Consider the following 72,089-nt stretch of genomic DNA (forward strand, 5'->3'; position numbering starts at 1 on the left):
ATTAATGACAATCCTGCAAGAAAATCCTTATAGAAGGTTTTTTAAAGAACTTAGGGATGTTCAGGCCATTGAGACCCATACTATAGTTCTTAGGTGCTATCTTGGGCTAGATCAGCGTGTCTTTAATCTTCGTACTGCCTCTCAAGTTGCCGTTATATGGATCGAGCCAGATGATGAGTTGGTTGAGAAGAGCCCCTACATTCAGGTATATAGCCATTCTAACGCAAGTTATAGGGTCCAATCATATTATGCGTGTTACGATCCTCTTCAATATCCTCTTCTGTTCTCTAGAGGTGAATCTGGTTGGCATCGTGGGATCAAGAGGGTATTCTCAAAAAGGAAGAAACCTGATACTCATGACCCAGAAGTTCATGTTGATTTTTCTTCTGCCCAGGATCCTTCTGCCTTATTCCGCTTTGAAGATATAGGCATGTCTATTTCTTATATTTATATACTCTTTCTGCTGTCCTACTCTATATATTTTGTTATAAGATATCGCTATTTTTCCTCTTTTTGGCTGCTCGGCAAAAGACCTCTCAAGATTATATTGTTTCTGCTAGGGAGTACTATTGTTATCAGCTGCAAATAAGAGACAATGATGATTCTATATTGCTTCATAGCCTGAGATTATTTTAGCAATTTGTTGTTGGTACATATATAAAAATTGAAATGTCTAGACTGGATTTTCATAGAAAGCAACAAACTGAAATTAGAACAGAGATCCTTCAAAGGGTTCTAGACAGTGTTGCAATAGGCTAAACGTAGGGGTCTAGAGTCGGTCGTCGAGTTGTATTGCCAGCTTCATTTATTGGCAGCCCAAGGGACATGAGAAGAAGATATCTTGATGCAATGACCTTGGTTCAAAGGTACGGCAAGCCTGACATATTTCTTACCATGACTTGCAATCCGATGTGGAAAGAAATTCAGTAGAATCTTCAATACCATGAAAAATCATAGGATAGGCCTGATTTGCTGGCTAGAATTTTTAGAGCTAAGTTTGAAATGTTAAAGGTTGAGCTCCTTAAGAAACATATTTTTGGTGAGGTTGCAGCCTGTGTCTATATTATTGAATTCCAGAAACGAGACTTTCCATATACCCATTTACTGCTTATTCTTAAATCAGGCTCCAAACTATTGAATCCTGAATCATATGACAAAATTGTTTGTGCTAAAATACCAGACCCTGAGAAGAATAGGCATTTATACTCCCTGGTCATTAAGCATATGATTCATGGCCCCTGTGGTTACAGGGATAAACAGAGACCTGTGCATGAGAGCCGGTAAATGCAAAAATCATTATCCTAAAAATTTTGCTCCTTATACAGTTCATGGTGAGGAAAGCTATGCATGTTATAGAAGAAGAGATGATGGCCGAAAAATAAAGATACGCAAGCATGAGCTCGACAACCAATGGGTGATATCTTACAACCCATACTTATTAGCTCTATTTGATTGCCACATCAATGTTGAAATCTGCTCCACTGTTAAGCTTGTTAAGTACCTTTATAAATATATTTTTAAACGTTATGATCTTATCAGCTTTAATCTTCTTGACCAAGAATCTTCTGGTACCATTGATGAAATTAATTGCTTCCAGCAAGGACGTTGGGTTTTACCTCCGAAAGTTTTGTGGCGCATATATGAATTTCGCTTAACAGAAATGAATCCAGCAGTTTATATCCTCCAAGTTCACCTTCCTGATCAACAATTTGTTTCTTTTGATAAAAGTTCAAATTTGTGGTATCTCTTAAGGAAGATTGATTTTTCAAAGACTATGCTGACTGAGTTTTTCAAAATGAACAAAACCAATGCCACAGCTCAAAATTTGAAATGTTTATATAGATATTTTCCTCAACACTTTGTGTGGACGCCAAAAACAAAGACATGGTCAGAGAGGAGTCGTAGAACGGTCATAGGAAGGCTGGTAACTGTCGAACCCAGGAAAGGAGAAAGATACTATTTAAGACTTTTACTCACACATATTCCAGGTCAAACGTCATTTGATGACTTACTTATGGTTAGAGGTCATAAAACAGCCCCTTTTAGAGAGGCCTATTTGGAGTTAGGCTTGCTTGAATCTGATTCTTATATAGAACAAGCATTAGAGTAAGCGGCTCATTTCTAGATGCCTTATTTGTTAAGGTCTTTATTCGCAATACTTCTTTTCTATTGCTGCCTGAAAAAGGCTGCCTGAAAAACCCTAAACATCTTTGGCAATCATTCGAAGAGTATCTATCTTCTAATTATAAATGAAGTTCAGCTCATCAGCATTGCATGCCCATAGAGATTAAATGAAAAGTTCTTCAGGATATTAATGTAACATTGGAGCACATGGGGAAAAACCTCGATGATTATCATTTCCTTGAAGATTCCTTTACGTCCTGCCATGGTGAGCGTCTGACCAAAGAATTTCAAAGTGAAACAACCATACCTATTGATCCAGAAGATCTACTTCTTACTCAAAAATTGAATTCTGGCCAGAGGCATGCATTTGATTTAATTCTGGATTCAGTATCCTGCTCAAAGGGTCAAGCTTTCTTTGTAGATGGTCCAAGTGGAACCGGCAAAACTTTCTTATATCGCGCGCTTCTTGCTTCTCTTCACTCACAAACATATGTCACAATAGCAGTTGCCACATCTGGTGTTGCAACATCGCTCCTTCCTGGTGGTAGAACTGCACACTCAAAGTTTAAGATCCCTTTGGACTTTTCAAAACAAAAGGCTTGTCAATTAAATAAACAAAATAGTGTTGCAAGGCTGATTGTTGATGCTAAATTAATCTTGTGGGATGAATCTTCGATGGCAAAAAAAGAAGCAATAGAAGCGTTTCATTGTCTTCTTATAGATATAATGGAATCTGGTCTACCCTTTGGAGGAAAAACAATTGTTTTTGGCGGTGATTTTCGCCAAACCCTGCCTGTTATTGAACATCTACCTCCACCAAATTTGGTCCAATCAACTCTTTTATGCTCGCGTTTATGGTCTCATACGTGTAAACTACAACTAGGAACAAATATGAGAGCTGCCTTAGATCCAGCATTTTCAGCTTTTTTGCTTAGAGTTGGAGAAGGTGTTGAACTTGTTGATGAACATGGTCAAATATCTCTGCCACCTCATATGGTTATTCCTTATCATAACAAACAAGAATCACTTGACAGGTTATAATCATTTAGTGTGTTATTAGTTGTTCTTTCTGTCCATGTACTTTGATTGCTCCATCTAATTACATGTACAATCTTCCAGGTTACTTGGGACCATATTTCCTGATCTGAATCTGTACTTATGTGATCCTTACCAAATGATAAATAGATGTGTCCTTTGTCCAAAAAAAATGTTCATTGAATGAAATTAATGAGATGATAATTGCAAAATTCCCTGGATGTTTTCACAGATATTAAGCTATGATAGAACTGTTGATAAGAGATATCAAGTGGATTATCAGGACTTTCTAAATTCTTTGAACCCAAAAGGTATGCCTCCTCATGAACTCTTGCTCAAAGAAAACTGTCCTATAATACTCCTTAGAAATGTGAATCCAACAGATGGTCTTTGCAATGGGACCAGATTAATCTATAGAGAATTGGCTAACCACACAATTTCTGCCGAAATTGTCTCTGGTCCTCATAGAGGCAAAAAAGGTCTCATCCCAAAAATTCCTTTGCAAACTTCTGACACCGAAAAGAATGGTATTCCATTCATACGGACACAGTTTCCTAACCATTTATTCTTCGCAATGACAATCAATACATCTTAGGGTCAGACTCTTGACTATGTCGGAATTTACCTCCGTGAACTGGTCTTTTCTCACAGCCAACTTTATGTTGCTCTCTCTAAAGCTAGAAATTCTTCTGCAGTTAAAGTTTTGATTGCTCCGGGTACTTCTGATGACATCAAAACTGATTGTAAAACAAGCAATGTTGTCTTTCACGATATCTTTAAATTCACTAACATATGATATATGAGGTCTGATCAGTCACACCATTGATTACTTATTAGTTTATCGTTTACACATTCGCACCCTATTGCTAATTCTCATTTTCTTTTTGTTTTTCCAAAAAAAATGCAGGATGCACGATGTTATCTCAGTCAAAAACGTCCTGCCTGGATCTCAGGGTTGGACCTGCAAAGTAACTGTGCAAGAGAAGCAGCAGATAACTGCTCAACAATGACGCTAATGAAAAAGCAAAAACTTATTTTGCTGGATCCAGAGGTCTTCTTTCTGCTACCATTTATATCTTCTTGTTCATACTTCATGCCTAAGCACTTCGTTGTTAAAAAAGCACATTAATCTACTCCTTAAATTTCCCTTGTCATTAGAACATCTTGTGTTTTTATAAGCAATTCAATGCATCCATAGCTGCTTACTTTGTGAATCTTTTGTATTTTCTTAGGGATCACAAGTAGGGGGAATTATATTCAATAATGACATCCCTAAGATCAGCCCTCGCCTTCAGATTTATAAAAAGTATCTCATTTCAAATGCCATTGTAAGGCTAATTCTAGAAAAATATCAAACTTCTAACCTGAAGATCCAGTGGGTTATCACTAGCTGAACGGTCATTGAACCAGCCAATGATGATGATGACATTCTCCCTATGAAGTTTAACTATACAGAATTCAGCGATCTTGTCAATTTCATCGATGACAAAGAAAAATCAGTTGGTCAGCTTCACCATTGTAATTTTTTCATTTACTCACCAGTTATGTTAATTTTTTCTAATTGCTATTGTATTGTTCTCCATTAGATGTTCTTGGTATAGTTGTTCAGTCACTAGATGTCAAACATATCAACAAAAATGGAAAAGATTCAGTGGTTCAAAAGTTTGTCATTGTTAACAAAGAGTAAGTTTTTCCTTACAAATTTCTTCCTTATTATGTGATGCCTTTCTTTTTTCCTGATTTTTCGAAATTTTATCTTTTTCGTGTATTAGTCTGCAACTGTTGTCTTGTCATTGTGGGCTGATTTTGTAACTCATGAAGGCTATCGCATACCATCCAGAATCAGCCTGTTGTTGTTTGTCACAGGTTAAAAGTTAGCTTTTATAATGGTATGCTGTTTAACATTTCTATAGTATGTCTCTTACATTTAAACGCTCAAGTGCTTATTCTCTATATATCTTCTTCCTTTTATCTTTTCCCTGACAATTGCCCATATTTTCCTCCAGGAGTCACGCTATCTACCTGGTTGACTCTGCAATTCTTATTGATCCTCCTATAGAAGAAACTGAAAACCTAAATAAATGGTTACTAATTACTCTTTTTGCTTTGTCCCTTTCTTAAAGATACTCATCATAACCACTTGTAATTATTAATTGATTTCTCTTCTTTTACACAGGGCTAGGAAAAATTCTCAACTACTTAGTGACCTTGTTACTGACGCAGCTTACATGAAGTTCAATCCTGATGTGCCTCTTAAACCAGATCAGAAAATAACTAAAATTATCCTTTTGAAACCAGCACAAAAGGTAGGACTTCTCTATATTATACAATTTACTGCCATTCTCACATGCATTTATCAAAACTGCCTCTTCTTTCTCTTTCATTGCTAATTTTATGGCAGAGCTCGTGGGTCAAAGTGTCCTTCTCGTTTGAGCACATCTTCCAGAAATTTTAGTACATGGGATGTAAAAATGCTTCCGTTCTACAGCAGCTCCGCATGGTGTCGTTTTTACATGTAATTCATGCAGAGAAAGGCATCCGACTAAACCAAGGTCTTTGGTCATACAGTCCACCACTTTTAACCGCCTTTTTTTAGTCTCGCCTGCTTTTTGATACTAGGATTCCTTCTTGCTCATTCTTTCTCATGTGCATGTATTTCTTTCGCTTACCTTTTGTTAATATATACAGATGTCGCTTCGCCATTGATTTGACTGATACAACAGGCACGGTCACTGCTTCCATTTTTGGTGAATTAGCTGAAACTTTGCTTACTTTCACCGCATTTGAAGCAATGGACCACTTCACTCAGGTTAACATTTGCACATATAATAGAGTATATATATTTACATAATTTCCCTTCACGTCTTTTTCTATACTTATAATTATCATGCTCTCTTTCCTCTGTGTTTTAACTACCAGAACATTGAACTTCCCTTAGAAAAACTCATGCTGAGTTGAAACAGAAGCTTTTTCTAGCTCATATTAGACCTGTTCAGTCTCAACTGGCCGATGCGAAGCAACGTTACACAATTATATATTATTGTAAAACTACTGACCGCCTGGAATCTGAGTTGCTAGATATCCAAGAAATGCCTGATCATGTTTTGACCTATAATGAAACTGCAAAGAGTGCTTCAATTGCTTCAGGTCATATTTTTACATTTGTGCATTCTGGCTTTTCGCACTATATATCACAGCTTATTATAATGTCACTGATCCCTGTTTCCCTTTTTTAATATTGTAGTAAACGAAGGTTCTTCTTCAAGAGTTAAATCATGCCTTGCTAAAAGATTTGAAGAGTCAGAAGGTGACTGCTCATCTGCATCACCTCTTGAAGCTGCCAATTCGCCTAAGAGAGCCAAATTATCTTAGACATGCATAGTCACTAGCCCATTAATCTTGCTGGCTTATTATTTTGTTCCTATTCAACAATGCTGCTTATTTTGTGTTAGCCCGTTACATGTTCAGCCTATCTTTTGACTCTACTTTTGTTACAACTTGTTTTTACTACCTCTGTTTCAAAGTAACCTTCTTATATTTGATGCATTGGTAGTTAACTGCTACTTTCATCGTAATTCTATGCATTATCTTGCCTATTGCTATATCCTATTATATTGCCTTGGAATATATCAACTTCATTTACTTAAATTGTGATAGATATAAATCAAACATCCTCGCTTTGAATTAGACAAGGCATTATCTATTCACTCTGCAATATACATTAAATAAAACATCTGGTTTTTTGCCGGCCTTATCTCTAAAATGCACACCTTTTTTTACCTTTCGCACACAACAAACAAAATCTGTCCCCCAATAACATAGTCCAATTACTAAAGTCCAATTGCCCAATTATGTCTACTAAGTTTGTATTATTTCTGAAAAAAAAAAAGAAAAAGATATTATTATGCGAATCATATGAGTTAAAAGGGTGTCAATGCATAAATGCAATTTTGCGTAGTGATATTAAATTAAAAATTAGTTTTGCATTGATTATTTACGGAGTTAATAGCTATGATGCATACATACAAGCAATATCAATCCTCAATTGGCATGCAACTTGCATTTATACGAGTATGACAATGTACTTTGTCACCATGGCCTTTGTATGTGCCAAAATCAACTATGAATTTAACTTTCGAATGTTACAACCAAAGCTTCACATTTTATTATGAAAATTAAGGATGATGCTATCTAAAACACATGATTCAGATTAAAATGACAGAACTCCAATAAAAAAAAATATGACAAAGGAATTATCAAATAAGTAAAGAGGCCAATCGATTGTTAGGCCATTGCTACTACTCTTACTTATAGTAAAATTACTTTTCCTTTAATTGTACCTTTATCCACAGTATCCTGAAAAAAATCAATTTCTTATATATTTATTGGTGATAGGTTCTGGAATCATGTTCTAAACTTAATCTTCACAAAATCCTACTTGACTAAATAAATAAAAAATATTATGAACTCTTAAACAAAAGCAAAAGTGCCAAGACAAAATGTACCAAAAAATTGGGCACAGTGAATTACATAATTGTGAATAGCTGCCCCATAAAACTAAGAATTCTAACAAGTTTCTTGGTCTTAATTGCCTATGACTCTTAGACATTCAGAAGTCTTTAAAAAAGTAGCTATGAAAACTGACAGAGAATGACTGACTAATAAAATCAAAAGTAGACTAATTATTAGCAGGAAAATTACTCAACATCCAATAAGACCATATAGCAGCTGTTGCAAAGTAGGCAGGTTCTGTAGAATTTCCACACTGTTCAACTCTCTGTTTTTGCTGTAACTTCAGGCATAGAGAAAAAGAAAATAAGCTGAGAACCACAACCTAAATAGAATAAAAACAATTTCAATTTACTAAACATTACTTGTGTCCTATAGATCAATGCTTGATCGTGCTAAGAAGTTTGAATTATTTTCTCATGCAATAAATTCAAGGAGTTCAGGAGAATAAGAACGTCTTTTGCAGAAAAACAAAAGAGCCGGAAAAAAAGAGCAAAAAAGTTGGCATTTAAATCACTTTTCTAGAAAAATAAAAGAGCCAAAAAAAAAGAAAGAGAAAAGATTGGTCTTTGCTTTGAGTTGATTGAAGCTCAAAAACCACAACCAAAAGGTTCCAAATAAATTTAGTTACTTAGCTTTCAAAGAAATCTTCAATATCAAAGGTTCCAATAGGTTCCAGAAAATGCAACCAATAGTTTCCAAAAAAATTGAGTTATTTAGCTTCCAAATGAATCATCAATATCAAAGCAATATAAAAACAATTCTCTTTTCTAAACAAGGAAATCCATTTTCCAAATAAGAGTAATCAATAACTTTATTAAAAAAAAAAGAAAAAAAATTACATTACAATGAACCCGCCATGGTTTTTACTTTTTACCTTTAACTATTAAAAAGTCATACAGAGTAAGAGAAGAAAATCAAAACTTAGCAAGGCTTCTGCATATCGTGCACCTTCATACCTGAGAATAAAAATAAATTCATAAGGAATACAATTGTATGAACTCAAGGCATGGAAGTTATATTTACATAGAATCAACATCAGGACAGATATCATTTCAACATAGCAAGTTAAAAAAACAAAGACCCTTTGAAAACTCCAATATTTCACATATACTCACTTTTTGGGCAACAATTCTCTTTTGGAAGCCATTGGACGGTCAGGCAACCAGAAACACCGTATTTGCTGCAAAGGCTTTCATACTCATTGCAGTCCACCTACAATAGATATAATTTGATAAAAATTCAAAACCTAAACTTATTTTTGTTATAATTCACAGCTAAAACATTGATTAATCTTTTAAGTACCGAAATTAAATCAAATGCAAAATAGAAGATTCACAACAGTTAAGAAAGTTAAACTGATGTTGATGCCAACAAGCAACCAGATAGCGATGGTGAGGAACTCTCACTATTTCTTTCCTCTCTTTTTTGCCTCTTTGCTTATGAAAACTGATAGATAGTTCAATGTGACAAGTTATTGGCGTCATTCTAAACAAACTTCAACTCATTTATCTTTCATGAATACATGAATGCACCTACTATTACTATCTGCCTACACAAATTTCAATTGTATTGTCTTTCAAGAAACCTGTGTTTTACAAATTTTTCTATGTTGACCAAATGCATTTCTTAATACATATCAGTAACACCTTTGTTCACTTTTGAGTGCATTTCAATCAACGCACCCCATATAAGTAGTAAGCCTCTTGTTTCATATATTCATTCACTTCTAAAATAAAGCATCAAAGTAAACTCTTTGCTATTTATCACACTATTTCTGCAATATTTTTGTTATGCCTAGATCAAATTCGATGGCAACGGACATACACGGCGAAAATTCCTCCGGCCAGCCACGTAATCTTTGCAATGTTATTGAAGGTTTTTTTTTTTCAGGTGCAGCCAGTATAGAAAGGTAACAATTTTCCTCCCACATGTAAATATGCCACCTAGGAAAAAACCTTCTATTCCAGGCCTTCATCGCTTGCACTTTGCACTTGTAGATTGTAGCCCCCAGCTTTCACTATATGCTGCAACTGCATAAAAAAAGTAGCATAACTATTATTCAAGGGCATGAGAGTTGGACTATTGAAGTTACAGACCAAAAATTTGCAGCTAGATGGACAGAATTCCAAACAATTAATTTACCTAACGAAAAGAGCTATATTCTGCTACGTCACATCGAAAACTTAAAATTTGATGTTATTCAGTTCACAGAACTTAAAATGCACACTTATCTCAATTAGACTGTTTCTCTTGCTAACATTCTCCAATTGCAGTATTCTACAAACGCTCATGGTCAGTACAGATGGTATGCTGTTTCCTGTCCAAGCTACCTACAAATTTATTCTCCCTTATTTACTCACTGTTTTTCATCTCAGGTGATATCAAACCTACATATATTCTGTACCAGCATGCATCCTCTTCCATCAAGCCAGATATAACTCACAACATTATGAATTCCATATCTTTTTATCAAGTTTACAATGAAAAGAACAGCCACAAATTTGTAAGTAGCATTCTTCTTTATATATATATATATTTGGTTCTTTTATTACACATTTTCACCATTGCCGTTTTCCTTCCACTTCTAGAAAATACCAAAGTTCATTAGCGTTTTCATAAATGAAACAAGAATGCCAGTGATTACTCTCAGAGCCGGATATAGGCTTTTTCAAGTAAACATAAATGGCTGGGCTTTCACCGACAACTGGTCTTCTTTTGTTCTTCAACATGATTTGCAGCTCAACAAAAAGTTTGTTTTCATACCAGAGACTGTTAGTTCATTTACCGTCCAGGTCTACAAGACGGATGGAGCCGAAAAAATTTTCCCCTGGTATCATAACTACTATGTCCATTCTTATCTTTAATATCCAGCTTTGTAAAATATATTCACATATCAATCCAAATGTTATTTATAATCTCTCCTTGCAGTTTGATCTTCAACCTTATTTTCATTAATAATAATGTTACTGCTATCCTCTCTCACTTTTTTGCAGTTCATTAATTCAGTATTCATACTGTCTGTATGAATAATGAACTATCATCCCTTACACGCCTTCTCCTCCTAATCTGCCAACATGGGTCACTTTTTTTCAGTTCATTAATCTCTGTTTGTGTTCTCTTGCCAACTTCCCAACTGCTGTACTTTATGCCTTAAATAATGAAGTATGCCAATTTCATTTACCAATGAAACCACAGACACTGCTGTAAGCTTTAATTCAGTTTACGAACTATACAAGGTCAGCTAGAAATGCAATTTTACACTCCTTTTCCAAACTAACCTTTACCATATCTATGTCAATTGAGCTCAATAACACTTCAAATTCAAACCAATCTAACTAGTTCACTTAACAATGGACTGTACATCCTCGTCTATGCTGCACTTCTTGCCTTTTCTTTATTTCTTCCCCTTTTTTTTATTCTCCCTTTTCTTCTTTTATTTTTGTGTATTTGTCGATTTTGTTGATTTAGTTCTCAAGTCCCATGTAAAATCTGTTTCCTTAATCCACCATACCAACCGTGGCCACGAGAGAGTTCGACAAAGCAATTATTACTATTATTGAATCATGTTCAGTTAAGTGAAATCAAGTAGATAAATTCAATTACATTTTTCATGATATACTAAATCTGTATTTTGCTCAATACAAAGTTTATGATTATTGCTAATGAGAATGAGATAACATCGTATATTAATTTTATATTCAAACCACTGAGTTTGAATACAGTATTATTCAGAATAATTATCATGGCACTTTTTATAATATAATGTGTGTAAGATAAAAATTAGTTTGAAATATACAAAATGTCTTGAAAAATATGTTTATAATCCAAACAAAATATTATGTGAAATAATACAATGTTTACCATACAATGAAATACTGCATAAGTGTAACAATGGAATGTGATTATTAAACTTATTCATTTCACGTAATTATGCATTCACTTTTATCTTATCAAATCAAACTTTTATTTTATTGCATCTAATTTTATGAATGCCCGGCATATTCCATATAGCCAATATTTTTTGCATAACTCATCGTGCATGATCTAAAAAAAATGGAAGCTATCGCTTTTTAACACCATATTATCAACTATTGTATTTTTAAATATCAACGTGAACATTTGCCTGACTCAAACCAATTTCTTGGTTGATAATTTGATTGGTCTAAGTTTTACAGTCAGTTTTTTCCTTCTTTGACTCTCAAAAGCTTTGCTAAATCACATGCTAAAATGAATCATAATTCCCAAAAGGTACTAATTAATAATGAATTACCACTTTTTTTAACCATTAAATCAGAGCCTTCTTCACAATTAATTACCACGATATTCTGCCAACAACTGCATTAATTTATGTGCCAAGTTTTTTTCCCATGTCTCAGCGCCAGTGCTTTATTCATAGCCTAAAGCAATGTTATCAACATAATCAAGATTACCATAATATATCTAAAGTGAAGCACATACAAGATTTAACTTTTCCAGCATTTTACCACCGTCTGACTCTTAGACATTTTCTTGACCCGGTATATTTTGTCTTCCTATTATTCCTATCATAAATTATTATCTAATTAGCCTAACCTATACTACATTTCCACAGAAACTTCCCTTTAAAATCAACAAGCTGGATCGGCACAACAGCTCCACTTTAGTCATCCATTTGCATCGACAAAGAATCCATGCTCACCTACAATACAATACCAGCTATGTTATGCAAAACTGGATGCACTTTCTGCAACAAATTCATCCAAGACCGAATGCACTCTTATTTTTCCTCCCAACAGCAATGTTTAGCTATCAAGTCATCATCTGCACTCAAAACGAATGCGAAATATATGCTGCCCAAGACACAAGGACGATGCTTCGATCATACAAATTTGAACCAACCCTCCGACTTTAATGCGTCCCCTTGCAAAATCTCTTTTATCATTTCTTTGTATCCACCTATAAATGTTCTATATTTGTTTTTGTCTAAAGAACTACGAAGCTATGCTATGGCAAACAATTGCCGTTACTACAAATAAAATTCACTCCTCGTATATTTTTTTTTTTGCTCTTTGTACAGCAAAATAAAAACATCATCCCAAAACAAAACAATTTTTTAAATCTATGAATTAGCTTAACTTCAAGACCAACTTCAAGCAAATACTGCATTTTTACTCACCAAATTACCACTCGTCCCTACTCTCCTTTCCTGAGCTTTTTGATAATGCCACGAGGATAGTTCAACAGCCTAGCCCACTATTCATGTACTGCTCCTCAACAGGCAATAGATAACCATCAACATAAATGCCCCTTGTGACAGCCCCACCTCACCCTAAGGTGAACCAAAGGGTTCGGCGGACCGCTTGCCCAACTCTCGCCAGGACTACGGAATCCATTCACACAAACCCAACATAGTACGCGCGATAGGATCCAAAGGAAGCGAACAATCGGAAACTACATATATTTTCATAGGAGTCTTGAACAAATTGACATACAGTGCAATCCGAGGTATTCATACTACACAAAATACAATTAGGGCTTCGTTTTCAAAAAGCCAGTACAATTAGGGTTTCCAACCATTAAGGAGCCATACAAAATATCTATGCTAGCTCAACTCAGGCTTCAAAGTCACAGTTCCAAAAGTGGTTCCCTGTAAGGAAAACAAAGGTAACAGAAAGGGGTGAGCTTACGCTCAATGAGGTACCAAACATATAGAGGTAAAATCATGGCCTTTCACATTGAATCAATCAGATACATGTACCAGATATAAAGGAAAATATTTAAACACCATGGTTCAAAGGGAAAGGATACGGGTGGCTCTCAGGAGCCAGATTTCCATTTGCAGTACTTGATCCGAACCCGTTGACTCTCCGTCAACGTAATTAGAACCAACATATCCGTAGACCCCATTTTACACCAATTTCCGTCCACCAAACATACCTCTATCGGGCCCGAACTCCATACAGTACAGAAATGGTAATACTCGAGTATACCGGGATCAAGAGTCTCAATACCCAAAGATTCCCAGAACAGACTACCGTGGTTCGTTATCTTATCGACCAGGCCCTTGCCGACCCGACTTGAGTCACTAGCCACAGGGGTTGAGCTCAGAGATCACAGAAAGGTCGTTGGATACCAGCCTCCAAACGACTTCCGAACATATTCAGATACAGTTAACAGATTATACACAGTCCATAGGCGTATGGGCAGACAAGAGAGCGAGTGTGATAAAGTACACCCTCGTCTCAAACAGAATAAACAGATAGTACAGTCATTCAGAGCACAGATTGCAAGTGCAGAAATCAAGTTAAGGAACAAATAAGGGGAGTGGTACACTCACCTATTAAAGCAAAATAACGTCCAGAATATCTTCCGAGTAACCCTCTCAATCACCGATGAACCCTAAGGTTAATCAAGAGAACATATTACAGTTCCTCCAGTAAAAGTCAGGTGAATTGAAGACAATTCAAATACTACTAGTACAATTTATAGATAGGATTGGAAAACTTATGCTCGCTTGAAAACTTTGAAATATCCATTTGAATCGAAAAAGAAGAAAACGTCTTTCTATTAGTCGTAAATTTCGTTTTTTTCCAAGTGTACAAGTTTTCGCCAGATTCGAATTTATATACCTCGATAAAGAGGACGCAAATATCCTAGATGGTTCATATGGTAATCACTCTCAAATCGTTACCAAATCCTCGAGTGAAAATTTGGGCTGCACGCCCTTTGTATTTCTCTATTTTCCAGCCATATATGGCTTCATTATTTTTCTCAATCAATCCCAAGGTCATACACAATATAAATTCATCATAACAGCCGTTCAATAGGCTCAATTACAAGTCATAACCAAATCCACATACCATCAAAATAAGGTTCCACTAGAATGTATAAGCACTAGAGTAAACCAGGGAAATCCGGAAATGGAATTAAGCACTAAGCTAGAAAAACAGTTTTTGACGTCAATATGCGGTTTTGGCACCAATGGCACTATGATTATCGGATGGAGGTGTAAGATACACTGTTTCGAAGCTAAGAGATAGGGCTACAAGATTACAGAAGGTCACTCAGTCCAGTTCATAGCACAACTAGGTCAAAAATGCAAGATACTAGACCAGAACCGCAAAAACATGTTTACAAACTGCATTATGGTTCAAACATCATAAATCAGGCTACCTAAGTCCAAATCAAGTGATTCCAAAGCCATTCAAAAGCTAAGACATCAGGCTACATTTCTTCAGAAGACCTCAACAACCAATTTAGAAGTAATACCAACCAAAATAACCAATTACATAAGCAATTCTCAAGTTCGGGTGAAAACAGGGCAGCAGGGGTATTTCGATCATTTCACAAGCTACGCTATTCCGATTGGCCTGAAATTTTGCAGACATCTCTAAAATATCATTCCCTACAACTTTCATGTTTTACCCCAAGGCCAATTCGGCCTCTAACTATGACGTACAGTGCCGGGCAGAATGTAAGACAATGAAACCCTAATTTTTCCAATTTTCTTCCAAAACAGAAATTTCGTGCAATTAACCACTTTTCCCACCTTCTAACTTTCTTAAATATCATTTCCAATCATCATACATGCCCACATAATAATAATCATATGAAAACAGAAAAATCCCCAATAATTATAAAACTTCACCAATTCAACCAAAAATCAAGATATAATCCACAAAATTACCTCTTAGACTACCACAAATCATGGATTAAACATCATTAGGTAGAGGAGAGGGGTTCCTTCACAACTCACCTTAGCAACACAAGAGAGAGAGCAACTAGCCACCTTAGCTTTCCAAACAACTTCACCAAACACCTCACAAACACTAAGTGAAGAGGTTTTATGGAACAAATGTAAGATCAAATGGTTGATTAGTTGAATTTGAGCAAGATTAGAAGTAGGAAATTGAAGAGGTTTTTCTTCTTTTCTCTAGAGAAAGGGCCGGCCAAAAAGCTCTCAATTTTGAGTGATTTTTGGGCAATTTTTGAGTTATTTTAAACAAATAGTAAAAGGGTAAATAGTAGTCAAAAGTAAGAATTAATCATATGGTGACACTTGTCACTCTAATTAATACATCTCTATTCTTTTGTCTCTCCAATGATAATCCATTTAGGTAACTTCTAATTATCTCTTAACATCTGATAAATTAAACTCGGTATACACAACTTAACCTAATTGGCCGAATTTTATCGAATTTTCCGCACTAACGGGTCCCACGTCCGGTATACGCTCTTAATTTCTCAAAAACTAACCGATACTAGAAAAATCATTTAAAAACTATATTTACTAATAAAAATTATGTTTTAAAATTTTTCGAATAAAGAAAATGTGGAAAAACGTGCAATTCAAAGAAAATAAAACCTAGCAATTAGGAAAATTACGGATCCTCACACCCCTGCTATGCAATTTCAGCTTTCACGTGTATGCGCTCAAGAATTTTCAGACACCACTGGCTTATTCTTTATCGATTGCTAATATACACACATGTAACTATATGAATCGCTTTGTAAAGCCTAACACCACACACTCTACGTTAGCTGTCTTCTATAGCATGTTACATCTCTGTCAATCACTTTAGAACCCAATTCACAAATTTCTTCTCTTCCCAACTCTCTAAGGCTGCTTTTTACAGACACAACAACTCCAGCTCCGACTTTCTCCCTACCACTGTACTGGCCTTCCTTTCAAGGTAAACTCCTTTCCCCTCTTTTATCTCTTCATTTTTTCCGTTCAATGTTACCTTCTTCCATGTCCTTACCAGAACAATCTAAATGGTGATCACATAGGCTGATAATTCTCTGCTCAATTCACTAATCCAACTTAAACAAAAAAAAAAAAGATCCCTATACATATTTTCCCTTACATCTTCCCTACTAATTCTATACGCTGCTTCCCCTCAATTTGCTATTGCAGAGCTTTTCCCGTGACTCTTCTTATATCATCTATTTATATTTGCTTTATTTTTATAGCCTATTTAAAACTCGCTCGTTTTACCTCCTGTTTTCTCCTATCACACTTATCTTCTTTAGTATACAGCTGCGTGTGCCTTTGTACTCCATACCTTCCGCCTATTTGTTCTCCGTATCAAGCTCCAGTTTAATAGCCTCCTTATGTCATTTGAAAAATTGCCTGTTTTTCTTTGCAAGCACAAAACTTTTGTATTCTTATTGTCAGCTGTCAAGAAAATGGATTTTCTAATTCTAAATATTCATAACTTCAAAAATATTTCGAATTTTAACACCTGCTCAAATTCATAACACCATCTTACTGCAGGTTTTCCTGTCATGAAAAATACTATCGTTCCACTCTCAACCATTGATCCAAGTTTGCAAAATTGGACAACAATTGTCCAGGTTATTGAAAAAACGCATGTCATGCGTTTCAGTGGACCTCAGACTCATTATCAACAATATGCACTTGCTGATCCACAGGTTTGACGGTTTTTCTTTTTCAGATTATTGTTTTCTCCTTCATTTACCTTTTACCTATAGCTAACAATGCTAAAATACAGGGACTTAGAGTCAATATGCATGTACCTGCCGACTATCTAGATCAATTTGCCAGCCTGCTTTTACCTTTTAAAACATACTACGTTTCAAACGCAATTGTTCGCCCATTCCTTGCTGATATCCCTCCCGGAGATTACCCATACTATTGGGTTGCCGCCACCAAGACACGCATTCACAAATTGCAAGAACTACAGCGCCCTTCTCTTCCAGTTTCTTTCAACTTGCACCCCTTTGCCATGCTGGACACAATTGCTAATACAAGTAATTTGATAGGTACACGGATCACTTCCCTTTTATTTAATTAATTTTTGCCCACACAGTTTAACCCTTGTTTTATCCACTATTTTAGACTCTTTCTTACATGCAACTGCTACAGATATCATGGGAAAGGTACTACATATCTTGCCTAAAAGAGCAACAACTATGCGAGGAAAACTAATCATCAGTAGAGATTATGTAATTGCCGATCAAAGGTTACAACCCATTTTTTCCCCCACATTTCCATAATTCCTTTCAACCGTGGTATACATTACTAGTTATGATTCCCTTTTCTTATACTTATACAGTCTCCATCCATTACTTCTCACTCTCTGCGATCAAATTGAAGAGACCCACGGACCTATTATTGCTTTCCAACATGAAGCCTTTCCGATTCTTATTGCTATTAGGATCAAGGTGACAACAAAAAATTGTAAGCAAGCATATTCTTCTGTTTCCTAAATATTTTTATACCCTTTCATTTCACATGACAATATTTTTTGGCATGCCACCAGATCTTTCCTTGTCAACTCAGCCATCATCTGTCATCCTCATAAATCCAGACATTCAAGAGGCCGTAGACCTACATGACTGGTTCCAATTGCAGCTTTCTATTATCTGCTTTTACTATTGAAATCACTACATAATTTTTCTATATATTCATCAGTTTTTCTGCTAATTCCACCCGATCGACGCAGCTGCTAACCAACACATGTTATATTGATCCCAACCTCCTTCTTCCCCCTCCCAATGATAATCAAATCCTGGATATTACTGCTGCAAAACAAATTGCGAGAACTCACACTCCTCTTTTATTCGATGCTATTGTGCCCGCATTTCATTCAACAATAACTATATTATACACCGTTCCTATATCTGCTTAATAGGAACTTGGCACAGTATGGATTAGAGGCTCTGCTGAAATAGACTTCACAGATTATAAAATGTACCGTATGACATGTCCTCATTGTGAAGAGCCTCATTATTCCACGCATGCAATACGAACATTCTGCCGGCATTGTGAACACCCTGTTCAACTTTTGCCCAGGTTTTTACAGACTCTTGCACTATTTTTAAATGCTCAAACTCATGATCCAACCAATTTCTCTTTCTAATGCAACTGGTTCGCTGTATGCAACAGCCATGGATATTGAAGCTGAAAAATTGCTTGGATATTCAACTGCTGAACTTTATCATGCACACCACCAAGTAATTTTTTATTCCCTTTATTCACGCAAACAATTTTTTCCCCTCCTTTTCCATTCTAACCGTTATCATTATTCTTTCTTCTTCGACTGTCAAACAGAATATGAACATTATCAGCCTCGTTGCACAAAAATTACAAGGAAGAACAATTATTTGTTGCATTCAACCTCCTCCTCCATCAATTAGGCTGTCTCAAGCACCTGCATTCAACATTGTAACTTCATACTTTTTAGATGATCTATTAGGCGTTAATCAACTGAACTTTCACAGCCTAACCATTCAAGATAAAAACTAAACTTGCTTGCTTTACATTTTTACAATGCCTATATAATTACACCTTTTTTCCAGTACAACTGCTTTTCGCTTTTATTCCTGTGTAATATATCTCTATTTTCTACTGCTAATCTTCATTCTCACGAATATTACTAGCTAAACATTAACTGGGCATGTATACCACCGCACAAAGCACGGTATTACCACCTAGTATTCACTCTATATATAAATGATCAACAACAACCATAATCCACACATGAAAGCTCCACCTGCATAACAATTAAAGCATTACAACGCAAACAACTTTTTTAAGCTGTAAACTTGTAAAGTGAACAAAGCCACGTTACAATAGTAACAATAATATTGTGCAGTAAATTTAAAACTAACAACACCAACAGGGTAAAGTTTGCTGCTTACCCAAAATATGGGTAGATTGTGATTTAATGAATGTTATAATACATACAAAGCAGATGCACTAATGCACCAGCTCGAAGGTGACAATCACTTCCTACAATTTTTATCTGATGCTGTGACCAAAATTTTTCGTACTATTTAACAACAAAGACACTATCATCAAGTTATCTTCACACTGCCAAAGGACACAGAGACAACATTTAAAATTTCTTTCAAAAGAAATCAGAATATTTGGCACTACGTAACTCCTGCTCTAATGATGTGAAAGGTAACTCAGGGCATCCATATCCTGACAACTCCTTTGTATATTATACCGCTAAGAGAAGAATAATTATGTGGCAACCAACTGTAGAGGGTTGCTATGAATAAAAGAATAACAAGAAATGAGAAGGTATACATACATTTTTAAGCTTTCTTGTCTCGGCAAAATTGACTACCACAGCAACATCTGAAAGCGTTCACCAGGTGAGTATGATCACTGAAGTCAATGCCATAGTCCTGCATCAATATTACTGTTAATGAGCCTTCCTGGCCTAAAACTCAAGTGCAACTATATTCTTGATTGATTCCGGGAAATTTGATGAAATATTTCAATAGAACACTCAATTTAACAGGGATTGTTAACAGGAACAACAGAAAATGGCATCAGGGATGATTATCATTTTGGACATATCATTTGTGCATTATAAATGACAAGTGCTTTGCAATTGTTAACAAAACAGATTCAGAGTCTGCATTATGAAAAATGTACAAAGTAAAGGGCATACCTACCCGAGTCAACTCCTCTAAAGCATCAACTTTCCTTGATGTGAAAAAAGCAAGCTGCAGATTTTAGGATAATAAGTAAATTCTGCATGTTAATCGCATGAAATTACCATCTTTGGCCATGGAAACAAAAGGAACACGCTTTAAAATCAAAGCTACTATAGAACCATACATGGTAATAATGATGACCTGGAGTCTCCACTTCAACTGGAATCCCAACCAAGTTGGCATTGTCACAACTAAACAAGAGAAAGAAACAAGTTTGTGAGAACTGCTTCGCCCAGCCAATGTAAGCGACTGTAAGAAAGCAATAATGTATCCTCTATGACTCAATCAGAGCATTAAATTAAAGCCGATAGAGCTTACCAGACAGAAGTATAACAAAAATTTGCTCTCCAGTCCTGCTAAAACTAAACACTCACATAATTCTTATCTTTTCTATTTAGCATTACAACCTATAGCCATCAAATATCGACATAAAATTTGAAATTAAATATGGACCTATTCAAATTATTCCATCTTTCGCATTAAGAACTTTTCATACACATGCAAGGCAAAGGAGCATACAAAGGAAGAAAAGGTAATTCGACTAAAACCAGTAAACACTAAATGTACTCGAAGTCAAAACAAAGATAAAGATCTTTCACAGAGGCAGTTATTACACAAGAAACATTGGCACAAATACTTCAACCCTTGATAAAGGATACCTGTGATTGATAAATCTAGCAACATTTCCATAAAAGGTTGCATCCAAACAAAGAGTTTCCTCATCCTTGAGGACACGCTTAGTAGACCAGCCCGCGTCTAGTAGCACAGAGTATGTATTTTTCTTTCCAGTGTTCAGCGAATTTCTTTCAGATAGTTCCATGTGGGTCAATATTTCTCCCACGTACTCACAGACAAAGGCACCTTTAGGCAAGTCTTCAAGGGTTCTAAGGCCCCATCCCTTTCCTTCAGGTGTCATAAAAACCTGAACATGGGTTGAACAATCTTAATCAAAAAGAAATGCATTATCAGATCAAATTGAGCAAAATGCACGAGCAATAGCACAAGTTTCATATCACATTTACAGAACCAAAACAAGAGGTGTTTGAAACAACATGGTCTCACCTGCAATCTGTGCACGCGCCGCAGCACAATACGATTCCCACAACCCTGGGCACAACCACATTTGTACCAGCACTCTTTTATAAACTTCCTGACCAGATGGCCATTGCCATTGCATGTGCCAGACAAGCAACTATCCTTGGACCTCTCTAGTGGACACTCTTCGCAGTAGCAAAGATTTTTCTGGTGGGGACTGCAATTCATCAAAATAAAGTCTTCAAGAAACTCTTCTTTAACAATACCCCCTGGCAGGTAAGCAAATTTACCACCAGTATTATCAGCACAAGCACAACGTATTTCTGAAGACAAACAATCTCCGAAGCAATTGGAACAACAGTTGTCATCTGATATACTAGAAAAAGCAACTTTCGCATGTGCTCTATGATATGTTATGTTCCTGGGGATATACTTAAACATGGGGTGCTGCCCATTGTTAAGGTCATTTATCAAGGAAATCTCCAGATCCTCCTCCCCTCTTGTAATGTCATCAATATAATAAGTGGAACTCAGTATGTCATGAGGAAAATGTTGCTTCTGAACTATTACCGTACTCCTTGAAGTTGAAGATTTTAGATCATCAAGTGCGAGGTTGTTTTTACTCCTTTCACTATTGGTTAACTTAAGTCCAAATGCATCAAACTATGAAACTTTGGGATCTGGAATTGGCTACCAATAAGGCTCGGAAGTTGTACAGGCCCCATTAACAACACAAAAACCAACTTGATGTTTGACATTCCTATTTAAAACATCATGAGTTTCCCATTCTTTAGGTGCAACAGGACTGGAATGTGCATCAGCACAACTTACTATGTCATCATGAATGGTATTGGTCCCCACTTCTAAGAAGCCCTCACATATATCTTTCATCAGATTCATCATAGAGAAACCAGGTTGGGTGATTCTGTATGATTTAACAAGCTTTTCCTCCATCCTTCTCAAGACTGAATCTAAACTAGGAGCACAAAAGTTTGATGGAAGGGAAGATTCGTAGGTTATAAAAAGTTTAACCTCACCCCCTGAAGAAGAGGCAATATCTATGTGTGAAGAGTTTAAGGAACTATTTTCCTCCTTGGTTGCAGCTGACCATTCATACTCCTGACAATTTCCTTGAAGAGAATTCTTTCCATTTGAAGAGCCGTCTTCACAACATTAAGCAAGAGCCGCAAAAAAAAGTGCAGAAAACAATCTTTATATTAATAAATGTACACAGATGCTCAAAGTAAACAGATCAGAGTTAAGTGGAATTAATTTAACTGACTCGAGAAGGAAGGTATGCGTATTGGATAAGCCAGGGAGAATCATTAAAAATCCTATCAGTTGTAAGTGGAATTAATTTAACTTTCACTTGAGAAGGAATGATAGTCTATTGAATAAGTGAGGCAGAACTTTCATAAGTTGACATTCCAAAATAAGATTTTTCCAGGGAAAAGGAAGACAAGATGCAATCATGGCACACATAGCACATCATCTGCAACTAGATGTCTATGATATTATGCAACTCAGAACTTCTACTTAATTATAGTCAGGCTCCATGTAGGAGTTAACACCTGAACTCGTTGTTTTGATGCTAATTTTAGGCTAATAACATGAGAGACATGCAAGCCTCATATAGGAGATAAGCCCTGAAATGTATCCAATAATTCAAGATTAATCACTTGAGGAGATGCTGAGAATTGTTCTTCCGCATTGGAAGGATCACCTTCAATCAATAATTTCATGTTATCTAGAAAGTGGCACCAAAGAAAATCAAATTATAAAGGATACAAGTAGAGAAGATCATGCGTAATCAAAGAGGACTCAGGTGTTTAAAGACAATTGATGGATGTAGTGAGTTACCCGCATTGTTGACTAACTATCAGGATAAATGACATCAAATTAGAAAAATTTATCTATGAAATATCAAACTGCCATGATTTCATTAGTCTTCATTCAGCAAGCAAGAGTTTTGCATTATTGCCAAAATTTAAGGTACGTCATCTGGAAATAGAGTTTAATGAAGAACAGGACAACTATAATCCTGCAGACAGAACAAGCTTTCTTTAAAGAGGAACAAGAACAGAATTACAGTAGGTGAGTTCTAGAAATCAAGCAGACAGCAAATGCTTCTTTACGTAATTCATTTTCTGTGGTTGTTCTTCCACTACTTTTCATTGCTATGTCCATCAGTCTCTTCATTGTCCTCTACCTATTTTCAAGGTGGGGTACTTAAAGGGGATCATGAGGGGAAGCAGCTGTTATTAGTTTTTGTTTTACAGTAATATCAAATCACATAAATTTTCCAATAAAGTTGGAACATAAAACAGCAACAACAAATAAAAGCACAATCACATAACCTTTTCAGTAATAAGCACGTATTTATACGTGCAATAGAATGTCCATATGTACAAAAATGTTGTTTAGGAGTCATCCATGTCTAAACTAATTCCTAGTTCTCTTTCTTTGCAAAGTGAACATTCTTACATATGTCGTTTAATCTCTATCTCTTCCTGAATCTATTCAGCTTCTAACAATGTCTTCTATATTCTTGTTATCTCCCTTTCCACCTAATATGTTATTTATACCCTTAATTTTCGTTCTTTGCATGCTTGTTAGCCTGAAAATTAGCAATTGCTCCTTCCCTGCAACCGAAGTGCATCAAGAGTCCAGGTTCTTCCAGTGTATCTCAAATGTTATAAATTCAGTCAATGTTTCCTAATTAACAAAAGATATGTTCAGGTAAACGAGGACATAAAATTAAGAGTTGGTATCCCTCCTCTGTGTACGGAATTTTATCATTTGAAAAAAAAAGTCCGATTTGGTCTACTGTGTAGCAAAAACTATAATAGTAAGGGAAAAAAGTAATATTTAGAATTAGAGGGGCATTTACTAAAATTGTTAAAAATCTTAGGGATGTTTCTAATTTTATCTTCTTCTTTTTTATCCATACTTTGTTTAGTGTCACTTTAGTTATTACATCAGTAAATTTAATGATTTTGCTAGAAACTGAATATTTGTTCATGAGAAGATGGATTGTTGCATCTTTTGTATTTAATTGAAAAAAAATACATTTTTAAAAGAAATTTTAGCTAGGAAAGATTGAAATTTAAGAAATGGGGAGGGAAATTGGAGATTTGAACACAAGATATCTAAATCCTGATATCTCAACATTAGCCAGTAGACTAAAATCCTGTTTGGATTGTTATTTTTAGAAGTTTTTGTAAAAAAATATATTGTAATGATTTAATGTATGTAAAATAAAAAGGTAATTGGTAAATGTATTCATGGAAAATATAAAATTTTTTCTACGAAAACTAACAATCCAAATAAGGCCTAAGGCTTCCTCAAGTAGTTTAAGTGTTTTTTTTTTTATAGCAAGAGGACTGGGATCTAGAAGCGGAAAGGAGAATTTGAACTAAAAAAGTCTTACTCTCAACCGTAGACAACGGTTCCTTGGCAATCAAAAACAAATACATAGTTTAGAAACAAATACGTAGATTAAGGTCGATAATCACTATAATACTTTAATCACTTTCTCAAACAATATTTTTTTTGGCATACATTGATATATTTTATGGGTCGTATCACATTAGAATTTGTTCAAGTATAAAAGGTTTTTAAAGCTGTTATAGGGTTAGGAGATTTACAATACAATAATTTTACCAAATTTATATGACTGAATATGTAAGAACATTGTTGATATTTCAATCTTCATTTATCCATGTATTTAACAGGCTGACAGCTAACGAATACATAAAAAAATAAAATCTATCCATGCACTCGGCAATGCACTAATTATTTTATATATATATATATATATATACTAATTTGGATTCGGGTTTAAAATGGGTTAGGACAAATAATCCACATTTGTTTTGTTTACCGAATTTCTTAATTGGATTGGCGTCATATCCATTCAAGAAAATCTATACATAGACAAAAAAATTTAGAGCAAATACCAACTCATATCCAATCCATTAAAAGCCCTACTTTACTCAAATAAGCCCATATGCAAAAGAAAGAAAGCCAAAAAGATTCAACAAAATAGACTGAGTCATGGAAATTATCATTTCATTAAGAAAGAAAAGTCTAGTGGTACCAAATAAAAAGAATAAACTTTTATTTAAGAGTAAATTTTATATAGATTATTAACGTATGCACTATCACGATTAGATAGATGACATGAGAAAATTTTGAATTTGACCGTCAGTATATATACTATCACCATTAGATATATAACACATATGCAAAATTTGATTGTCAATATATATACTATTACCATTAGATGTATGATACATATGTAAAATTTGAATTTAAAATTCAAAATTTTCTCGTATGATTCATACAACCGTAATAGTGTATAGTATATATAAGATTATAGGGCTGCAAACGAGCCGAATCGAGTCGAGTTTTGAGCTAATCGAGCCGAGTTTCGACTAAATTTTACCAAGCTCGAGCTCGACGAGCCAGCAATTTTCAAGCTCGAGCTCTACTCGAATCAAGTCGAGTCGAGCTCGAGCTCGAAAAAAATAAAAAAATAATTATTTTATTTTTAAAAAATAAATAAAATAATATTTTTTTTCTTAATAAATAATAAAATATTAAGAATATATACGTAATTTTATTATGAAAATAAAAAATAAAAAATATATATATAATATACGTAATTTTATTATTAAATAAAAATAAAAAAAATATATATATATAGATACTCAAACTCGCGAGTAGGCTCGCGAGCTAACGAGATTAATATTCTGAATTTGAGTTCGAGCTCGAGTTTGACTTGAGCCGGCTTGAGCTCGACTCGAGCTTGACTCGAGCCACTCGCTAGCAGCTCGCGAGCGGTTCAATTCGTTTGCAGCCCTATAAGATTAATCTGCTCGCGAGCGGCTTGATTCGTTTGCAGCCCTATAAGATTAATACATTATTTAAAGTGATTAGTTTTGACTTTGCATTATCTTTTCAAACGATCACGTAAGTTAACAATGTCCCTTTTAAGTTTTTTTTTTTTTTGGTTGAAGGAACCTCTTTTGAGTATTCAAATACGTCATTTTATCTTAGCCCCCAAGCTTTTAAAAGTCAATCGCAAGTTGGCGATCTATCCATCTAATCTGTCAGGAGAAAGCTACAGGCACGGCATATCCCATGTTAAGGGGCCTTTATCCCTCCCTAGAACCACACGAAAAGAACAAGGAAAAAAAAGTTAAATAAAGGACCCAAGGTCCTTGCTGGGCACGAAGTTTAAAAGAAGACTACTTCAAATTTTAATATAAATTCAGAGTAGGGATTTGCTGTTCATTCTTGTCTCATTTTGTGATTTATATTTTATACCTTTACAATAAAAGTTAAGAACAAGTTGAATTTTAAATTTAAATTTTGCATATTTGTTATTCATCCAATGTTGACTGTATATATACAGTCAGTATAGAAAAAATTAATCTAAAAGTTAATTGATTCTATCATATTTAAGAAAGAGCAAATTTTATATAAACTGTCAGTGTATATACTATTATGGTTGGATGGATAACATATGAGTAAATTTTGAATTTTAAATTCAAATTTTGCACTTGTATCCTATATCTAATGGTGATTGTGTATATACTGACAGTGTATATAAGATTAATTTTTTAAGAAAAATGGTTCCATAAATATGGAGTGAGCCTTCATCCCTAGGACACATATAATATGTCTGTGTATTAAAATCAAAATTCAACTAAGCAAACATTTCCTTAACATTTTGGTTCCGTTTGATAAAACTAAATCTAAATTCTGAAGTCTGAATTCTGAAATCTGAATACTGAAACAATTAATTTGTTGAATTTTAAGCACTGAAAAAAATATATGAATGTCTGAATTTTAATGCTAAATCTATTTATACTGTTTGATAAATATTTATAACTTAATGCTTAATAAGTTTAATTTGACAATTTTGCCGTTATATCCTTTTATTCAAAAAAGAAATAGAATCTATGATTTAATTAATTTAAAATTGTTAGGTATGAAAATGACAATATTTATTTTTAAATCAAATTAATATAAAAGATGAAATATATTATATGAGGAGTATGGAGAAGATGTGAAAGTCATTAAAAAGGGAGAAAAGATAAATTAAAAATCGTTAGATAGAGAATATTATGTTGTTTAATTAGATAAGAATTATGAACATAATTAACAAACAATGGTAGATTTGGTAGATAAAATAAGATAGTTAAAATAATTCTATTGATTCTTATCAGAATTAAGCATTCAGCTAGGATTCTTGTGCTGAAAAAAATATACACAGGTTCAGCGCTACTTAACTAGTTCAGCAAATAGATTTTTATTTATCAAACACTCAAAACATCTGAATGTCTGAAAAAATTTAGATTCAGCACTTTTTTATGTTATCAAACAGACCCTTTTTGATAAGATTTTCTTTCTGCAAAAATAGGTACCTCGGAACTGGGTTCCATTGTAACGAATCAGACTTGAAAACTTGAACACAATGCCTAATAAAAACACACAAAAATATTGAATATAAGTTTGAAGGTAGGTTTTGCAATATAAGTTTGTAAGGCTGGTAAACCAAATTTCTTCCTCAATTATCATCAAAAGAAATTAGAGCTACGTGCCTAATTTGGGCTCAGTTCCAACTCAAAATTAATCCATAATTATATTTTTCCTTTCATATACTTTTATCAATAATTATATATTATATGCATATATGTTTTATTTTATTTTACCATTATATGCAAATTATAAATTATGCATGCAATGATACATACAATAATTAAACAATATACATCATTATAAATAAAAGTCACGTATTTATATGCTTAATTATTTAAGTCGAGCATTATTTGTACTGAGCCTCATTAAGTCCAAGCTCGACTCACAGGTATGTTTGGCAAACAAATTTTTGATCAAGTTTGTTTTCTACAATTTTTTTTAAAAATTATAATTACAGTAATCTCAAAAGGTTTCGTAAAATTTTTAAATTATATATTTCAAAATAGTAAAAAATTTACACATTTTAAAATTTTTTTACAATTTCTATTATAAATTATAGTAAAACATTTACAAAATGGGCCTATAATTTAATCAGCCTTCATTTTTAGTCTCGATGTCAATCCAATCCCTTGATACACAAGGTTCAGTCCTAATTTTTTGGACCAATCGGGTCAAGCTCGAACTGGCACGGCCACGGTCCCGTTGACAAGTCTAACTGCTGCAGTAATAATAGATTATTAATAGTAGGTATTCTTTTGATTCATTTAAATTTTTTTCCTAAAAATAAAATAGAAAGGGAAAACATTATCCTTTTACAATCACCGCGTTAAAAGACAAGTTGTCGTGTCTCAGGCTGACTCGCCTCTCCGCTCTCTTCCCTCCCTTCTCCCATCTGGAGGGGCCTCTCCCTCTTTCTGGAATCAGAATAATTCGTCAGCATCTCTCGCTCTCTGTTTTCTCACCAAATTTTGTAAATTATGCATAAATATAAATATAGATCAGACCTTTAGGATTAATTAAAAAGCTTTTTATTCCAAGGGCCCGTCTTTCTTTCCTTCCAGTATTATTCCATGGCTGCTACAATCTTCGAAATCGCCCATCAAGAGCAACAACTCACCGACTCTCTTCGAGATCTATCCATCCACGACCAGGTTCGTTCGATCGGTTATTTTTTCTTGACTATTTTTTTGGGAATTTTTTTGGTTTTACAGAGTGAAAATTTTAGAACACTGAGAAAATGGTAAAAATGAAAATTTTTTTGGTTTGATACGGATTTGATTTGTTCTTAGTAATTGTTGGTTGATATGTGAAGTTTTTTTACCTTCTGATCTGATTATAAAATCCGGGTCGGAGCCTTTTTTTTGGATAGATTATATTGGATTAATCTAATTGAAATCTTCAGGGATTGTTGGCTGAATTTTATCTTTCTTCAGTAGTCTAGCAAATGTTTTTTGGGATTTAACTTTTATTGTTGAAAATTTATATTCTCACATGTCATTTGATTTGATAGTGGTAGTGGATTCCGAACGGGGGAAACGGAAACTGCAGTAATTATAGCTGAAAATAGTAGTAAAGTCCAAATAAAAAAAAGAAGTTAATAACTGTTGTAAATTGTAATGGTTCTATGTTTCACTGAAGACCGATTCAAGTTTTTCTTTATTATTGTTGCTATAACTCTTGTGGTTAACACCGTTGGTAGATTTAATTGGGATAAAGTATGATAGTTGTGGTAAATCTTAGTATTGGGGTGGTGATTAAGTTATTAATTATTAGATCTTTGTTGTTGAAAATTGAATGTTTTTTGTTTGCTGGAAAATGTGGATTTGCAGAGTGAGATGATGGAGGAAGAGAAAATGAAGGGTAACGGTACTTATGCAGCAGGGGAGATGACTTCAGTGGGATGTGAGAGTAGCAGTGGTGTTGCTGACAGTCATTTTGATAACAATAGTCCCCATCATGATGGGGTTTGTGCGATTTGTTTGAATCATATTATTCTTCAGGAAACTGCACTTGTAAAAGGTTGCGAGCATGCCTACTGGTTTGTCTTTGCTTTGACCTATTAATGTTTGTGATTTTATTATCTCTATGCACAATGATTCTTTCATTATTTCTTGTAGGCGAGTAGCTTGGTAAAATTGTATAGAATGGGGTTGTGATCTTGATTCGTGCTTGAAAGCATTGGTCATTTTATATTTCAGAGTACTTAGTTAGTTATTGATTAAACTCTTGGTTTTCCAAGTTTCTGTTTTTCTGGTGCTAAATTTGGTTTCCAGATGCATGATTAACTATGTATCACTTCATTTGTGGTTATTGTGTTTGGTTTGCAAAAATGTGAGAAAAACTTTTCACCTGGTCAATTAACAAGTAGTCCATTATTGTTGTTGTTGTTGGCTTGACAAGAAATTTAGGTCTGTTGTTTGGCCCATATATCAACTCTTGTGCTGGACTACCTCTTTTGTGTGTTAGCTGTCCTCTGATAATTTTTGAAATTTTCATGCACATGGATGTAGTTTTGGACTATTTTTGTGTCCATTATATTATTGGGGCGAAAAGAATATTTAGATATTGCAATTAGATGACTGACATGACCACTGTTGGTTCTCAGCGTGAACTGCATACTGCATTGGGCATCTTACAAGAAGGAACCTACATGTCCCCAGTGCAAACAACCATTTGAGTCTCTCAATATTCATCGGTCCCTTGATGGAAGGTACAAAATCATGTGTCCTATCATTATTTTCTCATTTGTAGATCTTTGTGGGTCGAATTTGTGAAAGCTTGGTTAGAATAATTTCCATGTGGCAATTGTTTTGGAAAACTTTGCAGAAATTTCAAGTGAGAAAACTTATTTGACAATTGGTGCTAAATGAACAGAATTATTGAGCTGGTAGAGTGTCTTTACAAGCATTAATTGGGAGGACTTTTTAAGAGTTCATACACGTTTTGTAATGAGTTAATCTGTATATGTATTTATTTGAAGTCAGTTTTTACTCTAGCTTCCTTATGATAGTGACATATTGGTTGGTGTGGTTATTTAGTACTACTGGCTGGCAGTTAAATGAACCATTTTTCAGTCATTGTTGTGGTATTGTTTGTTTCCACCAAAAAATATATGAATGTGGTGCTGAAACTTCTGCTGCAGCTAGATGTTCGCAATTTTGGTTAGTCCTTTATTATTATTATTTTTGCTGGTACCATTAATTCTAACTTTCACCCATAAACACCAGAAAAGGATTTGTAAGTGCACTTATAAACGAAGTAGTGTTTGTTCGACTATGTTGGCTGCTTTGGTTTTTAAGCTGGACTTGATCTGTGTTGCTAGTTGGTCTCTTATCCTCTTTGGCGTCTGTATTTCTATATGTTATTTGCTTAAGTTAAGCAAATCTTTGACCATTGAGGGTACTAGGTTTGATCTTTTGCATTTATGTAAAGTTTGTATTAGTAAGCAGTCACCTTGTTTATGTGTAAATGCATTTGATTACAACTTGGATTTGTGTACTTGATCCCAAACCTGTAATAAACAAGCTTGAACCTTGCTTTAAATGCTTTTGATTCATCTGGCATCCGAGTACTTAATGTTGTATTTGCAATCAATGTTTGACTAATGAGAAGACAGAGAGCATGGGAAGATGGAAAACTTCGATAATCTGATTCATGACTGTTTTCTATCATATATCAAATTAGTTGAGCTTTTATGGATAATAATGAGCTTTTAGGTGAAGCAATGAGTGTGTCCAGACCCCCAGGTCAAGGAATGACTACTTCCATACTCCTCCTCCTCACCCAGCCCCACCCCCAAAACAAAAACCAAAAAAAAAAAAAAAAACCAGGAAAAAAATTCTGCTCTCTTATCACCATCCAGACCTGAAGTAGTACATGAAAATGCTCATTTTCTTGCATGTGTGTCTTGGCAGGAGCAGGCATGTCCCTTCATGTTTGCATCCTTGATGTTTACTGTGAAAAGCTTGAGCCATAGAGTGCAGTCTTAATGCTTTTAGATTGTTGTTTTGCTATTATCTAGCCATAGTCTCTGAAAAGTAATCCATCTTTTGAAGGTTGCCTCTTAATAGAGCAATTGTGTTGAAGTAATATCATTTTCGGAGCTGATCGTTTTTTCTCTTTGAACAGCATTCATGATTATATGTTCGAGGAGAGTGTGTGTCTCCTCCTAAGAGCCACATGGTACAAGCCCTTGATTGTGGAGGAAAGGGATGAGGTGGAAGATGACATGGGATATTTCTATTCCTATGCCTACGAAGATGAAGAAGAAGAAGAGATGGATGAGATTTACTTTGGTGGTTCATCGAGTATACGGATTGGTAACAGAAGATGGGGGGACAATGGTTATGTTCGAGCAGGAAGGCAGGAAGCTAGGCCAATTCCTCGCCCCAATACCCAAGACTCTGGTGCAGGACCATCTCGCCAGCCTAGAAAGAAAGAAACTGCAGCTGCAAGAGAATCGCCAGCAGTGGGCCGAAGGGCTAAAAGGGCTCTGAAGCGTGAAGCTGCTGATAAAGCAGCTGCTGCAAAGCATCAGCAGCATTTGGCAAGGTTGGGTCGCAAGTGAGGTTGCATTGAAGCATGAAGACCTATCTTTGGCCTGAAGACGCCTGCTTCACGAGCTTCAAGACCTTTGTCTGAATCATCAAACTTGTACAGAATTTTACCGCTTTATTCTGAATCAATAATTTAGCAGATGCTGATGACTCGAGTATGTGATTGGATGTACTCGTAATTGGGCTAAATAGTTAACTGCCCCTTCTGTATTTATTCAAGATTTCAATCATTTGATTGACCTAGTTATTCTACCTCAAATCTGTGCAGACACTTCTTTGAGGGGAACTAAAATCAACATAAATAACTTATTAGTAAATCTTATATAAACTGTCATTGTATGTACTGTCGCGATTGGATGGATGATACACTCGTAGAATTTTGAATTCAAATTCAAATTTTGTATATGTGTCGTACCTTTAACGGTGATTGTGTATATATTGATAGTATATACAAAGATTAATCCTAACTTATTTTAGACATTGATCTCATAAACTAAATTCAAATTTTGTATATGTGTCGTACCTTTAACGGTGATTGTGTATATATTGATAGTATATACAAACATTAATCCTAACTTATTTTAGACATTGATCTCATAAACTAATGTGCAGAAAAGAATTCTGCTACACGGTATAGGGTATGTTTGCCAGTTCCATACCGGACTGCTTTCGGGGATTCTACTGATTGCTTTTACGAGTTCAGTTCTAATTGGCATCATACGAAAGACTGAAGTGATTGACTTTAACAATTATTATTTAAAATAAAAAGAAAGTAATATTCATGATTTAAAGGAACACATTGGATTAATCTAGTCGATTTTGCAAAAGCCAGTCATAGTGAAATGCAGTAACGAATCTCAAAAAGTTTCATACCGTAGAAACAAAAATTTACCAAAGAGGCATGCAAACACATGCATATAAGATGAGGAAGGTGCTAGAATGAAAAAAGCAGAAGTCAGAAAGCTGAAATGTTGTGATTTGAGTTGAGGGATGTTCTGTTTTATAACTTGACCTGATGCTGTCAAATTAATTTCTTTTTTCTTTTTTAAATGTTTTCATTTGCTTTAGGATTTAAACTTTAGGTTTTCCAGTAGGTAAAAGGGGGAAAAAAAAAAGAAAAACAAACATCGAAACTCTAACCCGAAAAGTTACTGGCCTAGGGTTTACAAAATTTAGTAAGTAAGGATCAGAGAACATCATGTAATTCTAACTAAACAAACATGTACAAGTTTACATGAATAATAGTTCAATAGTTAAATATAAAATGTTTGTTACAAAAATATACAAACAATTGTCAATAAATTATAGGGAAAATCGTTTAAATTGTCCCTTGCATTTTACAAAATGACTTTTTTCGTCCCTCACTTTTAAAAGTGTACTTTTACGTTCTTTATAAATTCATATTAGTCAAATTTGGTCCCTATCTAGATTTCCGACTAGTTTTTGGTCGGAGTCCATCATGTGTCTTGCACGTGATCATTTTTTAAGAGCAAAATTGTTAAATCAAAATTTACATAATTTGATTCATAGTCCCTCACATTTTATAAAATGAATTTTTTTGTCTCTCAAAATTTACAAAATGAATTGTTTAGTCCCTCACATTTCATAAAATGAATTTTTTCATCCCTCATATTTTACAAAATAAAACTTTTCATCTCTCATTGATCATGTGTACGAATAATTTTTTTTTTAAACTCATGTATATATCTATTTGATTTCACCTGAACAATACGAATAGCATGTAATATATTTCTATTTGATTTCGTCTGAACATACTGTTCAGGTTAAATTAAATAGATATATCTAGGGGTTTTAAAAAATTTATTAGTTTTTCACTGATGTTCATTTTCTTTTACTTGAAAATTCAAAATAAAGAAGACATTTAATCATAAACATTATTGTGAGAGCCCAAAAATTTTCACCTTTTCTTAGCATTATTTTATTTCTGTGCCTACATTTTATACTTTCCTTGGAAATATTAAAATTTCTATGCATTTTTACAAGCAAGTACAGTTTTAAAATCATTTTTCCTAGTATGAGTTAGTGTACGTTAATCATTTTTCCTAGTATGAATTAGTGTACGTTTTCTTTGTCACTTCGACTCAAATGGAGATTTTAAAGTTTTACGAGTGAGCATAAGTTTTACAAATATTTTACTTATGTCCTCTTTTCACTACCAAAATCATATTTATACTTTGTACTAGCACGTATTCGAATTTTCTTTGAATCACTTATATCTTTGATGGTTAAAACATAATGTGTTCTTTTGGTCATATTAGGGTTTCTTGGTGATTGAGAGTGTTATCCGGAAGAATATTTTGGATGTTATTTTGCGTAAATAGGTGAGTGTTCCTTGTTTGTTATATTTTCATTAACTATGTGGCTTGTTCTTGATTATATGACTTGTTATGAACGAATGACAACATGTTAAATATTTTCAATGATTTCTTAAAATGAGTTTTCTAGACGAATGTGTACTTTATCGCACTCGACCTAAATGAATGTGAAATTTTCAATGATTAAATAATTAAATGCTAGTTGCGCATGAATGTAAGCCGTTTGGCTGAATTGGGCCCTTGCCATTCGTTGCCGGTTGACTCGAGTCAGAAGCGGACTCGGTCGGGCGATTTGGTGACCCTGGGTGAACGTTTGGTATACTCGAGTATTATCTTATAGTCTGGTGGAGCCTGGCCAACGTCCAGGAGGGGAGTGAAATGAAATGAATGAACGAATGTCAATGTAAATGAAAAGTTTTACTTATCAAAGTGCATTTTCAAACGAATGGAGGAATAAGGAAATGAAAGGAGAATGAATGAATGGCTCCATGTGAGCACGTATCCTTTTTAATGAATGTTATTATTGCTTTATATTGTCATGTTTCTGGAATTACTTGCTATCTATGGTTAATGTATTGAACTCATTGTTTGTTTATGCATTTGGAACTTCACTGGGTTTTTAACTCATTCCGTTAGTTTTGTTTTCCTTACAGGGATGCGAGTAAGGGCAAGAGACTTGTATAGAATAACATAGCCTAGTCCTTTTGAAGTTATCTTTTGCAATTGTACTCGCTCTAGTGCTTGGTTAGGGTTGGAAGTGTTGGGAACCTAAAGCTTTTATACATTTGGGATTGTATTACTTTTGAGATAGAAATGAATGTAAGTAAGCATTTCAAGTTTGGGATTGGTTTTGTTTTACTTTTTCTCGAGGTTTTATCTTATTTGATCTTAATAGAGTAATCAAGTCTTGGCGAGAGATGGGCAGGCGGTTCGCCGAACCCTTTGGTTCGCCTTAGAGAAAGGTGAGACTGTTACAATTATCAAGTGTTTATATCAAATTAATTTGGACAGAAAAAATAAACAAAGGAAAAGTATGACAAAAAGAAGTAAGTGATTGACAATTTCAAATTTTAAAACAATCACAAGACAAAAAACTCAACTGTTGGTTTTAAATGTAGTGAGTAAAAATTTCAAATTTAAACTGTAATTTATTAGCATGACTATAGAATTTGAATTGGGATCAATTAATTAGATGTCTTTATTACACAACTCAATAAATGAATTATTACCAAAAGAGAAAGGCTACAAATATTGAATAGATTCACAGGATGAAATCAAATAAATATATATATAAATTTAAAACAAAATTGTTAGATTTAAACCCATGTATATATCTATTGAATAGCATGTATACAATTACAATTAGTCTGATTAGGTGAAATCAAATAGAGATATATTACATGCTATTCGTACTGTTCAGGTGAAATCAAATAGATATATATATTGATTTAAAAAATTATTTGTACATATGGTCAATGAGAGATGAAAAAATTCATTTTGTGAAATATGAGATATTATAAAATTTATTTTGTGAAATATGAGAGACGAAACAATTCATTTTGAAAAATATAAGAGACTATAGATCGAATTATGTAAATTTTAATTTGATAATTTTACCCCTAAAAATGATCACATGCAAGGTACGTGATGAATTTCGGCTAAAAACTAGTTGAAATTTAGGTAGGCACCAAATTTGGTCAATGCAAATTTGTAAGGGACGTAAAAATATACTTTTAAAAGTGAGGGATGAAAAAAGTCATTTTACAAAATATAAGGGACGTTTTGAACTATTTTTCCTAAATTATATATTGTTGACAATGAATTACAACATGTCAAAGAACTCTTCACTATTTAGTAATGGTTGACATTGAATTGCACTGTCAGAAAAATGTATTAACATGTTACAATGGGTGCATTTGGAAAGTAAAATCGGACTGTTATTTAACCTTTTTTGATAAATGAGAGTTTGGACTATTCACAATAAATAAGTGTTGGATCCAGTGGCGGAGCCAGAAAAAATTTTCAGTGGGGGCAAAAGCTATTCTAAAACTTTTTTACCTACTCTTTTTCTAGTTTTTTAAGCAAAAAAAAATATTCACCAATAAGTACAAATGATGTATATATTCCATGAAAAACATAAAGAGACAAACTCAAAATTATTAATGTAATAATAATTTTATTTCAAAAAGCAAACTAAACAATTTACAATTGCTCACGACGAGTTTCATATTTTGATAACAGTTTACAACCTTCTTATTTTGAACTTCACAAAGTATATTTTTCTCAATGCAAGTAACTAAGCGATAATTCATTCAAATGTCTTCCATTCTATTTTGTAACCAATTCTTCACTATATTTATAACTGAAAAAACCCATTCTACAGTAGCTGTAGCAATAGATAAAATCAAAGCCAACTTTAAGAGCATATAAACCAATTGAATACACAAAACTCCAGGGGGTACACTTGAAATTATATCAAAATTTTATGAATACTATAGAAATTTAAGAGGAGCAGTGGGGGCCCGTGCCCCCAGTGCCCCCATTGTAGATCCGCCCCTGGTTGGATCGTACACCTTGGATTTCTTCTTGCGAGTAGCCTTTTTCACAAGCAATTAACTAAACAACAAAACAGAAGATGTGGCAACCACTGAGGCAAAGTCAGAAAAGTAACTGTTTGGGTAAAGAAAGAGAGAATTTACTCTTCACTCAAATCGACAACTAAAGTGCACCTTTCTTCTCTCCAATTTTTTTCTACATCCCACCAGCGATACAGCTCCAAGCAGATCCAGCAAATTAGACAACCGATCGGCCAACAATAACTTGCAAAAAATAATTTGAAAGTGCGGTGAAGAAGGTGCTCAGTTTTAATTCGCCAGTCAATTGCATTTTCGACTAGCGATTTGAAAGAGCTTTAACACGGCCAGACGAGCAAGTTCTCCCATGCTACCACATTCATGTGTTAGCTCATTCATGTGGAAGTTAGATTTGTCTTCTAATTATTACTTGGAATGAATCATGCTAATTTCAGCAGTTTTTTCCATTGTTGGATTGTCTCCTTGTTTGATGTGGCTATTCTCCCTCTTTTATGCCTCAACTCAGAAAATTTCTAGCTTTCATATTCGCAATTCACATGGCTTTTATTTAAAGAGAATTGACTGTCTTCTCAGTATAGAAACAAAGGAAATGGAGTATATATTGTGATGAGATTGACACTTACAGTTCAATTGCTTGTAGGTGCTCTGTTTTATTTTGCCTCACTTGTAATCGGGCTTTTTGCAAGTTCTGGCCATTATAAACTGTTGCAAGCCAAAATATTTGTACCCAAACACTGACTATGCATGTTTTTACTATCTCATAAATTTGGCCAGTATTATAATCCCAAAAATAAAAAACGGCTGATAGAATTGGGACAAGAAAATGGCTTCAACGCTTTCATTTGTACTTCAGCTATTTCAAATCTTGAAGAGGTTGCTAATTGTTAAAGTTTCAACAAGCTACTGCTTGAGGAAAAATCCTTTACGAATTTAAGTCCATGTCTTAGCCTTGGAAAATAAAATTTGTCAGAGCTATAAATCATTCTAAAGCAAATCTCCAGAAGGTTGCCAAAAAGCCTAAAGCAATTGTAGTTGTTAATAGTTGAGTCAGCATCTGTTGTTTACGGAGGCGATTTTCTGCTTAGTATTAATGTGAAAACAGTAGAAATGTATTGATTTTGAGTTATGCTACACTAATTCTGCGTATATGAAGGCTCATACTATACACAATGCACACAAATGTATCCACTAAAGAGAACTGAATTTCTTTGGTAATAGCAAATTAATAAGTCAAGGCAGAAACAGCTCGTGTATTACCCACCATTACCATTTAACTTTCAAAATTACTCTCTTGGTTTGTCAGTCCTTGCACGATATCCTTATCCACAACAAAAAAAATGCAAAAAAAATTAATCTTTAGTACTCCAATTTTTAAGTCCCTTTTGGTACTATTCTTAATTGTTTTATCTATAAGAGGGGACAAACCTAACAAAAATTAAGTCAATGAGATTCCTTGTCCTCAATTACAGTTCATCTACTTGCTATTGTATTTACTTGTCAGCCAAACATTTCTTTCATGTACTTGGTAAACTTTTGAACTGATGAATAATAATACACATGTCCAGCTGCTGCCATTGCTTGGTGTTGACGCTGTTAGATCTTCGGTTATAACCTCTGACAAGAGGAAGAAGCCTTCTTGCGATTGTATGTCCTTCTTCCATTGTGTATATGTATTTTGTACTCATTTTCGCTGCCAATTACATGAGTCTTACTAGTTGTTGTTGGAATTTTGTAGCTTTACCTGTTAACTGTACTTTCGATTGCTCATTCCGTTCGTCAACTGCCTCCAACAACTACATCGACTGCCTTTCCACCTACGTTGACCAAGTAAATTTGTACTTTGTCCAACACCTTTGTTCTCATACTATTATTTGTCGATTTCTCTTTTCCAATGCACTTCAAACTAGTTTCTAATATCTAGCCTGCTCATATTTTTTTTTTCTTTCCACACATTTTAGCAAATGGCTTCTCGAATTCAATGGACTGATGCAATGGACGAAGCTTTTCTCATAGCCTATGTTAGCTTTAGGGAAAATAATTGGTGGGACAACAAGAAGTCGCTTGAGATGAACTATGCCATGTTGGCAGGCCATTTGGTCAGTAATGGCATCATGACTATCACTAGGCAACAATTGTAGACCAGATTCAATCACATAAAAAAAAGGGACTTGTTCTGTAATCTGCGTCGGATATCCTCAAAATCAGAGATCGGGATTGGGTGGGTTGTGGATAGCTACTGCTTCACTGCTGATGACGAACACTGGGAAAACTTGGTGTAGACACCAAAAATTTCATTTATTTAAGGGTTAAATACCAAAAACCTCCTTGTGGTTTGACTAATGTTCACTTTACCTCTTTATGATTTGGAAAATTACAATTTAACTCCCTGTCGTTTCAACTAAAGTGAAAGTCTAGCAGAAAACATCTACAATAACGGTATTTCTGTTAGACTTTCACTTTAGGTGAAACGACAGGGAGTTAAATTGTAGGTTTCCGAACCATAGGGAGATAAAGTGTACATTTGACAAACCACAGGGAATTTTTGGTATTTTACACATTTTCAAATGCACGAAACATTCTTCCAAGGGTTTGACTTATAGAGGGGCAATTTTGACATTTTCGGTTCAGACATTAGTTTTGATGTTTTCCGTCAGACTTTTACTTTAGTTGAAACGATGGGGAGTCAAATTGTGGGTTTCCAAATCATAGGGAGGTAAAGTGAATATTAGTCAAACCACAGAGGGGTTTTTGGTATTTAACCCTTTATTTAATTCAATGTTGGCTTTATTTTTATTTGTATTTGTATTTTATTTTATTTTAATAGATTAAATGATAATTAGTGTTATTTTTACTTATTTAATAAATTAGCTTCATTATTATTTTTATTTTTAAAGATATTTTTGCATTAAATTTTTTGAAAAAGGAAAATTTTCACAAAAATATGTGTTAATCCTCTTAGATTCAATTTCTTTAAGATAAAAGAAAATTGTACAACGCATTTGCAATTAGGAGTTAACATTTTTGTTTACCTAAAATGATTTTGGAAAAAAACAAAAATATAATAAATAAAATAAGAAGACAAGTGTATTTGGGGATTATTAGACAAGTGTATTAGGGAGATATTAAACAAGTGGAGTACATGCAAATAGGACAAGTGTCCTCATTCTTAGTTGATAACACATGCAAAGGGAGGTTAGATGGCTAGACACTTGGAAGCCATGCAAGAAGGTTAGGTGTGATGGATAAGCACTAGACAAATGTCCCTATGGTTTGATTAGTATGATGACACTTGTTGGTTTAGGAATTTTTTTTGGGAGAAAAAAAAAGTTAAAAAAAAAAAAGAGAAAACTAGCTACGGGAACTAAAGGGAAGAGCAAGAAGAGGCTTGGGGGAAGAAAAAAAGAAAACAGAGCAAAAAGAAATCAAACGAAAAAAAGAGAGAGGGCTAAGAAAAAACAGAGGAGGCTTTCGGCTGAGAAAAAAAAAACAGAGCAAGGAGAGGAGAAAAAACTAGAGGAGTGGCGGATAAGGAAGAACAGAGGACGGATAAGGAAGAACAGAGGAAAAAGAGAGCGAAAGGAAAGGGGGAAAATCTGGAAAATTGAGGGAGAGTTACGGGGAGCCAGAGAGTAGACGGAAGAAAAAATTGGAAAAAAAGGGGGAAGGAAAAAGGGAAAAGCTTCGGCAAAGAAACAGAGCAAAGGAAAACCAAGAATCAAAGGAATCAGCAAGGAATTGTGGCTTGTTGCAGGCTCATCGAATCCACCACCATCACCTGCGCAATTTCACCAAGCAAGAGCACTGTAAGCCATTTTTACCCCCACTTAAAATATCAGTTTTCTTTTGCTTCTTCAAGAGCAAACATTGGAAATCCCAACGCCAAGAATGTCTCTTGTGAATTGTTTCTTGCAATTTTTCGGTGATTGTCCATAATTTTTTGACCGCACATGCTTTATGGGTTGATTGGACTGAAATTTTTTGTTTCTGATAAATTTTGGAGTAGAGAACCAGTGACCTTTCTTATGCTCATTTGTTGTTTGATAAAATGTCTGTTTGAAAGTTCTACTTGGAGACAATTTAGCTGCATTTTTGCGTGTAAAGAAACCGGATAAGTCAGCGAGTTCATTTCCTTGCGTTTGAGAAATTTTGGTGTATTGGCGTCCTGCATTTTTTTTTGTTTTCGTTCCCTTATGCTTCCTTTTGTATGAATTCAAATTAATGTTAGGAGAGGGAGTTTTATTTTGTGGATTTCGGTGTCTGTTGAGAATGGCTAGAGTTGACATTAGAATGATTTTTTGGTATTGCTCTGATTGCAAAGGAGGACGGAAATGGCCGTCTAATGTAGATTATTTGTTTAATTTATAATTTCAGCCCCTCCATTTTCCCCTTCTTCATAATTTAACCTCAAAGTTTTTAGGACTTCATAATTTGACCCCAAAACTTTCATAAATTCTATCAATTAAGTCCCAGTTAATTGTAAATAGTTCCCTAAACTTTATTTTACTTTCATTTTTGACCCCTAAAGTTTCTTAATTGTTTCAATTATGCCCTTACTTGTTTTAAATCCCTTGAATATGGGTTGTTATTTTTATGTAAATATTTTAATTGATTCAATTTCGTGTTTATTTTTTATTTCTTGTGATTATTTGTTAATTAAAGTGATGCCTTGACCTTTTTATTTGTTTTGGAGGGTAAATATAAAAATTCCGTTTTCTTAGGTCACCAATTCAAGGGAGATATATTCTATCCTTTATTTTTAATTTTATTTGATCATATGTGTTTCTATGTGTATAATTGCATGATTTTTGAATATTTTTTTATTTTTATTTCATTTACTTAGTTATTTAGTCACTTTATTTTTTATTAATTTTTCGTATTTGTTTTAAATTTAAATTTGATTATTTGAAAGGCATTTGAATGCCAAAATTATAATAGTTAGGTATTTATTTTATTTTATTTATTTGTTTTATTTTCCCTTTAGATTGTAGTTAGGGCCCCTTCAATGTAATAGTTAGGGCTTTATTTGCTTTATTTGATTTATATATTTTGCATGCTTGTGTGTTACGTGTTACTTGTTTTTTTAGGACCTTGCATCTAGATATCATGCCTATGTGCTATGTGTTTATGTGATTTATGTATTTATTTGCTTTATTATATTTTATATGACTTGTTTAGGTTCCGTTTGATAACACTGAATCTGAATTCTGAATTCTGAATATTGAAATAATTAATTTGTTGAATTTTAAGCGCTGAAAAGAGATATATGAATGTTTGAATCTTAATGCTGAATCTATTTATACTGTTTGATAAATATTCATAACTTAATGCTTAATAAGTTAAATTATACAATTTTGCCCTTCTATCTTTTAATCTAAAAAGGAAATAGAACCTATGATTTAATTAACTTAAAATTGTTAGGTATGAAAATGACAATGATTGTGAAAAGCAATGCATACAATGACAATGTTTCCTTGTGTGGGAAAAGGGTATGGTTTCATCGTTTTGAGAATGGGAAAACGAGCTTTTAATACTCCAAAAGCACGTTCAATTACATTTCTCAATCTTGCATGTGCTTGGTTAAAACGTTCTTCTTTTGATCTTGAACGAGAAGCATTTCAAAAATCAGACAATCAATATCTAATATTTCGATATGGTGTCATAAAGCCACGTGTGTGTGGATAAGGTGCATCACATGAATAATATTTATCTGCACAAAAAAATATATATCAAAATATAAATGTTTGTGGATGAAAATTACTTCAAAAAAATACTATTGTTAAAAAAAATTTTGAATAGAGAATATTATGTTGTTTTGTTTAATTAGATAAGGATTTTCAATAGAGAATATTAGGTTGTTAATCAAATAAGGATTTTGAATGTAATTAACAAACATGGATATATTTGGTAGATAAGATAAAGTAGTTGAAGTAAATTTCTTGATTCTTATCAAATTAAGCATTCAGCTACGATTCTTGTGCTGAAAAAAATACATACAAATTCAGCACCACTTAATAAGTTCAGCAGATGAATTTTTATTTATCAAACACCCACAACATCTGAATGTCTGAATGAATTCAGTTTCAGCACTTTTTTATGTTATCAAACAGGCACTTAATTGTAATAAATGTATGATGTCACCACACTAGTCTAATACTAGATGTGGTCTTTCGTCCCAATTTCCCACTAGTCCAACGCTAGTGAGGATTTATAGATGTGGGTTAGTCCAATGCTAGACCCTTAGGAACCGTTCACGCGTTAGATCATGTTTGTGTGACGAAACACTACATTTTCATGCATATTTCTTACTTTTTAGGATTTTTATCATTTTGCATGACATTTCTCTTATATGTATATCCCTTATCCCATATTTCCCCTATACGTATATTCCTTATCCCTATGTATGAGACATGATATTAGACTTGTATTTTATTTAAAAAAATTAGAACTAGGTTAGGTCATTTGCTTGACTAAATAGGAAATACCCCTCGAATATGGGATATGGACGAATTTGGCTTTCTAGTCTTAACACGCTCGTATTCCCTCTATAAAAAGAGGAGATCTAGTCACGAATCTTAGCTCCCCACACCCGTTATGATGCATTCCTTTAGATCATGTATATTTGTATATTATTATTTTTCTTTTCTTTTCTTTTCTTAGAGTCTCATATTTTTGAATATTCGTGACTTCTTCAAAGAGTCACTCTTGGGCATCACAATTAATGTGATTGGCACTAATTAAGTTTTGAAGAGATATTCCAACCCTCCAATATCCTCCTAGATTTAGTTTTGCATATATATAGTGACATTCAAATGTGATAAGTTTTTAGGTTAAAATAAGAAAATTTTTTATTAAATCAAGCAACTAGCCTTGGTTAGGTTGAAAGGGTGCCTTGGATTTTATCCTTGCCTTCTCTTTCTTCAAATGTAACTCTCGAACACTTTTTTTCTGATTTTTGAAAACTTGGAGTCGTTTAAAAATGGTTTTTCTACTTTTTTTTTTATTCAAAATTCATTTTAGGTGACTTGGTACACTTTAACTTAATATCAAGTGGCAACTTCTATTTTTCATTAAAACCCTTTTTAAACTATTATTTTGGGTCAAAATCGTCGCACTTTTTAAGTCCCATTTAGGCCAATTTCTTTTTATTTATTGTTCAATGAAAAACTCATTTTTCACTCAAAATAAATCAAAATCCATTTTTCTAAATCCGTAATTTCTTTTTTTCAAAAAATGGGGCGCGACACTTGATGTAGGTATGCAATTATAGCTGTTTTTAATTTTGTGAATTTACTTGCTTAGGATGCTCTTGAAATGAATACTTGTTTATTTCAGCAAACTGTTGACAAATGAGTTGGGGAATCACCTGCTTAGCATTTGGTGCTGATCAAAAATAGATATTCAGACTTGCTGCAAACTCAGTGTCATACTTTGGCCACAAAGGTAGTGCATTACTATAGGAGATGTATTAGTATGGTAATATATGCTATGTGTCTTGGTCGCTGCTGCTTCAACATCTCTGTATACATCCTATCTACAACTAGGAAAACATTCAAACAAAGGAAATTGTGCTAGGAGGACATTTAAGTTTATGTGTACAATGACCATACGGGAAAAAGCTTTGCTGTTTACTTTTCTTTTTATGTGTATTAATATGATTGATTCTTGTAAAGCTTGGTAGATTTTGCAACTTTTTAAATTTGTTAGTTCATTCTTACATTAAAAAATTTGATGGAACTAGACATTTAGTTCAGCTACTGTTTTTTGTGTTGTTGAATACTATTTAGTATCAAATTTAGTAGACAGTCTCAGGACCCTTCAATTGCTTGTTCATTGGATACAATAGCTTTAATGTGCAAATAGTACATGGAGATTCTGGGGTAGTTCATACCTGCTATTTAATAGGGGATAAAGCTGGCTTTCCCTTTGTGCTATCTCTTGCTCTATTGTTACTGGTTTGCTTCAGATTTTTGCTTATCTGATACATTAACTGTCCTGTTAGTTTGACAAGTAATTACATAATAGTTTGGGCAAAATTTCTTGGTGTTGACTACTATTTTGCTTTTCATTAGACCAATTCCTCATATGCTGAATTCAGAAAAGAGAACTCATGCTACTGGTATGATCGGCTGATTCCAATATTGCTTGGAAAACACGCTATAGGGAGCCGTGCCCAATCTGCAAGCGAGATAGTTCCACCAGAACCATCTCGTTGTCAAAGGGCCAACACTTCTGCTAGGAGTCGGAAGGAAAAAGGTAAAGCTTCTAACTCGAGAAACGATCATCCTAGGGATATGGGCGAATAAGGAGATAAAAATGATGTCTACTATATTAATCCAATCCCAAGGGCTGTGGGAGGAAAACGGCGAGTCTCAAGCCTAGAGCTATGTTTTCAGAACCGGACCGGATAGTGACTCGGCCGAGGTCAGGGGCCAGGGGTCAATGGGTTCGACCGGACGTCGATAGGGGTCGAACCGGATGACGTCATAAATAAATATTATTTAAAAATTAAAATATTATATATATAATATCTAATAATATATTGATATTAATAAAGGTATATTCATATATATTTGATGTTTCAAATATATTTAACAAGAAAATACAAAGAAATTAGAACAATCAAGTAGCAATTTATATTATTTAATAAATATTAACAAGTTTAGAATTAAAATTATGAATTTAATTGAAAAATAACATCAAATTTTAGGACAATATTTATAAAGTATCAAATATTTGAGGTATATCAATAAGTTTTAACAATTTAGGGGGTCAAAACATAATATTAAAAAGTTTGAATTTTTTTTTAAAAAATTACTGTTGAACTGGAAAAACCGATTTTTTCCCGGTCAAATCCGGTTTTTGACCAGCTTTGACCGGATTTTAAATTTTCGATTTTTTAATATGACTCGGACCGGTTACCTGGCCGGTTCCCGGTTCGACTGGTTCGACCGGCCAGTCCGGTCCGAGTTTTAAAACAGAGGCCTAGAGACAAGCAGTGAGCCGGAGGAGACTAGAGGGTCAAAATCAACAAGGTCATCCACTGGTCTTGAGGATGCTATTGGCAAAATTGGGAACTACTCCGAACTTGCACTAGAGGACAGATGGAGTAAGATAGAGTTCAAGTCCCTATATAGTGTAATCCACTGTCAGGACGTGATCAACACAATGGAGATTTCCGATGATTGGAAAATACATACTTACTGCCATTATGCCAACAGTGATAGAGAGGGGGAATGAGTTGTGTTCCTTAAAAGTTCTGATTCAAACCGATACGGCTATATCCTTAAGTTGATGCGGGAGAAGGGCTTGGCTTGAATTGTAGCCGCTGAAAATTTAATATTTGAAATTATGTGTGTTGCTGTGTCATTTTTTTTATTTGTTGCTGACCCGAAGTTTTGTTTTGACACAGCTTCACCCGTGGATAGCATGCCCAATTTTGATACATGTAACATAGGGGTTAGCAATCATTTTAATTAGTTTGTTAGTGTGTATTTCCCTACCCAACTTTGGTGGAGTGGGTTTTGTCAGGACTGATTATAAGGTGATTTTTTTATTTATAGGAATTTGTATCTTAGTTAGTTTTGCTTTTCTTACGAATTTTCATTACAGGAAATGCATATGCTTTCTGATGGGCTTTGTCATGTTTCCTTAGGCTTTCTTTAGAGTCTTGTCATGTCTACTTTAAGTTTATCGTCTATACTTCATACAAGTATCTTTAAATGAGGAAATGCATATGCTCTTCTGTTATGTAGACCTGCTATTTGATTTTTCAAAATTTTATCTGGTAACTAGTTCATCAATTATAAAGGCTATAAATATATGGTTTTAGGATATGCACTTCACCCTAATTGCTTGCGATATAGAAGAAAGAACGAGTTTTAGAGACAAAAGACCTTTGACGAATAGGCATAGATATCTGCTCATACTTGGTATGCCCGTGGATTGGGTAAGTAGTAATTTTTCGTATAATATGCAATCTCTATACTGTGTATCACTTTTATAGATAGAAATAATTATATACGTCCACGTATATATATAAGTTTATGGAATTAAATATACACACATGAACACACTTATATAATAATATATACAGATATATACTCAATTGTCATGGTATGGAACAACCGCCGTGGTGCTAGAGGATGCAATTCAGTTCGCATAAGGCAAGATAAGGAGGATGATGCCTTACTAGTTATGAGTGCCTCATTAATACTAATGCATCCGTCTCTTACACACATAACCAATAATCAACCCATTCCGCAGCATGATGGCTCATTAAGTCGTCGACAATGGGTGGAGCGATTACTGAACGGTCATCATAAACGATCAATAGATAATATGCGAATCACAGTTGATAATTTTATGCAACTGTCCGATATCTTTGTAGAGCACCAATACGTTCCACAAAACTACCAACAGCGTATGCCCATACAGGAAGCGCTAGCTATAACTTTAATGTTAGTGAGCCACAAGCATACGCACCGCGTGTTGGGGTCTATTTTTGATCGATCCATCGAGATGATTATTGAAATATAAGGAAAGTGCTCCGAGATCTATGTCTATTTGCAACTGAAATAATACGACCAGCTGACCAGATTGGAGTTCATTCATGAATTGCAAACTCAACAAATTTTTATCCATGGTTCAAAGAAATATATAAGGAAGATTTTAAGAGAAGGATCGCCGTTGTTCGAGCATTACAAACTAACAAATATATTCTCCATGAATATTAGGATGCCGTAAGAGCGATAGATGGCACTCACATCTCAGCTTGTCCTCCGACAGGAGAGCAAATGGCATATACAAATCGGCACGGGTTTCAATCACAAAATGTTCTGGCGGTGTGTGATCATGACATGCGTTTCATCTATATGTATGCTGTATGGGAGGATAGTGCATATGATGCACGAGTCTTGGAGTCTACATTAGCGTATCCGTCTGATTTTCCACCGCCGCCACCTGGTAATCAGTCGTAACAATTTTTCAAGTCAATAAATGGCATGCTTTAAATGCTAAACGAGTGATAGTTAGCGCATTTAGTAACTAAAATAACTTCTTCAATTAGGCCAATACTACTTAGTCGATGCGGAATATAGGAATGTTCCTGGCTTCATGCCCTTGTATAAGAACGTGGGCCTTGAATTTCTGACAAAAAGTTTGTTCAATACTCGGCATTCGCAACTTCGAAATGTCATTAAGTGTACGTTCGGTGTGTTGAAGAAAAGATTCAAAATTTTAAAGGGTCCGGTAGATAATTTCTATATGAGCACTCAAATAACTATAGATATTGCTTGTTGTGCGCTACACAACTTTTTAAGAATGCACCAACTAGGAGATGCACGTTTTCAAAGGTTCGAATCAAAGGATGTGCAGTTAAATCAAGAGCCAGAAGTAGGCGAGCCAGTACCACAGCCATTCGCATTGAATGTATATCCTACAGAGCTTGCGGAATGGAAGGCTAAGCGAGACTACATAGCAATTGAAATGTACGCAGTACGGGGCAACGACGCCGTTAAGTGTTTTTGGAATTAAAGGTTGTATTCTAGCAAGGTAATTGTTTGGATGTGCAATTGATAGATGTACGGTACTTAAAATGCCAAACTCTAAATTAATATGTACAGTTTGTGTATTAAGTGTGAATTGGATGAGACTCTTGGTCCCACAATCAAAAATTTTGGAGTCAAAGTCAACTGATTAATTTCAATGCTGAGTTGCTGTCTAAACGCTAATTTATACGATTTACTTGCTATCCAAACGTCTATTTCATATTTACGCAATCATAAAATGTAATCTAAAAATAATCTCAAATAATCTACTATCCAAACGTATTTGGAATCAGAAGTTGTTACAAAAAATATATGAGTAGTGAATAATGAATTACAACCTGTTAAAAAACTCTTATATCATTCTAGAACGATTGACAATACACTACATGATTTAGTGACCACCGTTCGTGCCCTTTCCATATTAATTGATTGTTTTTAGAAAAGCATATAAAAAATTGTCAACCAGTAAATAAGTAATCACGAGAACTTGAATGTATAAAATTAAGGTTAAAATGGTAAAGTAATAAATAAGTAAACCAGTAACAAGACTGTTTAGGGTTAAAGCGGTTAAAAACCTCTTTTCGGTTAAAATTTGGGTGAAGTCAAGAAGAGAAAGTAAGTTTTTAAGGCGATGGTTGGGATCTGAAGGAAGGAGAACAGTAGCTGAAGAAGAACTGGGCAAAGCCCGTTTCTTGAACAGACAATTCTCAGTTGAAAATGTGAGTAAATTTACCCAAAAGTTCCATACTTGTCTTTAAACGTTTTCAATTTTATTAGTGTACAATGGAAAACAAACACAAACATGTTGTTGGTATTAACCAACATAATTTGAAGACTTTAGTTTGCATGATGGTTTTGCGCAGGTGGTTAAAACCCTGATAAAACCTGAATCTGTAATGCTAATTGTGTAATTCTTCATGGGAAATTGAAGTGGACTATGCCGCAATCCTTGGGAAAAAGATTGAATTTTTCTGGTTAATTAGTGAGAAGGGCTTTTGTTATGATTCTGTATGAAGTGTACTGTTCAATGTACACGACAAAGTGTTGTGGTATAGAAGTTAAATAAAAGGGCAGCCTTTACTATAAATAAGTCTTAAGTTGCACCCTTTTTATTCGAATAGCTGAGGGAGTGCACCCTTTTCACAAGTTTGTGCTTTTTTTGGATTTATTACGCTTGCTAGATTCCTTTCGTATTTTGTTTAGGAGTGTTAATTTGAAACCTGCAATGGAATGTTTGTCACATTACTCGTATGCAGGGGAAAGAGGAGGGCGGGAGGCGAAGGAACCAGTCGTAACGTACGGCAGAGAGGTGATAATCTGGAATGTGATATTCATCAAAGTGGTAGTATTGACATTGGAGAGAATGAAGGGGCTGAAAGTAATTCAACCAGAATGAGGACGGAAGCAAGACATGATGCAGCAGATGCAAGCAGCAGCGCGAATGTAGAAAACTTGCAGTCTGAACAAGTTAGAGCAGCCATTTCACGAGTAAGTAGATTGATTTACTGGTTATAGGACTTCCGATGATTTGTTTATTTAAATGTCTTGATATGATGAGCTGTTCAGTGTTTTTCCAATTGATGATTGATATGTAAGTTTAATTGTTGAAATTTGAATTGCAGTCACCATATAGCACTAGAAGCTCGACGCATATGGTGAAAGAAATAATTGACAAGCTCACGCCAGAACAAGAGAATGCAATTAAGGATCTAGGTTTTGCACCGATTCTAAAGATACTAGCTTTCAATCTAGATAACGATTACTGTTCTTGGTTGGTGGACCATTTCAATGCAGAGCAGAGGACATTGAATGTCCATGGTAGAAGTTTGAAGGTGACTCCTAAGCATGTTGGGTATGTAACGGGATTGAATAGTGAAGGCTTGGATGTAGCTGCTTTAGAAAGTGAATTGTCTTTGGATGATAATTTACTGACTGAATTTAACATTCAGTTGGATAATGGCGGTGAGATAGGCTTGGCCAGACTGAGAACTAGTCTAATGAAGACCAACAGTAGCGGGACAGACTTCAAAGTTAAGTTTGTGCTGTTTTTGCTCTGCAGACTCTTATGCCGTAGGACGAAGTTTGCTATAAGGAAGAGCTTGCTTGCAGTAGTTGCCAAGGTGGACAATTTGAAGAACATGAACTGGTCTAAATACATCCTTGACCACCTGATTGACTCTCTTCGCGATCAGAGGCAAAGAAATCAGTTCGAGTTTGTTGGGTGCATTGTTGTTTTGATGGTAATCTATTTTCAGTATATAGTGGTACATCAAATTCTCATTATTTGTTCATTCAGGTTTCTTGTAATTTTGGGAGAACAGATCTCGATATGTGTACCTGAGTATTTCAACTGGTTTCATGCTTCTGTGTATGTTATGCTTGTGGTACATAATGCCATTGAGATTATTTGATTTACGCTTCAATGTAAATTAGTTGAGATTTATCATGTTTTCATTTCAGATGCAGAGTTTGAATGCCTGTAGTAGTTGTGTTTCATTAGGCAATCTAAGAATGGAAAAATGCTTTACTTTATGCAACATTACTTGATCTTAGTAGAAGTGATAATGTCAAAAACCATAGCTTAATAAGTTCGAATCTGAATGTGGTCCCTTTCTAAAGATTTTTTTTTTGACTGCTGATTTGGTAGATCTTGACTGTCTTTTAACTTTCCTTCACTACTGGTTTGGTAGATCTTGACTGTTTTTTAACTTTCTTTCACTGCTGATTTGGTAGATCTTATACTTTGAGCATTTTTGCATCCATGGTGACGCATATACAGCACTTTGTAATCGGCACATTCCACGCGTTGAAGACTGGGATGAAGAGGTGTGGAAGGGGAAGGTTGATCAGCTAAAGGTTATGGGGGTTTTCAATGGTGCACAGGTAAATGACAGGGATGTTATGTAGCATGGATTGAATTGGTCCTTGACTGTTTCTTAATATGTATTACGCTGTAATAAATTGTAGTTATACTTTTCTGCATTTAATATTTGCAGAAGATTACAATTTTGTCATTGACATAGGTCGATGCCATGTTTGAAGATCATTCTGTTGGTGAGGAGAGACGTCTTGAGGATGGAATAGAGAAGATTGAAAGTAGGCTTCAAAGTATTGAAGATGCTATGAGGGATCTGAAAGGACAGGTTGAGCAATTTCATCAGATGGTGACCAGATTGGTTGAGATGGTGGAGGTCAACCAAAAAATGGTCCTTCAGGAGATGAGAAGAATCAATGCCAAGTCCTCAATCGTCTGTGAGAGTTGTGGTATGAATGGTGATGGTCTTCATAATTTTGGGGACTGTGCAATATGTTTGAATAGAATGATGCTCCAGGAAACTGCTCTTGTAAAAGGTTGCCAGCATGCTTACTGGTCCGTCCCTTATCTTCCATTGCTGTGTTCAAAATAACCCATAATCTGTTACATTCATATTCCTCTATGTTTTCTCTTTTGTACACTTTTGAAGGGATGAAATGAGAAAAAGACTAAAAGTTTATGTCAATGTAAAAGGTCTGTCCCTTAGGTTTATGTCATGCAAGCTTACTGGTCTGTCCCTTAGGAATGTATGTTCTTCGTGGATAAATGGTGTTTATGTCAATGTTGTGTGGTTGGACAAATTAGTAGTGTGTTCTGTCAGAGAAGGTGGACAGGGTTTTGTCATGTTATTGATTTGTTAGTGTCCAAAATTTTGGAATTTGTTATTTGAGTTTGGTCTATTTGCAACCGTATCCAGAAATGTTTAGAGATATTATCCCTGTCCTTTATTTTGCTTAAACTTGGGCAGCTTTTTTACTGGTCAAATAGAGGTTATTTGATAATGTTATATGTTAATATGAAGTGACAACAGTGGTAGGCTTGTTAATGTGATTTTGCTAGGCCACCATTAGGTTTATTGGATAAATCTCTCCTATATGAATTTAAAAAATGTTGTCTATGCCACTATCAATCGCTTGGCACATAAATTGCGAGAATAATCTTCCTGATCTGATTTGGTTGTCAGTGTAACCTGCATCCTCCGATGGGCATCCTACAAGGAGCAACCTACCTGCCCACTATGCACGCGTCCGTTTGAATTTCTTATTACCCATCGCTCTCCCGATGGCAGGTAGAATCACATCTGCTTTGCCAGTTTCTTTTGGTTGATACTGTTTTGGATTCAGAAATAGGATGAAATAGTTGGATTCATAGTGGTACAGCAATTAATCTTGCACATCATGCATATGTTTGAGATGAAAGTTACCTTGGAGTTTTGGTAAGATTTGCAAGATGGAAGAATACTGTCAAAAATAATATGGTGGAATTTTAAGAGTTATTGCATGTTATGGTGGTGCAAAAGTCTGGATCTTCACTGCATCTTGGGTGGTAGAATTGTTTTAGTTAGTCACTGATTTAGCTACTTCATTAGCAGCATTTAAAGTTGCTCAATTGTCACATTCATCTGTAAGCAAGCAAAAGCTCACCCTCCTTTTCTTCTTGTCAATACATGTCAGTTTAATGCCCTTATCCTAGACTGCAGTATAGAGTGAATAAAGCAGTCTTGGTCCATACTCCAGCCATTTTGTTTACTGGAAATTCTCTATAACATTTCCTTGCAATGTACTGTAACAAATCAAACTAGGACTTCATGGTAGGATAAAAGGAATAAGCAGATAACTTATTTAATTTGTCCCGCAAGGTTTTGATCAAGAAGTCTTGGACCTTGCCTGAAATGCTTTTGATTCAGCGAAAACTTGTCTACATAACCTTGTGGTCTAAAGATGAAACTATTTTTTTCTTTTATGAGAAGATAGTGGAGTCTAAATGGAAATTCTACTCTTAAATGAGAAGATAGTGGTATCAGAAACTACATTTCACAAATGTGATGAGCCCCTACGTAAAAGGATTATTTTTGGCTTGCATGTTCATGGAGGATCGGGTGAGTGCATACATTCCTAATGCTTTTATTCACTGTAAATTTTGCATTTGTCCATCTTTATAACTTGTCTTTTGGTCTCTTTTAACAGCATTCGCAGTTATATGTCTGAGGAGAGCGTGCGCTATCTCCTTGAGGCCTCTTGGTTTAGGCCACCAGTTGATGATGAAGAAGATTTAGATGAGATTAGCGTTGGTAGTTGATTGAGTATACGACTGGGGGACGCGTTGGCAGTTGATTGAGTATACGACTGGGAAACAGTGAATATTTTCATGCAGGCCGATCTCCTTAGCTCAGGAGGAAAATTACTGCAGGCTGTAAAAGAAACGGGAGCTGAATGGTTAAAAGGCTCTTTAACGTGAAGCTGCTGATAAGCTGTTGCCTCATAGTTTGTTGTGAACTCTGTTGTACCTATTTTGAAGGGATGGAGTCCTTTGATGTTTTTTTTTCCCTAGTCTCTCTTTCATCAGTTCTTTTAAATTCTAAACTTGTCAATACCGTCGGTTATATCTAATTTAACTCTCTTTTTTTTTTCAATTTTTCTTTAATTTCTTTTGGGAAATCAGGTAGAAGAGTTGGTGTCAAAATTGACTGAGTTCCGCATCTTTGTCTCCACAGTCGTACATGCTAATCTTAGCTGATGATCTCCAACTTTAGCATTTCTTGAGCCTAGGATTATTTGCCAATTTTATGCTGCAGATCATCTTCACAGTCCATCTGGGGTGCTCTCTTAGGCAAGATTGAAGAAAGAGAGAACGAAAAATTGAGAAAGATTAGTGCTGCTGCATTCGAATAGGAAAGATGATAGGGGACAAGAGAGTATTTTTGAATGTTTTTATAGCAAGACTGGTCCTGTTAGTCCTAAATCCAAGTCGAAATGTGATCTTTTTGGTCATGACTTTGTACTCTTGGAAATTTAGTAGCCAAATTAAAGTAACTAACCAAATGGGACTTCACCTTGCCAAGCATGAAAATGGCATACTAAAATAAACCTAATTGCATCCTTGCTCATGATTTTATGAAAACGGATTAGCAATTCGGTCTGCACAAATTGAAGGTCAGGGTGGCCTAAATTTTGAATTCTGAAATAACGTCCAATCCAATTAATATACTCGTAATTTCCTACGACAGGATTCTCTCTAACTTCCTCCGCTCCTCTCAGATGGCCACTCTCCCTTCCTCCAGTGATTTCTTTTTGCATTGGTAGGTAATAAAATATCTCTTAAAATTTCTAGGAAGGTTTCCTAATAAGAGATTTTTTCTTTTCAAGGAGGGTCTCCTCTTTCTTATGGTTAATAGTGATAGTTTTACTTGCATTATATTTTTTTGTCAAATCTTAGTTTTTTTTTTTTGGCATATTTGTTTGTCAAATCTGGAATTTCTAGTGATGGAAGAAAACATGTTGGGGCCAAAAAGATTGATATCAATTGGACTAGGTTGAAGATTCACAATATAATATGTGTAATATTTGTAATTTTCTAAAAATTGGTACATCTACGAATCCTTCAAATATGATATTTCTGTAACATATTTGATGGTATATTTTCTGGCATTAGTATAGATCTCATGAATGACGATTTCTTTAAAAAAGAAAAAAGAAAAAATTTCCCTGTAAAGTTATGCAAATTTACACACTGTATTCAATGTGATTTGAACCCATGATTGTACTTCCCAAAAATTTATTCTTGCACTACCAAAAAGCCAAAAACAAACAATAGTCAAAATCATATTGTTTCACAACTTCAAAAAGCCAACATCAAATTGACTAGCAAATGTAATATTGATTTAAATAATCTAAATAACTTGGTACAATGTATCCTAAACAGTCTTCGACTAGCAGAGAAATCATTTTACAGTACAATAACTATGAGGAGGAGAGACTGATTAAGGAATAATAACAAGGGTCTCTGATTATTCATCCCTTGAAACAGGATCTAACCCAGCAGAAGGGCTGTCAGCAAAATACTCTTGATGTTTCACATTGACGCCATGCTGCAAAGCATAGTTAAAGGGAAACCAGTAATTACCCGGAAGAAGAATAATGCAAATACCAGTAGGTGTAAATAAATGATGACGAACATACGAAAAGTAAATAAATATATATATTTCAGATCGCAGGAACCAATTCTCATCAGATGAAGTACTCAATCACTTCCAAGACGGATATTTCATGTACTTGTACAACAAAGAAAATCATAACCTTGAGTAAGCATCCTAATGACTTTGGCTTCTCAGTTTGCTTAAGAGTTGCGTACTTTATTGGATATGGAACACAAAAAGCTCCAATACTCGAGGCCAAAGCTTATACATGGTGGAAATTCAAATACTATCCATCAGCCGTTTTGTCAACAACGTAAACTATAAACATCAAATACAGTAGTACCAAAAGACCAAAAGATATATGATCGATCGTCCCTTCAATAAGTAAATGACGATAAGATCTTCTGGAACTGTTAATTTGCAGCTAAAGTGAGATGTGTAAGTTTCAAATATTTGAAAGTAGTGAACCACATTTTGCGAGCACAAAGATTTATAGCTTTACATGAGAGAGGTTGGAAGAGACTAGTATCCATTGAAGAGAACATGATGACAACAGTGGAGGGCAAACTAATTGAACTGGCAAAGCTTGGAGTAATGAGAATGAGATGGAAAAGTTACATGTAGACAACTAAACAATAGTATCACATGCCAAGCCTGACACCCATTATGGAGTTAGATCATCCCAACAAATAGATTATGCCAAAGAACCAAGGTCCAGTTGCCGTGGTAGCTTGATAAAAAAGGAAAAGCAAATGAAGTAAATGCAAGGGATTAGTTAGCCTAGGTGAAAAAGCCCTGAGCACTTCTAAGTGATTATAGTCAAATACTCGAGTCAATGGACTTTCCTCATAAGCATAGCATAATTTGTGTCAAAATTCAGATCTTGATCAATTGTATTTAGCTGATGACTAAGCTCCCGACCTCCTACTTCAAGTCTGTCTACCTTGATTGATGATTATGATCTAAATACAAAGAAAAAGTGTCACATATTAAACAATGTTGCTTATTCCTGGTGCCACACTTTTCAGCGATTACTCATTGACAAGTACATTAAGGGTATTTATTACTTAAACGTTCTCATGTATACTGTATACTGAATCCATTTGACATTCAAGAACTGATAGAGATCAGTTATCCCCAGACATGTGAACAGGCAGAAGACAATAATTTCATGTCATACTTTCACCACTTTGCCAATATCAGAGACATATTAGTGCATATAACCTTGGACTAGACAATTGCCAATTCCCTGATAAACATTCTACAAGGTTTTAGTAACATGCTAGAAATCAATGAAAAGTAACAAGTGAAAGTCCAACCATCTCCCTTTCCTTTGTTTAGCTTTCAGATTAAGAAAAGAAAATAAAGAAGAGAACTCTAAAAATGAGAAAGGACTGAAGGTACAGGATAATTTAGAGTAAGCCTATGTGCGCAAGATCACCTAGGCACTTAAAATCTCTATAATGAGCTACGTTATAAATGCCAAAACCATGTGTGTGTGTGTGTGTTTGTCCATGCGTGCGTGTCTGTCTAAGTCCATCTTAGGAACTCACGTCTTTGTTAACTGAAATATGATGAGAACCAGCTAAAACAGGAATAAAGGGATTGAATAATGCTACAAATTGGTAATGTTGGACAATCATCTACAAGAATGCATCCCTTGAGCACCATTTAAAACAAGGTCATGCTAAGAGGTAATTATGGCCCAAGGGAACAAATATTAGAAGAGCAAACTGGCAAAGTTTTGTACCTTCTCAGGTTATTCTCAAGATACATTACCTGAAAGTCCTACATTTGAGAATAACTCAACCAGTCTATATGTTATCAACATGACAGTTTGTAACAAATTCATACATTCCTGACATACAGTCCAGCTAGTTTTTAAGCACTCTTGTTCATTCTTAATGAAAGAGAGTCCGGCTAATATAAGGTTGACAGGAAACAATCCATTCTCCTTTACAAGTTTGTTATTTAAGTGCAAAACATATAAATTGCTTTACAATTGTCTCTACAACAGGTACACACTATATCATCATTTGATTTATCAAGTTGCAGAAACGAAATGCAGAGTTGGTTTAATTATAACATACTGTGCTTCAGCGATTGTAAACTATACCTATCATGAAAAAAGAATGCAGTAAAGCCAACCAAAAAAATTGCCTTTTCGATTGGGTGGGCTAAATTACTTCATCATCACAATTGGGTCATCCTGGAAACTAGACTTCTGTATGTTATCACTAATCAAGACGATCTTTATGTTTACCTCATGCAATGCCCTGGAAAGATCCTCCATAGTCAAAATTAACCGCTTATCCTATAGGTAAAAAGTGTTAGATGCAGTAAATGTAAAAAGGGGAAGAAAAATAAAGTACAAAAACAAGCACCTTTTGTTGCTTCTCTCTCTTATCTTTGATTACAGCAGACTGCCTTGCCTTGCATTGCCTGCATTTTTTAGCAGACAAAGGCAAAAAAAATGAGCAGGGCATCAAATAATAATTTCTAAACAATCCACTTTGAAATTTTCGCAGGTCAGCTCAAATAGGAACTGTAATCACCTGTTCCCCTTCACCTTCATCTAAGAAAAGGCCTAGGGATCATGTTAACTGGTTCAATGCATTGATCAAAAGGTTCAATTCATGTTTATGTCAATGATTGCTCTCAAGAAAGTACTTAAATACTGAATCGTTCAAACCAAAGTTATTCTACAGCTAATTCTTATAACAATCTCAACGATTAAGCTGATTAAAGATAATAATTGATACAAAAGCACTCGTAAAAGTACATAAGAAAAATGACAGAATGAACATACTGAAGAGCGTCTGTAGCCACATCAGCAATGAACTTCTGTGTAGCAACTGCAACCAGCCTGACTCTACAACAATTGGAAACAAATCAGTCAGGTAAGAGGAATCAAACTCGGTCTTCCTCTCCCCTCCTTCCCCCCCTGTAGACTACGATATGGTGGCAATATCAGCACACCACTTTTTGTTACTGGCACTCTATTCTATGTGATTTTGCAAAAATCCATGAACTAGTGGAGTACCAATAACCAAGAAAAAAAAAAAGTGCCCATTCCTCTTCAAATAAATAACAAAAAATAAATTAATCTGGAATAGCAAGTTTTGAAAATTTTCTTTCCACAGTAGAACAAATCACACCAAGGAAAACAACTCTTAACAAGCAATACAGAAATGCTTAATACTTGTTAGTAAAGAGAAAATTCGCTTAAGAGGAAAAAAATTCAATATTAAGGAAAGAATACCTACAATCTCACATCAGGGCACTGGAAGCCGCTTTTAGCCAAGTAATGCTCCACTAATTCATCTGGAATCTGGTACCACGAAAGAAAGAAACACGATTTTGACCCTTTACTAGATAATCTCACCAGTACCCGATATACAAAAATTGTAAATCAACGATAGCAAAGTAAGGAAGGGAAAAAAAAAAAAAGATAGGTACAGTGGGAGTGTAGTCCATCAAGGAGGCGAGGAATTCAGAGAGGGCAGCGTCATCATCGTGCCTGCCTTCGATGTTAGGGTGCTGCTGCTGCCCCTGCCCCTGCTGTTGGCTGGTGGCGTTCATTGTTGTCTGATGTTCAATGCCGGAGGAGGGGAGTTGAGTTGCTCAATTGTGCTTTGTGTCAACTATTTAATCCGAATAAAAGTCAATTAGTTAAAAACTGGTTTATTTTATTTTATTTAATTTCTGAATTCACCTCAAAATCACCAAAAATCACAACATACCTAAGCAATAGACAGCACCCGAATTACAAATGGTTAAAAATAATTTAAATTTTAGAATAAAGTAGTTAACAATTTTATTATTATAGAAAACTATTTAAAATTTCTACAGTTACATGCACTTCAGTGGTTATTTTTTGTTTGTTGAATTTGAAAGCAATTTAAATTTGATTGTATTTCATAGAATTCTTTATAATTCGTAAAGATAAGGGCTTGTAGTGTGGTCAGCATAATATGCAGAAAAGAAATTGATGGGCTTGTATTTGTTCTTTGAATTTTAAAGTGGCAATGAATGTGGTAACTATTGTGGATTTTTGTAGAATTTTTTAGAATTTGGAAAGATAACTTACATAGTGTATATATAATAAATTCTAAGAGGAATTAAAATACTTGTAAAATTTATAAATTACTAATCAAAGCTTCTAGAAGTTGTGAACGAGTGAATAGTATATAGTATATATGTGTAAATATTAATGCTTAAAACATGTAACTATTTTTAGCACTAATTACTTTTGTGGAATTGGAAGTAATCAATTTGAAAATATATTAATTTTTCATGAAAAAAATAAGGTATACATGATACATTTGAAAAAATAACGTATTCATTATATCTTTAGAAACTATGTAATTGACTATTTTTGTATAATCTAAAAACATTATATAAATTATTTTTCATGAAAGATATTAATTTTTCATGAAAAGATAAGGTATAAACAATATATATAGAAATTGTATAACTAATTGTTTTTGTATAATCTAAAAGCATTATAGCCTTGCTTAAACTCTCTATGATAAGAATAAGCAAAACTCTTTATTTGTATAGCAGGATCGAGGGAAAAATTTTATCACTTTTATTTTTTTGATTTGTTAAATCATTTATTTAAATTTATAATATCCTATATACAAAAATATTTTACAAATGATAGTATATGCTATTTGTTATTTCTAAGTAAGGGAAACGTTAAAGTAGAAAATTTTACTTAGAGAGGCTTATTGATAAATTAGTTAGCTACACATTTTTTGCCTAAAGGGAATGTTAAAATAAAGATAGGTTTTTTTTTTTATAAGTTAGTTTAAAACAATATTTTCTTACCTAAAATATAAGAATTTAGACATTTGAACTAAACAAACTAATAACCATTAAATAACATTAACTGAATTAATTAAAGAGTAAAATAATTAAAAATCCTTAGAAAATGGTGCATGTGAAAGTGTGTATATGTTGTTTGTCATATGCAACTAAGGAAAACATTAAAGTAGTAAATTTTAGTTAGAGAGGCTTATCAATAAGTTTTTGTGTGTATGTGTATGTATATGTGTATGTATGTGTGTGTGTATATATATTATATTGGACGTGTAAACAAATCAAGTGGCTCACGAGTGCTCGTGAGTCAATTTGATCAAAACCTGACTCGAACTCTATCAATATCGAACTCGAACCGACCAAGTCGAGCTCTAGTAAAGAGAAACTAATTTGTTAATTCGGAAACCGACTCGATTACACACACACATATATATTATTTTAATAGTTAAATTACATATATACCCTAATATTTTTTATTTGTTAAAAAAATTACTATTTTATTCATTTCTTTAAAATACAATAAGTATTTTTTAATTTTTTTTTATGCCCAAGCAGGATTGACCTCAAGCTCGATTCGGCTTGAATATGAGGTTGAGGTCAAGATTGAGATGGAGCTTTACATTGAGAGATCATTGAGCTCGACCTCAGTAAAATTGAGTCGAGACTTAATTGGATTAGGCCAATGTTTGCTTCGACTCGATTCATTTGTAGTTCTAGTACATATGTATGTGTGTATGTATGCATGCATGTATTACAAAGGGAGTTTTCAGTGTAGACCCCTTGAGAGAGAACAATTGATCCTCTTTTCCTTATATTTTTGTATTATTTTTTTCCAAAAAAATTGATTCATGTTTTTTTGTTTGAGTCATAATCAGATTAGTCTCTTTGTTTGATATTTAAGTCAAATGTTTTAACCAAATCCACAAGGAACTATCCTTCAATGATAAAGTCTGTATTTGGATTCTCTTTTATTATTGTATGTTTTTATCCCTAATCTTAAGGATTTTAAAATTCATCTTAAAATTCACGTTATTGGTATAAAATGAATGTGAGTAGTTAGAATAAAACTATCAAGCAATAGTAACTAATCCTTTGTCAAACACAAATTTTAAATTATCATATCTTTATCTAATTACATACAAGTAGAAATTTAAAACCTCATGGCTCTATTTATAAGTACCAACATCAATAAGATTGTTAATCAAATCATATATAGTCACAATGTCAAAAAAAAATTTGGTTTTCTCCTCTTGCAGGTTATTCAAGTTTTTTGCTAGTTCTTTCATAGGCAAGGACTTACTTCGATGTATGCTCTTGAAAGTTACAAATTATTTCACCTAATAAATTATTTATTTGTTTTTTTTGAAGAAAAGGTGAAGATGGTAATTTATGAAGTTAATCAAGGAGGTGGGACTCGCAAGAATATTCAACTCGGTTCTTTAGTTTTTTTTTTCTTTTTCTCCTTGTCTTTTTAGTTTGTTCCTAAATCCTACTCATAAAGTCAATTTGTTTTTTTTTATTATTATCTTTTATTTATACGGTTCCAAGTTTATAACGGGTATCAAATTTCAGGTACTATTTTTCTACATGGAAAAGAAAGTCGATTCCAAAGTCCAAGTTCCTGACTTTGTGGCATGCAAGCTAATTAACTTTTCAATATTGATATAACACCAATGACAAATTTTTAGGTAAAATCACAATTAACCTTTGATGAAAGTGGCTTTTCCAAACGAATTTATATTTTTTGATATTAGAGTTGGGCGTGGGTTTTACTGTATCTACTTTTAATGAGTAATTTATCCAGACATTCTTTTAATGAAAAATTTCAGAAACAAGTTCTCGCAAATGCATCAAACAATTACTTTAGCTTGGTTTTGACTTTAGGAAATAGGTTGAAACATTATTTGATTATTAATCTCTTTTTTTTTTGTTTCCTTTTGTATTTCTTCTATTCTTTCTTTTTTTTTTGTAATGTAACTTATTATGTAAATCATTTCTAACTATGTACTTGTTTTGTTGGAAAAAGGTAACCTCGGCATGGTTCAGAAGTGTAATAAAGAATTTTGAATACATAATCTAATATCACAACTAGGGCTGTTCACGACTCGAGTAGCTCGAGTCATAGCTTGGCTCGAGCCATTCGTTAATACAAATGAGTCGATCTCGAGCCTTCATTTTTTAGATTCGATAGCTCGACGAGCCGCTCGAAAGCTCGAGTTATATGTGAAATTACTAAAATACCCTTACATCAATTGAAATTTACAAGAAGCCCTGTTTCTCTAATTAGGTTCCCAAATTCCCATTTCCCTTATCCGAAAATTCCCAATTTCTTGTCTGTCCGAAATTTCTTCTACCATCGCTACGTCCACCAGCTCCACCTCCGAGCTATTCTACCGGCGCAACCCACTGAGCCCACCTTTACCAGGACTACCACTCCCCATCGTGTCTAACATCCCCACTCCCCAGATCGTTGGTTGCCTGCTATTGAGCTCGACCAGTGCTGGCTGCTGCTGAGTTGGACTTGGTGCTACTACTAGGCTGCTGCTGAGCTCGACTGGTGCTACTGCTACTGAGCTCGACTGTTGCTGCTGCTACTGAGCAGATTGTTAGTTCCTCTTTCCACAACTTAATTTCGAGCTAATTACTGCTAATATTGGTTTCTTTTTTATGTTTCTTGCACAAGGTCATTTTATTAGAACTTGAAATAGACGACAATTACAAATTGGTTGTAGTGAAATTCGGATGTTTTGATTAGGAGTGCAGATTGTAGTGTGAATAGTCGAGTAATCCTCAAAACTAATAGCCCTTATATATTAAAGGATTATTACTTGGTTGAACAGAATGACGGGGTATGACTTTTAGCTAGAGGATTTGCGCATTCTTTCCAATCCTGGGTTGAGAGTTGCAAAAGGAAAAGATGGGATGAAATTGAGCAACAATTTCGCAGTATCTTTAGTGTAATTTCTATAGTGTCGCGCTTGGTTTATTTCTTAATTAATTCTCAACCTATGAGCTTTATCTGGATCTTGATACAGCTCATTATGCTGGGCAAGTTTCATTTCTCTATAAGGGAAAACTTGTTCACTTGATACTGTTTCAAAACTAGATGTTTTCGCATTTTGGGAAGTCATCTTGCATGCTCGTAAGAAAAAAAGATTTTTTTTGAACTTTTTTGTCCTTCAGCTGTACAATCATTGAGTCTTGTTTATGTGCATCCATATTAGTGATCTACTGATTCCTATTTTGATTTACCAACTCTATGTCCTTGATGAAGCCAGCTGCTGATTATGGATAAATAAGGACCAAAATCCATCCTAGTACTCTGATACTTTGATAAATGGTATGGCTACATAGAAGAGTACATTTCATCATGACACTAACTTTGATAAATGATTTTTTCGCAAGTATTTCAGCTATAATGGTAACGGAAGGTGGTAGCTACTAGGTGATGTATTGTGATTTGTGAGCTGTCCACGTACATAATACTGAACTGAGTAGAGGGATGATTAAACTGGTAGAGTTGTTTCAACTTTACTGAACTAGTAGAGCTGTTTCAACTTTACTGCATTTCTTGTTAATATTGAATTGAGAACTGTAAGCAATCCTTTGTGAACAAGTTTCCATGTATTTTAAGATCTCTCTATGTGAAATTCTGAGTGCAAGGGTTTTCCAACCTCAAGTCTTTCGGTCTAGACACATTTGAATGAGTAATTTTCTGGAAATTTCATGATTGCTTAATTCTTCACTCCATAAATTCTTTGGATTAGCTAAGCCTATCAACATGTTTTATTGTTTTTATTCACTGTTAATAGCTAAAAGAATGCTGCTTATATCTTTCTTTTTTTTTTTCTCTGTGTATAGCTAAAAGAAATTGAGACTGTAAGATGGATACATCCAACCAAGAGCAGTCTTCACCAATTATTAGATCAGTTGGTGATTCCACTAGTCCTGTGAATATCGCTGACAAAGATACTGCTATTAACATTGATGAAGAGTTGGAATTCTCTCTTGGAGATGAAGAATTGGAGAGTAAAGATAAGGCATTAGAAGGTGATACACATACAATCATTGAAACAACCAATCAAGAGGCTGTTGAAGATGATGGTTTGGACGCTTTTAGGAAAAAAAAGAGGGCTAGAAAATCAGTGGCATGGGATGACTTCAAAGATGTTGAAGTTGGCGCTCAAAAAACTCTCATGTCGGAGTGTATTCATTGCAATGCAAAATTCAAGAAGACGAAAACTAGTACAACTTCAAGTTTACTAAGGCATAGGAAGTCATGTGCTATCCGATTGCAAAAACTAAAAAAAGCCGTACAACAAACAAAGATAAATTTTCCACCTGCTGATTCTGCTAAAACTTCTCAGGCTTACTTTCACATCGGAACATTTAATATGGCAGACATGAGAGAAGCTACTGCTGAGTGGGTGCTTATGCATAAGCATCCATTTTCAATAGTGGAGGAAGAAGGTTTCAACTTGATGCAAAAAAGAGGGATGCCCGAATAGCAAAGAATTAGTCAGACTATGAACCAAAATGAGTACATGTCAGTTTATGAAAGAAAGAAGACAAAATTGAATGACCAATTAAGAAAGTCAAAAAAATCAACTTGACCACAAATCTTTGGAAGTCCAAGAACTAAAAAAATGAGTATATGGTCGTAACCGAGCATTGGATTGATAGTCATTGGAGATTGCAGAAACGAGTCCTCAATTTCATGCACGTCCCTCCTCCACGTCAGGGTATCCAAATTGTGGATGCTATTTTCAAATGTTTAACAGATTGGGGAATTGAGAACAAGGTTTATACAGTTTTAGTCGATAATGCCTCAAATAATGATAGTGCACTGAGATGTTTGAAGGACACTTTCTCCAGAAACAAGTGTCTATTAGTAAAAGAAAAGTTATTTCATGTGAGATGTTGTGCTCATATACTGAATTTGTGGTTCAAGACGAGTTTAATCAAATCAAGGAAATAGTTGACACAATCAGGGATAGTATGAAGTTTATCAATAAGACAGATGGAAGACGCTTGCAATTTGCTGAAATTGTATGCCAGCTGTAGCTGCCAAAAAAAAGCTAATTTATGATTGCAAGACAAGGTGGAATTCTACTTATGAGATGCTGACTTGCGCACTGAAGTTTCAAGACGTTTTTCCAAGATACAGTGATAGAGAGCCAAATTATGATTTTTGTCCAACTGCAGAAGATTGGGAAAAGGTTTCAAAAGTATGCAACATTTTAAAAGTTTTTTGGACAGCAACTCATGTGATATCTGGTAGTGATTATCCGACAGTAAATTTATATATAAATGAAGTTTGTCGGATAAAAGTACTACTAGATAGTAAGGTTGATGATGAAGATGACTTTGTCCGATCAATGGTGCAAAAGATGAAGGTGAAATTTGATAAGTACTAAGGTGAATGTAACTTGTTAATAGCTATAGTAGCTATTTTGGACAGCAGCTATTTTGGATCCCAGATGCAAGATGAGAGTCATAAACTATTGCTTTCCATTGCTTTATCCTCCGCATGAAGTGCAAAGTAATATAGGCAAGGTTCAACAAGTCTTGTATGACCTATATGATGAATATGTGGAGATACATGTTTCAGGCCAAAGTGGATCATCTTCTCAATTACTAATCGGCAATGATCATCCAACCAAGAGCAGCAGTAGTGCATCTTCATCAGTGACCCATGTTTCGGGTATGAGTGAATTTCTGACCCATATTACTACCGTTGAAAGTGTTCAACCCATCAAGAATGAGTTGGATACCTACTTTGAAGATGGTCTCCTCACAGCTGCAGATGATTCAACGGTAAACATCGTGAATTTATATGCCTTGAAGTGGCGGAAAGACACAACAAAATACAAGATTCTTCCCAAGATGGCTGCTAATATTTTAGCCATTCCTATAAGCACTGTAGCTTCATAAGCTACATTTAGTGCTGGAACTAGAGTAATCGACTCTTACCGTGCTTCCTTGGCTCTATAAACTGTAGAAATGTTGATGTGTGCTGGAGATTGGTGTCGTAAGCTACACGGGGTGAAGAAAAGGGAAAAGGTGACTAAAAAGCAAAATTATCACACATAATATTTAAAATATACCTTACTATTTCTTAATTTCCTTTATTTTAATTTTTTTTTTGCAGAAATTGAAGAATAGACAAGAGATTGTGTTGCCTATTTCTTGACTTCGGAGATGTTTGAGGTAATTTACCTTTAATTTTCTAGTTGGAGTTTTGTCCTATTGTAACTTATGGTATTAAGACCTCAATGCTTTTAATTTGGAAGTTTCTTAGCTATTTTTTTGGTCCTTTTCTTGGCTAGTTTGTAGCTGCATTTAAGGTTTATATTTGCTGATTTGTTGGGCTATTTCTTGATGGCTTTTGTGTTGGATTTCTCTCAACTGCTGCACTGAAGTTGTGTGGTTTTTTTAGCAACTTGCTGATTTTTGCTGCTTAATAAACCAGCAACATTGGAGACGTCTTGTTTGTCTTCTTGTTGTTTCATTGTTTTTGTTGATATAGACATTTTTTTGTAGCTGGTTGGTCCCTTTTTTTGGCTACTTTTTAGCTGTGTTTAAAGCTATTTTTTTGCTGGTTTCTCGTGTTAGAATTTCTCATTCAATGGACTGAATTTTTCACTTTTTTTGGCTGCTATTTTGCTTTTTTTTTTTGGCAGCTCACTTGCTAGTTTCTTTTGCTTCTTAATATAGTTAATGTTGAAGAGCTTATGCATCGGAGCTCGACTTGTTGATGAAGTGTTGAAGACACTATTTACATTTGAAACTTGTTAGTGACTTACTGTACTTTATTTCCTTGTGTGACAATGGTTGAATATTTCAAGTGTTGGACATTTAGATTTTTATGTCTTATATGTTTATGATTGTATTAGTGGATAGTTTGTAGGCCTCAAGATCAAGAATATGTGAAAATTGTTGTTATCATGCTCAAATTTTATCAAAAATATGCGGACAAAAATGTTGTTTTCTTCTTAAATTTCCAGAAAATCAAGCTGATTTCGAGTTCGAGCTCGAGCTCCTAACGAGCTAGAAATCCAGCTAAATTCGAGCTTCATGCGAGCTAGAAAATCGAGCGAAACTCGAGCTGCTCGTGAGCCAGAATTCGAGCTAGGCTCGCGAGCCATAAGCCGAATTTGCCTTTTTACCTAAATCGAGCTGAGCTCGAGCTCCATTTTCCAAGCTCGATGAGCTCGAGCTCGTATATAAATAAGTGTAACTCGACTTGATAAATTCAAAACTCGATTCGACTCGGCTCGTTTGCACCCTTAATCACAACATTATTTTGGATTTTCGTGTGGCAAGGGAGAAAAATTTTTGTTGTTGCATTATATATTTTTGCCTTTCTTGGATTATGAAAGATTTAGATTGATCAATTCTTGGCTTTGATGATTAATGAAATAAAATGATAATTTAGACTAATATTTCAATTCAATTTTTCATTAGTATTGGTGCTCAATATTTGGTAAAGGAAAGAAAGTAAAACAGGAAGGAACAAAGTTTTTCGCTGAGCATTGGACACATAGCTAGACTATCTGACATCCAACAGATTAAAAAGAAACTTTGGAACTCTTTGTTTATGTCAAGCGCATCTTTTGGAAGTTGTATCGGACGTCCGAAACTTCTAATAAAGACTTACTCAACAAGCCTTCAGACATAGAGTTGGACGTAGAGCAATTGGATCGGACGTAGAGGAATTGGATCGGACGTCTAATAGGGTGTCGGACAGTAGGATCGGACGTCTGAAAGCTCCAATAGCTAGTTTTCTAATAGCTAATTTTTTGATCATTTTTTGAGCAAAATTTCACTACCTATGAATATCCCCAAGTGTGAGAAGAAGAGTGACTTTTGCGTATATGAGATACAAGCTTTCAAGAATGATTTTTGGATAGAAAATACTTTAAATATTGTATAGGTTGGGAAAAGTTTATGGATTTGTAAGGTTTTCTCATTGAGAAGTAAAACCTTGGAAAAGATAGCCTTACTTGTAACTAGTTCTTAATTGGTTGAGTGAGATTCACTTGTAGCTATTTGAGGGTAAACCTGAGTGAGTTGTAAAACTCTTTAACTCAACAAAAAAGTTTTAGGGTAAGTAAAGAGTGATCCTTTATTTGTATAAGTTGGTTAGCTTCACCAACAACTGAAAAAGTTACTAGTGGATTCAACTCCAAGTTTGAAAGAAATTTGAGAGTTGATTGGCTTGCAATCCTTTTACCTTATTGTTTTCTTTTTGTCACTTGTTTGTGTGGCTTAATTTGCTATTCTTGTTATTGTGTTTGCTTGAGTGTTTGTTTACTTAAACTATTTTGATTAAAAAATTGGGTGAATATTTGCAATTATTTGCTTGTTTCTTAAACAACCTAATTCACCCCTCTCAGATTGTTTTGGACCTTACAATTGGTATCAGAGTTTGGTCTTCTAGAAATTAAATTCAATCGGCTTAGGAGTAAAAATGACAACCAAATCTATTTTCCCTACAAACATCATTTTGTGCCTCAAACACTAACCAAAACCTTAGAATACTAAAATTTATCTTGACAGATTTCCAGTCTATAATCTTCAAACCTCATGATAGAGAATTGAAAGATAAGAATGGTAATCCCATAGGGAAAGTAGTCAAAACTCATTCTTGTGCACAAATTCTCAAAGCTGTTAGATCCTCTAAATGGGAAATCAACCTGAGTTGACCTAAATCATCTACAATTCCCTTTAATCCTCTTGGATATACTTATTGGGATTATAAGGTAGTATGGTTTCATGCCTTTTCATTCCAAAATGAACTAAACCAGTGTTCATACATATTTTATTTCACGAAGACAAACAAGTACAATTTCCCTACTTGGTTTGTAACTTGCTGGAATGCATATGGATCAAACCTACAAATTCTCCCACCAGATGTGAAGGAAGGTTACCAAATATTTGAACAAATATTTGAACCACCATATAGTTATCTTCCTATTAGCCTACACTATTTTTCAATAGTCCACAACCACTTCTTCTTTCAATCTCTTAGTCAGACCTTATGAAATACCAAATACATTCCATAAAAAACTCCAACATAAGCCTATGAGTAAACTTGAAAGGAGAATAGATAAGATTGAACAATCCTTTGTTACTCCTATAAACAAACAAAAGACAGTAGAACAAGGATTGACCTCTATTAACCAACTTGTCAAATAGTCGGCTTGTACTTTAGAATACCCTAAACTAGAATCCCCTACAATTGACTTGTATTCTTGAAGAACCATCACTAGAATCTCCTGCATCAGCTAATCAACCCTACTAAATAAACAGCTTGTGTCTTACATGAACCTGCTCTAGAATCCTTAGCCTCTTCTTCCAATCAAATAGCTAAACTTAGCATATCCAGACCATCCTACAATCCAACTCCAAATTGAAAAAATCCCCTAAAACTCTATTACTCTAGGGCAATTTACCCAGATGTCCTTATAGAAGAAAAACATATGGGTTCGTTTGGATTGACAGTTTTTTCAAAAACTGTTTTTGTCTTTGAGAAACAACAATTACTGATAAGTAAGTCTACAGTGGGTCTTTAATAAAACTGCGGCGTTTTTGGCAAAATAGCCAATTGTCTTGTTTTCGGCTTTCCTTTGCCGACGCTACTTTGCCAAATTGCCTTGTATGCTGAACGCGAAGACAGATTCAGAACAGGGACCAGTCAGGAGCTTGTGCAAAGTACTCCTCCGCAGCACCATTGCCGGCCATCGAGAGGCGAAATTATGAGTAATCGAAGCAGATTTTAGCTCGCAACCTTCGAATCCAACCTCCTTCAGCTCGCAATTTCAGCTTGCGACTTCAGTTCCAAACCTCCTCTGAGCTCCGACCCCCTCTTTGATCTTCGATCCATCTTGCTAGTACGCCTCTCTTTGAGATGTGACCTTGTCTGCAAGAGCCCATCCTCGCGCTTCAATCCATCAGGATCTTAACCCCCTTTCACAGCGAACAACACATCTCGAGTGACTGGCAACTCCGACCCATCTTCGCCCTTCGATTTACTGTTAAGGTTATGTTTCTAAGGCATTTTGTGGCTTTCACTTTACTGTTCTTGCTGCGTATTGTAAAGAATAATGTGTGGGATGTTCAAAATTTGATGTCCGGAAGCCCCAAAAATTTGACTGTGAGGTCAAAATTTGCTTGCTGCTTTCAATTTTCCAAATCATCACATTTAGAGGTGTTGGACAGTAGAGTTAGAGATTAGTTGTGCTACGTTTTATTGTGGTGGATGAACCAAGTCTCGGCAATGCTAAAACTGAACCATGAAAAATTGAGCTGGTTTGAATATTGAGACGATAAACTAGCCATGCTCTGAATTCAATGTCAGATTTCATTTTTCAAAATATTGAGAAAGTGGATGACCACAATACGGCATTGACTTCAATTCATATCAGTTGGTCATGAATTTTGTCTGGTGCTATTTTGTCGGAGTTGGTGGTTGTATTCGATAGTCCTTATATAAATTTACCAAGATGTCTTACTTGCTTGAGATTCATTAGAATTGCCTAAATTCAGTGAAAGAAGCATATGTTTGTGCTTCTGATGGAAATTACATGGAGAACGGCTGCTTGTGATTGTGCTTTGGCATATTATTGCCCTTATGAGTGTGTCTCGCTTTGTTGAAATGCGACTGCAGTCATGTTTTCGTATTATTGTAGCATTAATTCTTGTGTTTTTACCCCAAAATGAACTCTCTGATGCTATTTCTGTGATTTTAAATTGTCTTCTCCGGCTATAGATGAGATTGGTATCTGCAGTCTAACTTCATACTGCTGTTTGGTGCTACAAAACAGGGTAGGTTGGTGTTTTCATTGCCGTTCTCTAAAGTTACATGCCCCCTATTACCCGCCGTGCTTCCAAAGGTAGTTTGCGTGGTTCTGACTCTGTTTACTGCCTTGTTTAGTGCGACTAATTTTGACTCGTGTGTAAACACAGCATTGAAGACGAAAAATTGTGAGAATCCAAGGGGATCCAACTCAGTTTGGGGGGAAAACGATTTACAAAAGTGCATTTCTAACTACTACAAGGTAATACCTGCTAGTCCTCTACTTTCGCTACTTATTATTTCATCTCTGTTTTGTCCGGCCGATAGTATAAGTACCAACGTGTCTGATTGCCTTTGTTTATGGATTAATAAGATGAGAAAACAAAGGCGCAATCCAGGTGGGCAGAAATTTTATTTCACTAGGAAGCAGGAAGTAGAAATTGCCAACCACCTAGTCAGCATGCATAGAGCTAGTGAAATTAGGGAGAATAATATTGGTAGCTACGTGGTTCCCGAAATTCAACAGCAGTTGAACTGCCAATTTGGCACATCGTTCACTTGGGACAGCATAAGAGCCAAATACTATGCCTTGCGAGAACTTACCAAGCTGTACATTGCCTTCAAGAGGCGGGAAACGGGGCTGGGTTGGGATAGCCAGAACTTTACCTGGCTCATGGACGATAGCAAGTGGGTTGAGCTTGCACAGGCATTTTTTGTCAAGTAAACTATCTTTATATCAATTTAATGGCTGTTAAAAGTTAATCAGATTGTGGGTGCAGCTCCCTCAAATATCCTTTTGGCTGTGTTTTTTTTTTTTTTTTGTCAGGTGAA

General features: G+C 34.6%; 4 protein-coding genes across 6 annotated transcripts; 2 read left to right on the plus strand and 2 right to left on the minus strand.

Annotated features, from left to right (window-relative positions):
• Positions 1 to 19,719: 19,719 nt before the first annotated feature.
• Positions 19,720 to 22,116, minus strand: LOC113705994 (histone-lysine N-methyltransferase SUVR4-like). The gene is made up of 6 exons (XM_072062743.1): positions 21,907 to 22,116; positions 21,190 to 21,804; positions 20,787 to 21,049; positions 20,252 to 20,318; positions 20,086 to 20,136; positions 19,720 to 19,812 (listed from the first exon to the last, which is right to left on the minus strand). Exons 1-6 carry the CDS (start codon positions 22,114 to 22,116, stop codon positions 19,720 to 19,722), a joined length of 1,299 nt encoding a protein of 432 aa, XP_071918844.1.
• A 6,395-nt stretch (positions 22,117 to 28,511) lies between these two features.
• On the plus strand, positions 28,512 to 32,466 carry LOC113707000 (uncharacterized). The gene is made up of 4 exons (XM_027229149.2): positions 28,512 to 28,802; positions 29,481 to 29,689; positions 30,257 to 30,361; positions 31,780 to 32,466. Exons 1-4 carry the CDS (start codon positions 28,722 to 28,724, stop codon positions 32,216 to 32,218), a joined length of 834 nt encoding a protein of 277 aa, XP_027084950.1. The 5' UTR covers positions 28,512 to 28,721; the 3' UTR covers positions 32,219 to 32,466.
• Positions 32,467 to 49,122: 16,656 nt separating this feature from the next.
• LOC113705361 (uncharacterized) lies at positions 49,123 to 54,130 on the plus strand. Its single transcript, XM_027227190.2, has 7 exons — positions 49,123 to 49,402; positions 49,940 to 50,171; positions 50,306 to 50,923; positions 51,417 to 51,566; positions 51,707 to 52,053; positions 52,682 to 52,786; positions 53,685 to 54,130. Coding segments are annotated over exons 1-7 (1,566 nt in total). The 5' UTR covers positions 49,123 to 49,400; the 3' UTR covers positions 53,797 to 54,130.
• A 1,224-nt stretch (positions 54,131 to 55,354) lies between these two features.
• Positions 55,355 to 59,276, minus strand: LOC113705454 (transcription initiation factor TFIID subunit 10). Of its 3 annotated transcripts, none has more exons than XM_027227305.2 (6): positions 59,093 to 59,276; positions 58,900 to 58,964; positions 58,443 to 58,505; positions 58,018 to 58,075; positions 57,897 to 57,947; positions 55,355 to 55,585 (listed from the first exon to the last, which is right to left on the minus strand). In XM_027227305.2, the coding sequence occupies exons 1-6, from the start codon at positions 59,213 to 59,215 to the stop codon at positions 55,505 to 55,507; spliced, it is 441 nt and encodes a 146-aa protein (XP_027083106.1). In that variant the 5' UTR covers positions 59,216 to 59,276; the 3' UTR covers positions 55,355 to 55,504. The 3 variants fall into 3 exon arrangements, with proteins under 3 accessions (XP_027083106.1, XP_071919846.1, XP_027083107.1); XM_072063745.1 differs by having other exon boundaries at positions 57,794 to 57,947; XM_027227306.2 differs by lacking the exon at positions 57,897 to 57,947.
• Positions 59,277 to 72,089: the final 12,813 nt, after the last annotated feature.

This window comes from Coffea arabica, chromosome 8c (genome assembly GCF_036785885.1).
Source record: "Coffea arabica cultivar ET-39 chromosome 8c, Coffea Arabica ET-39 HiFi, whole genome shotgun sequence".
Lineage (NCBI taxonomy): Eukaryota > Viridiplantae > Streptophyta > Magnoliopsida > Gentianales > Rubiaceae > Coffea > Coffea arabica.

What these genes read in the sequence shown, in the direction of transcription:
- LOC113705994 (XM_072062743.1), bottom strand. Translation starts at nt 22,116, where the DNA reads ATGGAGGAAAAGCTTGTTAAATCATACAGAATCACCCAACCTGGTTTC. An exon ending in GCTAGATTTATCAATCACAG is followed by an intron (nt 20,319 to 20,786) that starts GTATCCTTTATC and finishes TCTCTTGTTTAG; the next exon opens with TTGTGACAATGCCAACTTGG. An exon ending in CAGGTCATCATTATTACCAT is followed by an intron (nt 20,137 to 20,251) that starts GTATGGTTCTAT and finishes TAAAATCTGCAG; the next exon opens with CTTGCTTTTTTCACATCAAG.
- LOC113707000 (XM_027229149.2), top strand. Translation starts at nt 28,722, where the DNA reads ATGGCTGCTACAATCTTCGAAATCGCCCATCAAGAGCAACAACTCACC. An exon ending in ATCTATCCATCCACGACCAG is followed by an intron (nt 28,803 to 29,480) that starts GTTCGTTCGATC and finishes GTGGATTTGCAG; the next exon opens with AGTGAGATGATGGAGGAAGA. An exon ending in GGTTGCGAGCATGCCTACTG is followed by an intron (nt 29,690 to 30,256) that starts GTTTGTCTTTGC and finishes GTTGGTTCTCAG; the next exon opens with CGTGAACTGCATACTGCATT.
- LOC113705361 (XM_027227190.2), top strand. An exon ending in GGGTTTTCAATGGTGCACAG is followed by an intron (nt 51,567 to 51,706) that starts GTAAATGACAGG and finishes TCATTGACATAG; the next exon opens with GTCGATGCCATGTTTGAAGA. An exon ending in GGTTGCCAGCATGCTTACTG is followed by an intron (nt 52,054 to 52,681) that starts GTCCGTCCCTTA and finishes TTTGGTTGTCAG; the next exon opens with TGTAACCTGCATCCTCCGAT.
- LOC113705454 (XM_027227305.2), bottom strand. Translation starts at nt 59,215, where the DNA reads ATGAACGCCACCAGCCAACAGCAGGGGCAGGGGCAGCAGCAGCACCCT. An exon ending in TGATGGACTACACTCCCACT is followed by an intron (nt 58,965 to 59,092) that starts GTACCTATCTTT and finishes TCGTGGTACCAG; the next exon opens with ATTCCAGATGAATTAGTGGA. An exon ending in AGAGAGAGAAGCAACAAAAG is followed by an intron (nt 57,948 to 58,017) that starts GTGCTTGTTTTT and finishes TTTTACCTATAG; the next exon opens with GATAAGCGGTTAATTTTGAC.